The following is a 72,089-nucleotide window of genomic DNA, read 5'->3' as shown; positions in this document are numbered from 1 at the left end:
AAGAAAGCAGTTGACATGGCCAGGCATTCTGAGTTAGTGAAGCAACAGAACAGCGAGGCTGGTGCATCAGGGCACGTTGATGAAGTGAAATCAAAAGTTTATAAAAATAAGTGGAAAAAAACACAATATGAGGCAGCAGGAGGACGAAAAGAAAATGAAAAGAAAAACTGTGGTAGATGTGGGCGCAGACATGCAAGAGACAAATGTCCAGCTAAAGACAGAGAATGTAACAAATGCCACAAAATTGGTCACTTCGCAAACAAATGCAAAACCAGAATGATACAAGAAGTGACTGAAGAAGTAGACAGCTTATTCTTAGGATCAATAAATGAGACTATGACCAAGAATGAGGCTACAGTGGATGAAGTCATCACAGATACAGAGCCACCATGGCGCACAACACTAGTGATATGCCATACTCCAGTCAGCTTCAAGATTGATTCTGGTGCTGACACGACAATAATAAATGAGGCTACATATAGCAGCCTCCGTGTCAAGCCGAAACTTAGTCCAGTCACCTCTAAACTGGAAAGTCCAGGAGGAAAAGTGGTCCATTTGGGACAATTCCTAGCTAAGACGCAAGAGACAAAAGGAAGAAAAACAACAGACTGTTACTTTAGAGTAATAGTGGCAAAGTCTACTTGTGATAATTTACTGAGTAGATCTGTCGGTGTTCGTCTGGGTCTAATACAACACATTGAAGAAGTCAGTGTGTTTGGGGAATTAGGGCTGCTTAAGGGAGACCCCATAAAAATAGTCCTAAAAGAAAATGCTAAGCCATACAGCGTTGTAGCCCCTCGCCGCATACCCATTCCGCTGCTACCTAAAGTAGAGGAGGAGCTTAAGCGAATGGAGGAAAATGGCATAATAGAGCGCGTGACAGAGCCTACAGAATGGGTAGCGACTATGGTGCCTGTGATAAAGCCAAACGGTAAAGTAAGAATTTGTGTAGGTCTCACTAAACTAAACGAGAACGTGAAAAGAGAAAAATTCATCTTGCCGACCACAGACAGCATCTTACACAAACTGGCTGGAAGTAAGGTGTACACAACTCTGGATGCTGCCAGTGGATTTTGGCAAATGGCTCTGGATGAAGAAAGCTCAAAATTAACAACCTTTATAACACCAAATGGTCGATACTGTTTTAAACGGCTCCCATTCGGGATAACATCAGCACCAGATATATTCCAAAGGAGGATGCAAGAACTACTGCATGATCACGAGGGCACAGTCGTTTATATGGATGATATTCTTGTGTTCGGAGCTACTCTGGAAGAGCACAACAGCCGCCTGAAAAAGGTGATGGAGACAATCCGTGCATCTGGTTTAAAACTTAACCGCCAAAAGTGTAAGTTCAGGCAGGCTTCCATTCACTTCTTGGGCCAGGTCATCAGTCAAGAGGGCGTAACTCCAAGCCCAGAAAGAGTGTCCACCATCACCGCTCTGGAGACACCTACAAATGTGAGTGAGTTAAAAAGAGTACTTGGTATGGTGAATTATGTCGGCAGATACATACCCAATTTGTCACAAATCCTTCATCCCCTTAACGAGCTGTTAAAGAATGCAGTAGCATGGGTGTGGGACTCGCAGCAAGAAGCAGCCTTCCAGAAAGTAAAGTCGCTGATATCCTCTGCACCCGTTCTTCAGTACTTTGATCCAAAACTGCCCACCGTAGTAGGTGCTGACGCATCCAGTTATGGATTAGGAGGGGTGCTGATGCAAAATCATGGAGGCACACTTAAACCGGTAGCCTACTGCTCTCGTACACTAAATGAAGCGGAAAAGAAGTACGCACAAATAGAAAAGGAGTGTCTTGCTAGTGTATGGGCCTCAGAAAAGTTCTATCTATATCTGTGTGGTCTGGAAAGCTACAAACTACTAACCGACCATAAACCACTGGTGACACTCATCAACCACAGAGACCTAGACAAAACTCCACTAAGGTGTCAGCGACTTCTGATCCGCCTAATGAAGTTCAACCCAGTCGCTGAGTACATCCCAGGAAAAAACCTGATAGTACCTGATGTGTTGTCAAGGCACCCAGAGTCAAAAGTGGACGACACAAAACTGAGTGAGGACATCCAGGCATATGTGGACTCCATCGCAGAGCTGGAAAGGCTTAAAACAGTGCTGGAGCGCATAAAAGCAGAGACAGAGAAGGATGAAACCCTGCAGAAAGTCGGACAATACATTAAGTCTGACTGGCCACGATACAGAAAGGATGTCGTGAGGCCTGCTCTAGACTATTTTATGGAGAGAAGTAGTCTCAGTGAGCATAATGGACTGGTAAAGAGGGGAAACCAAATAGTAATCCCACAAATAATGAGAACTGAGATGCTGGAGAGAATCCACCATGGGCATCAAGGCCTAAACAAATCCAGGCAGAGATACAATGATGCCATCTGGTGGCCAAAGATAAGCCATGCAGTAAAGGAGAAAGTGTCCTCATGCCCACACTGCAATGAGCGCAAACCAAGCCAAAGCCGGGAACCACTCATTACAACGCCTTTGCCGAAACTCCCGTGGCAAAAACTAGCTGCAGATCTTTGTGAGTTTAAAGGAAAGCACTTACTGGTTGTTATTGACTATTATTCAAGATGGCTTGAAGTATTAAGTCTCACCCAGACCACGAGTGAAGCAGTTATAAGTAAGCTGATGAGCATATTCATACGGTTCGGGATACCTGAAGAGCTGATTACGGATAACGGCCCACAGTTCACCTCACGGCAGTTCCAGGACTTCACATCTAAGTATGACATCCAGCATACTACATCAAGCCCATATTATCCCCAAGCTAATGGGATGGCGGAGCGAGCTGTCAGGACCGCTAAAAGCATCCTTAGGCAACAAGACCCCCAGCTAGCTCTCCTGATCTACAGGGACACCGCTACGGAGCCGACAAAAGAAAGCCCAGCCAGACTCCTCATGGGAAGGAGACTGCGAACCACAGTCCCCAAGCTCCACCATCAGTTGAGACCGTCATGGCCAAATCTGTCTACAGTCAGGCAGACAGATGCCAAAGCTAAGCAGGCCTACGAATACACCTACAGCAGGAGATACTCAGCTAAGCAGCTTCCCGCCTTAGGGGTCGGAGACAGAGTGCGACTGAAAACAGACTCAGAAAAGACATGGAGAGGCACCGGGGTGATTCAGGCTTCGTGTTCCACTCCCCGTTCGTTTGTGGTGAAAACGCCACAAGGAGACACCATCAGACGAAACCGGAGGCACCTGCAGATTGTCAACCAAGAAAGGAACGACTCTCCAACACAATCACCAAAAGTCTCCAACCCGCCGGGCAGCATAACATCAGCTACCTGTCCAACTCAAAATAATTCAGAGACTGGTAGTATAACATCGTCACCCAGAGTTTTGAGAACACGCTCTGGACGTGTTGTGAAACCTGCTGTCAAGTTAACTTACTAGTCGGAAGAAATTAGTTAACTAGTGATGTTCACAAATGAGTACAGACCACTTATGTTGAAGGACAAAAGGGAAGGTCTGAGAAGAATGTTTGTTTATATTTGCTTGTTCAGATGTATTTTGTTAATGTCTACTTAAACAGCAAGTTTAAAAATAATATTGATAAATAGAATAAGAGTTCTTATGTTTATTTAATACATTTTTGGAAAAAAAAAAGAATATGGAAAATATTGTGTTTTAGACCGAAAAGTAATTTCAGGGTATGTTTCTGAGAAACAGTTGTTTTGTTTAATACTGTATGAATCCTTAGACTAAAAGGGGGAGATGTCACGTGAACCAGTTATGCTCTGTGATTGGGTATACGTCAGGGCTTACGTATGGGTGACGGACATACAGAAAGATAACACAAGAGAGATTCTCGTGTATGCGGTTGCTTCATGCTGAATAAAGCGAGTTAAAGACGATCTACTGTCTCTTCATATATCTATATATATTATACGAAGATAGATACGCTTCACAGGCTGGTCCTGCGACTTATAGTCAGGTGCGACTTATTTATCAAAATCAATTTGACATGAACCAAGAGAAAACATTACCGTCTACAGTCGCGAGAGGGCGCTCTATGCTGCTCATTGCTCCTGTACTCTACACTGAGCAGTATAGAGCGCCCTCTCGCGGCTGGAGATGGTAATGTTTTCTCTTGGTTCTTGGTTCTAAATAAATGCGACTTTTAGTCCAATGCAACATATATATGTTTTTTTCCTCATCATGACGTATTTTTGGACTGATGCGACTTATACTCAGGTGCGACTTATAGTCCGAAAAATACGGTATACAGAATCTCAAAAACAGTCAGCTGTCCATGGTAGAACTTAAGATATCAGCACAATAACACTCAGCAAAATATCATCTAATTATCGTTATCAATAAATCGCACACCCCTAATCTATTTATGTTTAGGATTTATTTTATTTGTTTTGTTTTATTTTTATTTTTTTTCTAAATACGAGAAGTGCCCTTTTTTCCACTTGAGCCTCTGCCCCTCAAAATGCATGTGTACATCCTTGCATGAAATATAAATTTTCAATTACTTTACAGTAAAATTGTTTTACTATAACTGTCATAGGAATAAAAATAATATAAAATTGTTGTTATTATTATTATATTCAAATTTGTTTGCCTTCCTAAAACACCAGTGTGAATCTAATTTAGAGAGAGACAGTATGCCACAACAAAAAAGAGGGTTGAGGTGCAAGTAAAACAATTTTCTAACATAATTTTTTCAGTTAAGAACATGGTTTGGACCTCTTAATTTTGATCTCTCAAAGTGCATTAGATAGCATATGTAAACTTTTTTTTTCTTTCTGCTCGGCTGTGGTTGTCCTCTGCTCTGCCCCGGTGGGCTCCAGTTCCGCCTGCGCCGCCCCGGTGGGCTCCAGTTTTTTCTTTCCCAAATCTTATTATTTATTTTTTTTATATCGCAGTAAATATCGAACTTTGGACTTCATATCGATATATTAACATATTGTGAAATTTTTATATCATTACATCTCTATTAGTTACTTATCTACAGTACACACTGTTATATTTGGATTTAGTCTTTCACATCATAAATATAGACTGATGACTGTCAATAAGTCACTTACAGTGAAGTTACAAATAATTGTATATTTTTTGGATATTTTGTTCTGTATACTGTCGATTCTGATTCATCGGGTTTGTCACATTTAGTTCTAAAATATGCAGATGCAGGTAACATTAACCTGATATTAATATAAGATCTTGAAAGTCAAAGTGGAAAACTGATTGGAGACTGCAACTATAACTATAACTACAGCTTCATAAAAACACCTGTTACTACGCATGCATACATGCTACACTTCTCATTTTTCTTTTCTGTTTTTTTTGGTATTCAGGACCGTCATGCTGGGGGGAATTCAATGCCTTCGGTTGACGAGCAACAGAACTACAAACTTCTGTCTCTGACTGAGTCTGATGGGAAAACAGTCATGAAGTTTCAGAGGCCCATTGATTCCTGTGATAAAGATGATCTACCCATCACTGTGAGCCTGTTTAACCATTTTTCTTTCAACTATTCTTTAGAAAGGAAAAGTAATTCAACACCATCATGTTACCATCCCCATTCATTGTTTGTAAGATTTACTCTGCAGTTATATTCAGAAAACAATGACGGTAGAACTATGACATTCAGGCATGAATATGATGTATGTGATTTTGACATATAAATAATATAAAATGCTATAAAATTGGTTATTGTTATTTTAGTGTTAAGTTTTTGATTTAAATTAGATCGTATAATTGTAAAATTTAAACAAAAACAGATAGAAAAAAACCTTTTCATAGCTTTTTAAAAGCTTTTTTTATTATTATTTAGCTTTGTAAATTTATGCTCCACAAAACATACACACAAGAAACAGAAACATCAGACAGGCTAAATGAAAACGCAAATTCACTCTATGCCAGTGGGTGGCGCTTATGGTACAATGTGATAGAGCATTTCCTTGGTTACAGATATAAACAAAATATTGCTGCACTTATCCACTTTTTCTTCCTGTAAAGGCCATTGCACACTGAAGTTCCTTGCACACTGACTCTGAAATGTTATTATGCGTTTTCTTTCTTTTTTTTCATATTTGTCATCCTTTCCTATCAAAATGCTTGCTGTGGAGGTGAAAATGTAGTTGACAGATGAAATGATTAAGTTGTTTTTTTTGACATGCAAACATTTTGGACAAGGCTTTCAAACTCAGTTTGCTAAGACCTTGAGTCCGAAATTTTCTTCTGAAATGTTCACGTTGCGTCTATCACATTTATACACTGTCTCCGAAACTTTCGTCCATCATAAAAAAAAAAAAAAAAAAAAATTGAGGGGTTAGTCTCAAATAGCATTTTGTTGACGAATACGAAAAAGTACAAAAAACGCATACAAAAATTTCGGACTCACTGTGCAAGGACCTTAAGAGTGCCATTCGGAAATTGTATGGGTCTGGCTTCTGTCTCATCTGCATAAGCACTTGATTTGCTGCTTGATTTTGCAAATTGGTGTCTTACCATATTAATTTTAATGTATTATCCTAATTATGAACATACTGTTTTGTAGTGCAGACAGTTTTATCATTTACTGGACGTTTTTACTCTATGTACATAGCTATGCACATATCTATGGGTCAGTTACCCTTAGAGATACATAATATAATAATACAAACCCCCACCCCCAACTAAAATTTTATTGGTTTTTAAAAGCCAATGAAACCGGTAATCAGCCCATGCCTAATGGCATTGCATTAAAAAAAGGAATCCACAATGTTAGGCCCACTTGGATCAGGGCATTTCTAAGGACTCCTAAGTATTTGTAACTAAGTAACAAACTGTTGACCTTGTTTGTCAAGGAGCTCTCAGCTGCACTTCAGAAACACTTCTTTAAACATGGACTGTCTTTTAAAACTGAAATTTTAGATAAAAAAAAAAAAAAAACATTTAGCTGTAGTGTGCATGTTGCCAAAGAGCTTCTCATTTAATGTAAATTATCAGGCAATTGTTATTTTTATTGCATGATCAGGATCTCCCCATGAAGCTGATCTATGCGTATGGACAGACTGATGATATCACATACCACAGCAGCCAAAGAGGCACAAAGGAGTTGAACCTGTTGAAGTACATGCCTCACGTCAACCCTTCAAATAGGAGCTTTTTTGACATAACTATGGACAATGTAAGAAAGATTTTTTTCTTTGTTGTTTTGTTGTTCCTGTCTGTTTTTTTTTTTTTTTGTTCCTGACATTTCATGAGCAACATTTAACTTAGATTTGAACATATTTTAAAGTAATTTATTCCTGTGAAGCAAAGCTACATTTTCATCTGCCATTAATCCAGTCTCAGTGTCACATGATCCTTCAGAAATCAATTCTAATATGCTCATTTACCGCTCAAGAAACATTAATTAATTAATGTTGAAAACAGATTTTTGATTAAAAGTATTTATAATATTAATTCAATAATATTTCTTTGAAATAAAAACGTTTTATACAAATTTTAAATGTCTGTACTCTAACCTTTGGTCAATCGATTGTTTCCCTGTTGAAGAAAAGTTGTTGTAAGTCTTACTGACTTCATACAGTAGCTTATTTTTGAATAGCCTAGTAGTTTCCAACGATTATCTTAATGGTTTATCTCAACTAAGGAAAGAAAACCTTTTCGAAGTGCTAGTGAGTGTACTTTCACTTTGCATGTTGCTTACAATCATTTCAGTTCATTGTACCAGCCAAGCACACCTACTATCACTGCAAGATCTTGAAAGCCCCGACGTTTGGTCCCAAACAGCACATTTATCGTGTGAGTTTATGAACTTAACACAAACATTATCTATCCAATGATCTGTCAATCATCTTCATTTCTGACTTACTTTCATTATCCCAGATTGAGCCAGTGATCGAAAATGTTGACCTTGTGCATCATCTGGTGCTGTTCCGCTGCCCTCCGACTGTGACGGAGCCGCTGGAGGCAGAATGTCATACTGGAGCGGATGGAGGGTGTATAGAGGTCGTGGCTGTGTGGGGAGTTGGCGGAGGGGTTAGTCTCACCTTTGACTAGGGTTCAAATCATTTTCATGTGAGAAATAAACACATGTAAGTCATAAATTACTTTAAGAAATCGTTATCCGATAAAGGGGTCAGTGGATGCAAAATTCACTTTTACATGTTTGAACATATATGTGAGTTGGCAGTGTTTGTTGTACACATCCACACTATATGATAAAAATCCATTCAGTGTTTATTTTAATCGGTATAAATAACATCCCCTTTCTCAAATCAAGCCGTTCTCAGCTTCTTGGCTGTGTGATGTCACACAGACCCAGGCCCCTCCCACGATTTTTGATCGATAGTAGCATTTTACCTAAGGCCCGTCATAAGTGAACTGTCATTACTCTGCCATTGTTTCATTTATGAATCTTTGCAAATTGCCTTTCCTATAAGTTCCAGGGTTAAAGTAAACAATCTCACAATCTCTAAATGGCTCGTGACCCCACAAAAGAGAGGGTCGGGGTCAGCAAAGCTCATTAGTATTTAAAGGAACATGAACTTAAAATGACTTGCTGTGAACAGAGCTGTTGTTGACATGGTAAAAGAATGTTCTTTTACACTACAATTGAGAAATTTTAAGCAAAGTATGTTATAGACTTGTCATTAAGACCCTTAAGAATCATATCAACTTGTGGAAAATGGGCATCCATTGACGCATTCAGAGTGATTTTCTGAACTGATTCACTGAAAGGGCATGGTTCATTTTCAGCTTTTGGGCCTTTTGAAATAGTATCTATATTTAAAACTTTCAAATTAATGATTAGCTTTTTAATTGTAATTGTACTTTTTCAAGGCTTTTGAATTTCCTGAGGTGGCAGGACTTCCAATTGGCGGAAATGTTGGAAATTTTTTCTACAGGCTTGAAGTGCATTACAACAACCCCCATAAAAGTGCAGGTCAGTCAGTCGTTTACAATGTGAAAGAAGCACACTTTCACTTTTTTTTTTTTTAAATGTCAACGTGATAAATCTTCCTTCTCTGCACAGGTCGAGTTGATAACTCAGGTCTGCGATTCTACTATACATCTGAACTCCGTCAGCATGATGCAGCTGTTCTAATGACAGGGCTTTTGGTGGCCCCTGGGTATGCCATCCCACCCAAAGCTAAATCCTTCCATACGTACGGCATGTGTGACACTGCTAATATTCCAAAGGTATGTATATATTTTTATGTACTCACATTCTCACAATCAGATTCAGCACGATCAGTTGTGTTCTGTGCTCTACAGGTGCTGGAGACACCACATGATCTTCAGGTGTTCTCTGTGATGCTGCACACACACTTGGCTGGGCGAAAGGTGCGAGTTGGACAATTCAGGTAGACATTTTTGACCCGAATAAATAGTTCACTTAATATAAACTCTGTGCATTTCTTTGTTCTGTGGTTCATAACCTTACATTACTGCCATGAATTCCGTTTTCTTTTCTTGCTTATTCTTATTCTCTTCAGAGGGGGAGAACAGATCGATATTCTAGCTGCGGATGAAAGCTATGATTTTGAATATCAGGAAGCGACAAACTTGGGTAAAACTAAGACAGTGAAGTTGGTAAGTGCTGTTAAGTTTACAGTGATTTCAAGCATAAATACCAAATATATGCTCTGCACAATAAAAAATGACAAATTTATGTACTGTAATAGTCTTTATTTTAGTATATAATTATTGGCAATAAGTGAAGTAAAGAAACTTTTCGGCCTTTCAGGATGACAAATTGCTGGTGGAGTGCACCTACAATACTGAAAACCGAGACAGCTTCACATGGGTTGGTACATTTACATAGAGGAGCATATTGAGCACATTTGTTTAATTGTATGAGTCCTTTAATTTCCCTGAATCTCATAATTAAAAGTGGTCAAAGCTTTTGCAGAAGATTTTGCAGTGTATTATGGGTAATTGTTGTTCTGTCACCCTCTTGCAGAAGGGTAGCACTATTAGATAGGTACGTGAGTAATAAATAATGACGTTTGAAATTAATGAACTTGTTCTGATATATTTTCGAACAAAACGTACAAACAAACAACAATACTACAACGAGAATAAAAGCTACACCTTCTTTCTTTGTGTGAACATCTGGGCTGCGTTATGCAAATATTTCCACATAGTGATGTAGAGATGCGGGGGCGTGTTAGAACGAGCCATGCTAGGAGGGCGTGGACTTAACTTTTATAAAGAATATCTCTTTGGATTTGAGACTTTAGTCTTTGCAACTTTACAGATCTTCTTTATGCACCAAGAACTTGTAACACTCCAAAGAGAAAGAAAAAAAATAAAATCACATCATATGACCCCTTTAAAATAGAAAAGAAAGATTATGGACATGTAAAACTCCCTTTTTCTGCCCTCAGGGGGGGTACTCAACTACAGATGAGATGTGTTTGGCTTTCATCTTGTACTATCCAGCTATGAAACTGAGCGGCTGTGTGAGCTTCCCTGATTTAACGTCTTTACATTCTGCAATGGGAGCAACAGATGCCAAGTAATCTAATTGAAAACCCTTGTTTTTAATAAATTTAGCTCTTAAAATGTGCCCTGATGATAACATGTCTTTTATTTGATAACTTTGCAGTTCATGGTTAAATATAATGTTCACCAAGACTTGGAATGACATGACTATCAATGAATACCAAAAAACACTGAATAGTATCGACCAGTTCATCATAGTTGTGAACTCACTTGTAAGTGCCCACACCTCCAAAATATCTGCTTCTGTTCTGACCACAGCTGCATTTACCTGACACACTTTTCCACTTGTATTTCCAGAACAAGGCATCTTCCTTTAAAGGGACTCTTCCTGATCTCAAAGTCATCCCGCCTGCACCCTGCATAAGTGGCTGTGTGACCAAAAGTCTTGCTGTGCTATCACTGCTCACATGTTTGGCAGTGCAATGGGCTTCCTTTTGCAACACTAATGCAAACTAGCACTGATGTAACTGAATGTCTGAATCATAAAGAGGGCAAAAATTCCTGGATCACAGGGACTGAAAATTGAGCAAGTTATATGTAACTTCCTTCTTTTTCTCTTAAATAAATTGTTAAATGGAAATGGACTTTACACTTTACTCATTGGTTTACTTGTCTCTTATACGTTCTACAATATGAAACATTTTAAATATAGGTGGTGGTATAAAAGTCTTTGACTTTAAAATAAAATGTTTGTAGTAATAAACCCGGTGTTAGAATAAAAGTACATTCTAGCCTTCAAGATCGGAGATATAAGTTCTGGTTCTGGTTGGGCTATTGAGCTGAAGAGAGCAGGTATACCTGGGACCAAAGAATGAGACACACAAAGGGTCCAGTTCATTCTAAGCTCAACTTTATTATGCATGGTGCTGAATATACATTATATAGCATTTGCAGAAGTGAAAGATAAGGCCTTCTGGAAAATACAAGCTGAATAAGCATAACCTCATTTGGCAATAATCAGATAAACATGTCATTTGAGTAATGTTTTTTTCCCGCACATAAAGAACAAACAGGCACATATGTCCCTAGACACAGGGTGTACGTGGGGTCAAAAAGAACCTCACAAATGCCACTTTAAGACAGTCTAAGACAATATACAACATGGCTGATAACAATGATTTGTTACTGTATACATTTACGTATACAGTAGGAATAATACACATATTACACTTTGGTATACATAACATTGCATATGGGTTACAACAAACAAATCATTTAGTTAGTTACACTCATATTGTTAGACACATTACAATTCCCTATATATAAAGATGAATATGATTAATATAATTAGTCAGAAATTAGACATATGCTTCTGATTCTGTGTGTTCTTCCAGCTCTAACTCCACACATCATCTTCTGTGTAAGTATCAGCATTTGACAGATGCTCATCTGCTATTTGCAGCATCGTCTGGTACATATCTCTTGTTGTAATAGCTGTAATAGAGCCCATAATAAAACTACTGATACATTGCATTAAGCATGGGGCTATCAGTAGTAAAATCAACATCAATAGGACAACTAACAGAATGGAAAATCTAAGTCCCCATCTACACCATAGGCTACTAAACCAGCCAAATTAAGAATCAGTCCTCTATGTAAAAACAACAAGATAGTCCTAACATTTTACAAACTATTGCTTGCTGCGAGATCAAGAGGTCAAGGGCAAGTCTATTCTGAACAACTGCTTCTCTCATCTTCTTCAATTCTTCTGTAATTAAACCAAGTGCTTGGGCAGTATCATTTTCCAATGACAAAACCTGCCAGGCTAACCCATTGATCTTATTTAAAGGAGTCTTGGTCCCTACTCTTGTAAGTTGTGCATGGATTGACTGCATGGTCTTGTACCTATTATAACGATCAGGGATATTATGTATTTCTACCAGGACCACTTCCGTCAAGTATATTTATGACAAGTATAATTGCATACAGTTAGTGTTGGCGGTATGGTTATGTTCTGGGCAACACTCCACACGCCTGTCCATGCAGCCATGCTTGGACAGAGCGGGGAGAGCAGCAAGACAAATCCCCTGGAGTACAGAACAGAACCATTATAAGCATATATAATAACTATTCACAATTAGTTGTAAACAAAATGTCATAGAGACTGCTTCCAATGAAGACACTGTAAAGAAACAACAAGTTAGATCGAATTACTGGTTCAGTTGGTGGAGTTGGGGTTGGAGGAGGGAGTTAATTGCAAGCAGCAATGCGATGGAAGAGACACTGAATAATGGGAATTTAAATAGACAGCAGGAGATAGTTGTCAAGACTGGATTGGCACACATCAGGAACAGCTGACTGTCAGCTGATGCAAGCGTGACTAACATGGCCTGACTGAACTAACGCGATGCTCATTATTATCAATGTCTTTCCATGTTAACACTGTAGTAACACTGTATATACAGCAGAGCTGGATAGCAGCATCCACACTAGTCTCCCTCATCTAAGTGGTAATATGCCATTACTCCACAGGTCCAAATGGAGAGCTATCAAGATACAAAAACAGACACTTGAAACTCTCAATAGTCTGATTGTAATACTTAATAGTACAGTTATGATTACAGTCATTTACAGCAGTTTGAGAGTTATGACATTCCTACATAATGCTTTCCTTGGTTCGAACAGATACATAAGTCTGCAGGATGTGACTGTACATGAAAAGCGAGTCCTTTGAATGGTAGTCCAGTATATGAACAATTATATCTTTTAGGAGAAAACATCAATGCTCCATATGCTCTTAGATTATTCGTCATCTGTAAAATTGTAGACATCTGTTTTGGTACATCACATTTATTATTTTCAAGACATTCCATTTCTGAAGTTATTTGGTGTGTTTTCCATGCTGAGTGGAGCTGCATACAGATCCAACATTCACCATCTTTTTCTTCCTTCTGAACTCCTTTTTGTAACAGTTCTAATGCACATGCATAATTTCCTTCACATTTGGCCTTAGTGTTCCTAACATTCTTAATACTATCACTCAGATCTGAACTCATAATGAATTATATATTTTTCGTTGATGCATCCTGTGTTGTCAACTGGGTTTGTAGACAAATCAGAGAGTACCTTTTCAAAGATCTTTCTGTATAACCACAGTAATCTGAACTTTCTGATAAACATCCACAACCTTTTACGGACCATGCACAATAATATACTCCAGTGTCAGAGTACTCTTCATTAAATATTGTGATAAGAACAAGGTATATCATTTATTTCCATGTCTCTCGATCATTCCTGGTTGTTACTTCATTAATATTTCTACCTTGAATCTTAAATCAACTCCCCATGCTCCTGTCCCATAATAAGATTTGACGTCTGACCGACTACATGCTTCTGAACAGAAATACAAATCTGTAGCATATGTTTCTTTTATTTTTTTATTCATCAGTGGTCCTACACTCACTGATATAGTGTTGCACAGAAAACTCATCTCTTCCCTGTCTTAGATTAATTATTAATGGATTGGTGTGTGGTGGACTTCACCTTGACTCAGATAGTTCCCTTTATATTAGTTCTATGGTCACTAGGACACACATTGTTACTCTTATGCCACACATACCTGCCAATCTAAATGGATGCCATGGCTTCTGATACCCTTCTTTTCTTCTCGACATAAGAACTTAAAGTGCGCTTCAACTAGTGATTTTTTTTTAATCTATTCTACAGGTCCTTTCCAAAAAATTTGCATATTGTGATAAAAGTTCATTATTTTCCATAATGTAATGATAAAAATTTTACTTTCATATATTTTAGATTCATTGCACACCAACTGAAATATTTCAGGTCTTTTATTGTTTTAATACTGATGATTTTGGCATACAGCTCATGAAAACCCAAAATTCCTATCTCAAAAAATTTGCAAATCATGAAAAGGTTCTCTAAACGAGCTATTAACCTAATCATCTGAATCAACTAATTAACTATAAACACCTGCAAAAGATTCCTGAGGCTTTTAAAAACTCCCAGCCTGGTTCATTACTCAAAACCGCAATCATGGGTAAGACTGCCGACCTGACTGCTGTCCAGAAGGCCATCATTGACACCCTCAAGCAAGAGGGTAAAACACAGAAAGAAATTTCTGAACAAATAGGCTGTTCCCAGAGTGCTGTATCAAGGCACCGCAGTGGGAAGTCTGTGGGAAGGAAAAAGTGTGGCAAAAAACAATGCACAACGAGAAGAGGTGACCGGACCCTGAGGAAGATTGTGGAGAAGAACCGGTTCCAGACCTTGGGGGACCTGCGGAAGCAGTGGACTGAGTAGAAACATCCAGAGCCACCGTGCACAGGAAATGGGCTATAGAGAAGCACTGGACTGTTGCTCAGTGGTCCAAAGTACTTTTTTCCGGATGAAAGCAAATTTTGCATGTCATTCGGAAATCAAGGTGCCAGAGTCTGGAGGAAGACTGTGGAGAAGGAAATGCCAAAATGCCTGAAGTCCAGTGTCAAGTACCCACAGTCAGTGATGGTCTGGGGTGCCATGTCAGCTGCTGGTGTTGGTCCACTGTGTTTTATCAAGGGCAGGGTCAATGCAGCTAGTTATCAGGAGATTTTGGAGCACTTCATGCTTCCATCTGCTGAAAAGCTTTATGGAGATGAAGATTTAGTTTTTCAGCACGACCTGGCACCTGCTCACAGTGCCAAAACCACTGTTAAATGGTTTACTGACCATGGTATTGTCACGGGGCAGGCCAATCAGGCTGCACCCACCCCTAAGACCCGTACCACCCTTGGGGAGTCGGACAGAGGCCAGGCAAGGACGACAGACAAGGCTTCAAGCAACACAGTATTTTATTAAATATAAAAAGGGAATCTAAAAGGGTGTGTCTTCTGGGCAGGGTCGTTCCGTTCTGCGGACCCGCCAGAGGCCCACAGAGTGCAATATCAGGGGGTGCTCTGGTACATGGTTAATGTTAATGGTTTGATTAAGCTTTGCTGTCTTCCAAGGAGAGCGAAAAGTCAGGACTCACAACTGGGAGGAGGCTACAGTAGGACCGTTCAGGTGCGTATTTCAGGTGATGTACTCCCTTCTTCTACAGATGACAGGCAGAGGACTGACGGCTGAGGAGCTCCACTACCAAGCAGTCCGGTAAGTATTCAGGTATGAAATCCTCTGGAAGGGGCTGGCAGACACAGAGCTTACAAGAGGAGAAGTTCGCTGCAAAGCAGACAGGTGAATACACAGATACGTAATCCTCTTCTTCAGCAATGACAGACAGAGAACTTACAGTTGGAGGAGCTTCACTGCAAAGCAGTCGGGTGAGTATTCCAGTATGAAATCCCTTTTCACAATGGGCTGTCAGATAGTACACTCAAATATCTGTAGATTACAACGGTGTTAGCCTCTTCTTACATCTTAGAACGTGACAGAAAACTCAGGTAAGTAGTGGACATCCGGCGGGTTTAAGTTCACACTTCACACATCAAAACAGTGCATCACATCACTTCACCACTGCAATTCAACACTCAGTTGGAAATACATGTATAGATGGCCGTCACCCATTTTCTGACCTGGCATTCACGTCAGGGAGTCCCATAAACAAGAGAGAGGATGGAGATCGATTGAACTACTCACAGTCTCTCACAAACGAGCTTACTGTCCAGCAATTTCCTCCTTCCGGTTGAGTCGGCATGCTCTTTCTCCCAAACTCACAATGCCGTGCCCGTTTGCCAGCCCCACTTCCTTTTCTCCACCCCTCACGCTTCCTCCGAGATTCTAAGTGCCCAAACACAGCCCCACTTTGGTGCATCCTCTCTCCTTTTATCCTACCCTAATGGCAACGTGTCCCAACGTGCACAGCTGGCGGCGATTTCCGCTGATCACCTCATTCGCGGGGATTTTGCGCTAACCCGGAACTAGCCCGGTGTTCCGTTGGTATTGGTCCGGCGGGAGGCAATCACAGCTGGAATTTTGTCACCTCGTGACAGTATTACTGTGCTCAATTGGCCTGCCAACTCTCCTGACCTGAACCCCATAGACAATCTGTGGGATATTGTGAAGAGAAAGTTGAGAGACGCAAGACCCAACACTCTGGATGAGCTTAAGGCCGCTATCGAATAGGGGTGCTCCGATCACGATCGGCCGATCATTATGCGCATCTCGTCAGTAAAGCCGGTTCTCTAATCAGCGGTTAATTCCATCAGGTGCGTGATTTCACATAGAGCAGCTGTTACTACACAGAGCTGTTGCTAATAGAGAAGATGCGCAAATCCACTTCATTTTCAGCGTTTTTGGCGCATCTTCTCAGTCAACAACGGCTCTGTGTAGTAACAGCTGCTCTATGTGAAATCACGCACCTGATGGAATTAACCGCTGATTAGAGAAATGGCTTTGATCGGCCGATCGTGATCGGAGCACCCCTACTATCGAAGCATCCTGGGCCTCCATAACACCTCAGCAGTGCCACAGGCTGATTGCCTCCATGCCACGCCGCATTGAAGCAGTCATTTCTGCAAAAGGATTCCCGACCAGTATTGAGTGCATAACTGAACATAATTATTTGAAGGTTGACTTTTTTTTTTTGGGCCAAACATACAATGTTGTCACTGATGTCTGCAACTGCTTCAGCAATCGTACGCTGAGTAAAACTCTTTAACGGCAGTACATCCATCAATAGAATTTAGCCCTTAATATTAACAGAGTTGTGTTAGGAGTTGGCACTGTTTTGGCTCAATGGGCGTTTTCTGCCTTGGACACCCCCCACTTCACTATGAGAGGTAGTTCCTTCCTCAGATTAATCAGTCCCTTTTTTTCTGCTAGGCAGTTAGGTGAATCCCCGTTCAAGATTCTATTTTGAACTGGAGCTTGCCAGGATAATTAAAAAAGGATAATACTTTAGTCTTGAGCCGTGAATCCACTGCGGTTGGAAATCTGTCAGAACTCCTGTCCTGGTTGCTGCAATCACAGTGGCTGGTCCAAGATATCTTGGTTCTCCCACCTTCGTCAGCTTCAGGCTTTTGATCAACAAACTCTGTCTTCGAACAAAGGGGTGGGTAGGTTTATCTGAAGGAAGAGGAAGACACAGAGAAACATCAGCACATATGGAGTTAAGTTTCTCAATGAGGAAAGTTACGTAGTCCTCCTGTACCACCTCCAGGTCACCTAAAGAAGTGATGCCTGCCCATGCTTTAAACTATGGTGTTGGGAAAGGTCTGTACATTAGTATTTCAAATGGTGAGAACTTAGTGGTGGAAGATAGAGTCATTGTTATCTCCGTCAATACTGCAGGTATCAAGTCTACCCATTTATTTCCCATATAGAGACTTTAGTAAGCCTTTTGTTAATGGTTTGATTAAGTCTTTTCACATTTGATGATGATTGTGGATGGTAGGGTATAGGGCTGTGGAAATGGTTGAAAAACTAAATTCGAATTTCCAAATAAATATTATTAAAATTCAAATTATATTCGAATTTAAAATGCATAATTTCAGTTAGGGTGAAGAAAAGCCTTTGGCTTCTCTTCTGAGGCCACAAGAGGGCACATTGGGCAAATTATTACTAATGCACGTTTATTCAAAGTACATCAAGAAAATATGAAAAACCCACCATGAAGTCTCAAGATATGTTTTTGAAAAAAATTTAACTTAATTTTACATCGCTTTCTAAACATGCGGCTATATTGTGTGAGACGCGAGTGCAACGGCAATAGAAGATGTCGCTATAAAATCTGAAATATGCATTCTGTGTGAATAACTTGGTTTCAGTTTTGACGTAAACAAGATCTTCTCCACTCTGTGAAGTATACCCGGGGCGGGCCTTAAAGCTGCCTCCTTAATGGACACCTAAAATTTGAATGCGAATGTGGATTATTATTTTTTAATTTGACGAAATTCGAATGTAATTTTTTTCTTTTTTGACAGTCCTAGTAGGGTATGTTAGCCAATCAATCGACAATATTTTAGTGAGTATTTGTGTTACCCTCGATTTCAATAGTGGTAGGTATGCCGAATCTAAAGCAAAAGCTTCTATTGTTTCCCCAGATTCTGACACCACAGCATAGCCACAAAGGTAGATGCCATCAATGACTGTAAAGTATTTGTGTGTACATGAAATAGAATTAATGACAGTCGGAACATCAACTTAATGCTTGGATGCTTGGGGCCAGTGGTGTTATCAACTGATTTATAGCCCTTAAAGCTTGGGTTAAACGCCATATTTTGCCATCTGCCTTAAAGAGTAACTTAACCCTAAACCAATGGGGCTTTATTAGTGTTGTTCATTGATTCAATTAACTTTTTTGACATTTGAGTATAAAGAGTTTTAATTCTACAATATATGGTGTAAAAATGTCTGAGTGCTGCCCTCTTCAGGTTAAACGGTGGCTACTGCAGTTGATTTTTCCTATTGGATGTTGCGGTGGCAAGTGACGTAAGCGGTGGAAGGTGACGTAAGCAGTTTCCAACTCACCACGCCCCTTGGTACAAGCTACCATGCCCTTGGCAGTATAAAAACATCTTGTTCCTTCAAAAGGTATGGAACTGCGAGTATAGAAAACGACCAGGATAGACTATTATAGCATTAGCATAGCATTTATATAGTTATTTAGATTATTTCGTGTAGACTATGTAGTTAATTAGCATAGTTGTTAGTGTAACGTTAGTATTGTTAGAAGCATAGTTAGGATAGCTTCAAGTTAGCGCAGATTTATCTGTATTTAGTACAGTGGTCAGGATGGTACGTAGATGTAGTGTTGCTGGTTGCAACAGCACTGCTGGACTGCATAGTTTTACAGCAGACTTTAAAATTAGGCACCAGTTGTTGCATGCACTTGGCCCGGAAAACCGCGAGTTCCCGCCTAGAGCTCGCCTAGAGCTGGAGTGTGCAAACTGCATTTTATGCGGGATTGCTTCTTCAACAGAAGAGGAAATGGGCTTCTCCACACAGCTTGCGCTGAAAAGCGATGCGGTGCGGGAGTTAAGAGCGCAGTTTGAGCCAGCAGCTCGAAATAATATGGCTCAAGTTACTTATCTTTTGAAAAAAAAAAAAAAAAAAAAAAAACGGTACTGTTTAATGTAGACTAGTTTGTTAGTTCCATGTCTATAAAACCTGTATCATCTTTATTCTGTGACCATAATGATGGATCAACCATAGTCTTTACTGCTTGTGGTATGTCAGACCTCAGTTTACATACGGTAGGTTGCGATTCACTGTTTTCTTCCCATGTCAGCAGTGGGTTCACAGAGACCTGTAAACTAGATAGAATGTAACCAGAATGTCAGTGAATTTAATATCCATATTCAATTTGTGCATCAAATCTCAACCCAGTAAATTAAGAGGAGCTCCTTGGATAATTTTACATTTGCGAAAAAATATATATGTCTTGTCTTCAAAATGAAATGTTTGTAGTAATTAACCCGGTGTTAGAATAAAAGTATATTCTAGCCTTTGAGATCGGAGATATAAGTTCTGGTTCTGGTTGGGCTGGTGAGCAGAAGAGAGCAGGTACCTGGGACCAAAGAATGAGACACACGAAGGGTGCAGTTCATTCTTAGCTCATCTTTATCATGCTTGTTGCTGCATATATATATTTGCAGAAGTGAAAGACAAGACCGTCTGGAAAATACAAGCTGGATAAGCATAATCTCATTTGGCAATAATCAGGGCCCGGTTTCCCGATAACGCTCACTCTTAACACGCTAAGAAGACCTCGAAAGATATATCTTACCAAAGTTGTTTATGTTCCTAAGTGTGTTCCCCGAAGTGTCCCTTAGGATGCTTCTTATCACGCTGCCTCTTATGTCTGACATTACAAGAGCGCTGTCCAAAGTCAGGGTGCTGAACTAGTTGGCATCGTTAGTTAGATTACAAAATATGCTGGGGAAGCAACATAAAAAAGGCCACCAAGCCTCTCATCAGAGGAACTTGAAGTTTTGTTGGATCTTGCCACTAGGTCAGAGATCACTTCCCAATGTTCCACTATAACCTGCACGTTCATGGCCACGTATCCCTTTCGCGATAAGTACGCCTAATCAATCACTTATGGATTGGCAATAGGGATGAGTGTACCATCCACCAGGATGTAATCCCCGGCATGGCGCAGAAGGGCGTTGGTGACAGTGTGGACGCACCTCCACACAGAGGTGTTGCTTAGGCCGTATAGCCCTCTCCCACGACCTCGCTGAAGCTCTCTGTAGCAAAAAAAAAAAAAAAACAAACGAAAAAAACGTAGCGCTGCAAGCATCTGGACTTCAGGGCTTAAAGCAAAATTCCACCGCGTTAGCCAGGCAAGCACAGGTCTGAGAAGGTCCAGCAGCTCCAAAATGAGTTGTTTTGGGAGGCGAATTCTTTTTAATATAGCCATGTCAGGCAAAATTTCAAAAGGGCTTAAGTTTTGCAGAATAAAAAAATTGATATGGACTAAACGGCGCCGCATCTGGCTCTGTCTTTGATTCAATTACGGACACGTTGGATCACTGCCAGTTGGTCGCTTACTGGACATCACCATGCTTACACATTTATAGATATTAGCCATTTAGAGCCAAATTGTTTGCCAGATTTTAATTATCAAAAGTGATTGCTAATTCGCTTTAATTACATTACGAAAAAGCCTAGGCTAATTACCACCATATTAGTTCTGAGACCACATAACGTCAACTTCATAAATAGGCCTATATCCGTTGCGAACATAATTTATTATGAGTCTTAAAATGTCCATAACATAAAATCATTGTTGTACTTTGCTGCGCTGATTTCTAAAGACTGCTGTACAGTAGCGTCTTGAGCTCAAACAACGCTAAGAGAGAGCTTACGAATGGTCCAGACCAACCTTATGGAAGTGTGACTTACAGAAGATATACTTAGTGTACAAACGTGGCGGGAAACGTGCCATAAGGTTAAGAGAGAGGTTAAGGAATAGGTTAAGAACTACTTAGCAATAAGAACGTTTTGGGGAACCGGGCCCAGATAAACATGCATTTTATTAATTTTTATTTTACTTATTTATCCTTTTTAATATAAATTAGGAATTCTCATTCGAGGATTTAGATTTATTAGTAAAATAATGTCTGTGGGGGAAAAAAACTTCACTTAGCAAAAAGAACATTTTGAAACATTTTAAATATAGACTTTTTTATTTTATTAGTTAAAATGATTTTACATTGCATGATATGGTTCCAAAACAGGGGAGACTGGGGTTAATTGTCACAGAAAACATTTCTCTGGGTACATTTATTTTTGAAAGCTAATTTCTGTAGTGTTGTGGAATGTTCCCTTATTTTTGGTAATTAAATGCCTTTTTAGGCATTTTTAGCCAAAATGTATTCATTATTTATTTATATGAAAAAATAAACATTGGTAAAGAAAAGAAAAGAAAAAGTAGATTGTTCTATATATATTATCTATTGTACTACTTGAAAAGTAACATGGTCATCTTGGCACTGTTACAACTGATGGCACCATAAGATATTGAGTGGCTTATAAAAGATTTCAGGGTAGGCAGCTTTGGGCCTCAAAGTTCACTGCCCTGCAGAGTTTAGCTCCAACTCTAATCAAACACATCTGAAAAATCCCTTTTTTTTTTTTTTTTTTTTTTTTTTTTTTATTGGTTAGAAACATTTTTGTGTTTATCCTGTAAAACAGTTTATAAGTGATGCAATGCAAACAGCAAGGTGACCCTCCTACCCAGTATGTTCCTCGAACAATACATCATAGATGAAAAACATAATCACTATTGATTATGATTTTGATAGACATTTAGTGACAAACTAAGATTTTCTGAAAGCTTCTGAAAAAAAAAATCATTTACATTGCTTCTGTATGCTCATATATGCATGTGTTTTCTTAGAACTGCTGAGAGTTGATTTAATTTTGCCACAAAAATGTGTTGTCAGAAGTGGGAATCCTTGGATGTGTCTTCTGGACCTGTGAGCGGACGGTGACTGATCATCCTGGACTATAGAAGTTCAGACCTAACCCCGGTTAGGTTTGAGGGAGAGAGGGACCGACCGCCGAGGCCCGGAGGGGACACCACTGGAATCAGAAAAGAACCTGCGTGGCAACAGAACTCTCGGGTAAGAGACAGTTCATGATATTCTAAATTTTTGGTTTTTAGAAATAAGGATTGGAATTAAAATTAGAAAAGGGACGAACAGTAGCGGCGGGTCCTTCTCTGTGGGAAACACAATCAGGGGGATTCCAGGGGAATTTGATTGTGAGAATACTGCGGCACAGTTAATACATTTCTAGGGGGAGTTGAAACTGGTGCAACTGGCGTGATCGGAAATTGAGTTAGAAATTGAGATCGAAATGATTCAGAAATTTCGAAGCGATAAGTTGAGATCACACGCAAGCGGTTAACATATTTATAAAAGGGGAAGTGAGACTGTGCAGGGTTTTGCCTCTCCGACTTGTTAAAGTTTCTGTGTTAAAGTTTCAACACTTTGTGTAGTTGTTTAATGTCTCTGTCCACCACGGCGCTCTAGAAGGCTATAATGGCAGCACTAGTGTAAGGGCATGTCATATTGTTTGAATAAATATATTGCTTTCAGAAAGCTTCTTTACTGAAACATTATAACAGACATGACATTCACATACCTCACAAATGTTCATGTACGTGGAGGACTGCTCTTCTAAGGGTTAATTCACCAAATAATGAAAATGGTCATAATTTAATCTCCACATGTTGTTCCAGACCCACACAAACTCTGCTCATTTTGGGAAAACAAATAAATAAATTTAATATTGTCTTAATTTGTGTCCTCCATTGCTAGTCTGGGAGACCAGTATTTTATTTTGAACATACATGTTTGGAATCATATAATTTAAGATTTATTCATATATAAATATCTTAATGAATAACTTCTACAATAACTCTGTATATACAGTATGAGGCTTGAAAATACTGATTATCTAGACTATAAATGGATTTACAAAATTATGAGAAAATTCAAAATATATTCATTTGTGCTGCAAAGACAGACAAAAGTCTTATAGGTTTGGAATGACATGAGGGCAAGTAAATGATTTTTTGTGTGAACTTTACCTTAAAGAAGGAAGACCAAGAATGATGACTTTCCAAATCAGACAACTCCAAAGTTGGTTTGAGTTCTGCAATCAACACAGACATCAATGGTTTTAATGAAAAGAATGCGTAATCACACTGTTTTTGGATCAAAATGTAAAGAAAACCTAACTTACATAAAATCTCAAAAGAATGATGATCTCCCATGTCTCTGGCTTTTAACATCTACAAAAACAAAGAAACAAACATTATTTTACTCTTAGTAAAAAAAGACAACAACATCAACTGATAACATAAAATTATGATGAAGTTTACTTGCCTTAAATTATCTTTCCCTCTCTTCCAAAGAAGCTGAGAAAACCGCCTCACACAAGCAGACTTCTGTCCGGGCGCTGCACAAGATCTCGGGCCCTATGCATAGGCAGTCCTAATGGGCCCCCCTCCCCTTGAAAATATATATTCCAGACTTTTCAAGAGCCCTCTCTTCCTTTGGGGCCCTGGTAATCAGTACTGGTTTAAACCCCAGTCCAGCGCCCCTGCTTCTGTCCCCTTAACTCCAGTTAGTTTGAGTTCTGCAAAGAGGGACATCAATGGTTACAATAAAATTTGAACACATAATCACACTGTTGTTGCATAAAAATGTGAATTAAACAGGCAGGACACAACAGAAACATTAATTTTCTAAAAAAAAAAAAATAATAACTCACATCAGTCTCTTAAGAATGAAGTTATCTTGTCTCTGAATTTCAGCATCTACAAAAACAAACATTATTTTAGTCTTAATAAAGATAACTTCATGGAATTCTGACGTTTACTCACCTTAAACCATCTTTCCCACTCTTCAGAAGAAGCTGAGAACACAGCCTCCTCCTCCTCACACAGTCTGTGACTCTCACACAAACAGATTCTGTGTCTTTAACTCTCAGTGCAGACACAGTGAAGACACAAGCTCAACAAGTCTGAAATATTACATATAAAACATACTTTTAACAATTATTACTTCAACAGCCTCAAAATAATTATGCTAGTCTTTATTAAATAACGCGGTTTCCTTTAGGAGACTGACGTACATTCAGTTTAACCGCGAAAAAAAAGACAACAAATTAGCATGAGTGTAACCATAACCATAACCGTCTATTAACACTTCAAAATGTGTAGATAATGTAACATCTTATGTAAATATGACATAAGACATTCAAGGACGTTATAGTAAAAGTACCTCTTCTGTTCAGTAATGTTAAATGAGGCCGTTAAGACCCCCGTGTCTGAGGCGAAAACCGCGTCCGTTTTTTTTTTCTAAATATAACGTTAAGCTCCTTTGTTTCCACCTTTCATAAAACCTTCCGCCTTTCATACAACCGTGTAAACAATAAACGATAACTTTACGTTTTGAATCTTTAACTTACTTACCATAATGTCTTTCCCTCACTTCTCTTCTTTCACGCTGAGAAAATGGCGGCTGCTCACACTGGAGACATACGATCTTAACCTGACGTGCGTGCTCTCCTTCACGTCCGCGTTCTCAACCCAACCCAGCTATACATAAAAGTAATATATATATATATATATATATATATATATATATATATATATATATATATATATATATTAGGGCTGTCAAAAATAGCGCGTTAACGACGTTAATTAGTTGTTTGTCGTTAATTACGTCAAATTTTTTTCCGCATTTCACGCATGCGCAGTGTGACAAATTATTTAGGTCAGGAAAGTGTCGTCGATCTCTGAATTCTCAAGATAGTAAAAAACAGCGGCGAGCGCTGCGACGAAAACACAGAAGAAGCTTAAGGTTTTACCCCAGTTACTCTCAAATACATTCATGCCAAGCTCGATAAACAGAGACAACTTTGGTAGTTGATACCGGAGCTTCTTCCTGTTATAGCGTCTGGTGTTTCACACTGCGCATGCGCAGAACGCCTACATGCAATGCAGCGAAAATTACAGCTGTTTGAAAGCATTTGCATTTTTACTTGGTTTTACTGGCACTTGAAGCCTTCAGAACGTGAAAATATCAATCCTAAAGTATTGTGGCAGAGCAAATGAACACAATTATATTTATTTATATTTATTTATATTTATATTTATTGGACTTCTTTTGATGAAAATACAACAAACACCATCACACTACTTATTGATATATAGTAAACATCTCTTAACCCTCTAATTTCACCTTTTAGTGGTCAGAGACCTGTATTTAACAGAACGGCCGTGGATAACAGCTTTCTAACCCCATTCTCTCTTCTGCCCTCTCATGCATGAACAGAATGCAGCAAAATGCCATCCATATTTAAAACAGTGGACAATCATTCAGAAATCAAATATTTTTAGAATGGCTGCCAGCAACATTTGTCTACTACTTTAGTCCTCTTTTCGTATCAATGCAAGGTGTTATAATTGATTACTGCCACCTTGCGACCCAAAAAGTTAGTACAACTACAGTTTCTTACGGTCTTTGCTCTTCCAAAAGCATTGTTTTCTGACAAATTGAACTCAATTAAGTTTATGCTTGAAACAAGAAGAACAATCTGTCATTGGGATATGAAACTTTTTCTTTCTTGCTTTCTTTGAATCAAGTGTATTTTGGAGCCCGCTGAGAGATATATTAAACTCACTTCATTTTGATCATTTTCACATTAAACAAAACTTCTTATATGTTCCTAATCTACCTTCAGGGGCAAATAAGGTACAAAAGTGTTTTGTATCTTTATTTTGAGAGTATAGTAAAAGTTATTTTTATGAGTACTTATTTCCACAGCTGTACGTTGTTTTGTGTGTTTGTGCGTGTGTGTAACATAAATTAACAAGTAACTGAGATTTGTAGGAAGTTGTATTTTCAAACTCTGAAATAATTGTGTGCTTTAATTTACATTTAAATGTTGATATAAATTCCTTAAATATTCTTTACTCTTAAAACGGCCTTTAATTACTCAATCCTCTTCGTACAATGTGAGACATCGTCTTTAAAAGAGCTTAAATTTGCCTTCATGAAACCAGAATATACTCTAAACTAACTGACTGACACAAAAATATGAAGTTAACCACAGTATTAACCACAGAATTCATTTTAATAAATGCATAACACTTTTAATAGTTGGACAGAAGCTCAGGAGTCTCCAGTTATAGCAAGAAAATGAAAACATCCCTCGTAAGGACCAGTACGAGAAATGAAAGAACTGGATGAGAGAGATCTTAAAATAGAGTAAGAACTCGGAATGCAGATTAGCTAACAGCAATTTATGAATTATTATCGTTCCGTTTGTCTTGTTGCTTGATGGATAGTTTTAGAATTCTCAAGAGACTATTTATTCTCACGTTTATTTTTTTGAAACATTAAGACAATTAACAATTAAGATCAAATCAATTTCTCATGTCCATGTATTTATTTATCTGGTGAGTCGCTGTCTAATAGGCAGGCTAATTTTCAGTCAGACAGTCAGTCATTATCTCTAAATAAACCAAGACCTGCTTCACAATGAGGACCTCGTCTCCCTGTCTAGGTTTATTTTGCAGTATAACCAGCTCTACATCATCCTTTATATATCTAATGCATTACAACATAAGCTAAAAAAAATAAAAGATTGATAATTGATGCGCTGATCCTTTGGAAAGACATTCTATGGAAAGCATGTTTTAATAACCACGAGTTGTTCATCTCATCATATAAAAATAGATGCAATGTCCCATGTAAATATGATGTCAGTGGGTAGTTTTAGATTTAGATTGGTTGTTGAATGACAATTATAGCCTGTATCATCTACTGCATTATTATGATGACTGCATTAAACAACATCTGCAATTTGTCAAAAGATAAAAAATGTGTGTAGTTTTAAGTCCCAGGCTTTTGGATGGAGGGTGATAAAGGCTATCGAACCTCAACCCTGTGCGAATGTTGACCGTAAGAGGGCCACTGGGCCACGCTGCCAGCTCCCCCATTCCTTACACAACATGCCAGCACGGCTCAAAGCACATTACCGCTCACTCACATATGAACACACACACTCTAGCATTAACTTCTGTGGCCAACGGCATTGTGAGAGTTCTGCAGACTGACAGGTCAACGTCGAGTACCACACTGGCTGAGCGACAGAAAGAGAGGAAAAAAGCAAGAGGAGAAAAAAGAAGAAAGGCATTGTGCGGAGAGCAATGGCCGCAATTCAAAGCCCACGCAGCATGAGGACAATTATCCCCCTTTTTCAGTCCACCCCCTCCTCCTCCCTTTGCTAAGTCTCCTCCAGCTAGAACGAGCACAGGAGGAAAGTGCCAGAACGGTCTGCATGACACCTGCATCTATTACCCCACTGCAGTTCTGCTTCGTGAGACGACTAGTACTGCACCCGCAACAACACGTCTGGAGCTACATCGCTGCTGTTTGCATAAACCCCCATGTGTGTAATGCTATCAAGCCGTTTTTGCCAAACACTTGGCTAAAAACGACTAAAAGTGCTCAAATCTAGCCACTCGAGATGTGCACGTGACTGAAAGATGAAAATGGGATGGATTTGGCTGCAGTGGCCACATGGCACGTCTCGTTCCCTTTCATCCGCACACCTTCTGGGAAATGATAAAAGTGAGAAAGTGAGGGAATGGAAGGCTGAGGGGAAAATACAGGTATTTCACCCCTCCCTCCTGCTGAGGCTTGTCATCATAAACACAGAACAGGTGTCAGTTCGCACCTGTTGCCTGTGTGCTGTCTGCTCCCACAGCCAAACTCTACCAGCCCTACCTGAATGCCAAATTGATTAGTATTTCATGCTCGGTGACCGACCACGGGACTTCCTGTATTCTGCACAGTGCCTCAGCGATGCCCCGTGGGCAGCACACAGTGATGGTTACCATGTAGGGAGGATGTGAATAACATTCAGTGCATCTGCAAAGACATGAGCTCTGTTCTGAAACCTAATAAGCTGTCTCAGTAGTGCCTATATGTCATAATTTGTTGTGCAGCATCGATACGTCATACAAATAGCACTTCTTAATAGCATTGCGCATTTCTCGGTTTTTCAAAAGTACTGCTTCTCTGCCATAAGGCATTACGTTTTGTGGAATGAAGCAATAGCTTTCTACAGTTAGGATAGTTCAAACAAAAATGTCAAATCTTTCATAACCAAACAGGTGACAGAAGCCATTGACCACACATGATCCAAGCTGACCATTATGCTTTCTCCAATGGTATAATCTTGGTATCTCCCAATATTAAAGGGATAATTCACCCCTAAATGAAAATTTTGTGTATAATGACATGAATAATTGAATAAACTCATTATTTTTGTTTTCTCTGTGCAAAAATATATTCCCGTAGGTACATAAAATAAATTACATTGAAAGTTTCAGTTGTGTTGTGGTCTATGGAGGGTCCAAAAGCTCTCAGATTTCATCAATTCCTTCTTAATTCACGTTTGACGTTAAAGGTCAAAGGTTACAGTGTTTATATTCCAGGGAAGTAAACCAACAGATGGTTTACTGGTTGTTGTCACTGCATATTAAGCTGACATTTAAGAACGTATTTTAACATACAGTACATGTTTCTGTTCAGTTTATTTATTTCTATTATCTTCTGTTCCATTTATGTGCAGCTGATGTATAAAGTAATAGTCGTGAAAGACTTGATAGAGGGCAGAAAGAGAGAACATTAGCCCATGATACACAAAAGAAGAGTCTAACCAATGGCAATGCCCATCCAAAATTTAAGACAGTTCATCCCATTCTGCCAGTCTACATTCTGTAGCATCTGTTTAAGATCATCCTTAGGCTTTTGCTCTTCATATGCAGCCAGACCTCATCTTGCCTACAGTAAAGCCAGCCCTCAAACTCACTAGTCAGAGACAGATCCTGCATGACAGCGAACTGATAACTTTGGTCCGTTTCACTCATGGCCTTTGGCGAGACTCTTAAGCACAGAGCTCAGTTCCAGCCTTATTTGTTGGACTGGGCCTGATCTTTATCATTGACTTGTTATCCTTCTCCAATAAATGACAGAGGGAACGAGGGCCAAGCCTCCTCGTCCCTGTTTACTGAGAATAATTGAGCCCTGGCACTTTCCTGGTCTTTTCCAGCGGATTCTCCCTGAGCTGCCCCCAAGGGAAAGCAGGCAGGAAATGAAATGATAACATCCATCCGCACCTGACGAAGAGAGGAGCTGGGAGGATCGGAGAGGGGATAGTAGAAAAGGAGAGAATGAAAAAGAGCGGGAAAAGCAGACAGCATCATAAATTGGAAATGAGATCTTTTTAATATCTCAATTGCTTATCTTGGAGAGCTATGAGATGAAATGAAGAGCAAATGAAGAATTCTGCTTTAATCTTCTCCTTCTCTGATTTTTCTTTTTGAGAAACAGACTGCATATCTCACTTGGGTCTCCTCAGTGTTTTCTACTTGATCTCACTGAAAAACATGCTAAAGCTACCAATGCCACTGAGACAAATTAAGATTAGAGTATAATATTATCAGAAAATATTCCATGTTATTTGAATTTGATATACTCATATAAAAGTCCAACACTAGTACTTTTTATATTACTGACAGGCTGTGTAATGGTGGTGGGGATTTTAGTCGACCAATGGTGGCGACAAGTGACCGGCTGTTTGAGTCCCTGAATCGTTAATTCTACCAATGCATTCAGGACCAAACTTGAGTAACTGAATCATGTAGGAACGCGACATCAACTGCATTGCATTGAGCAGCTTTGTTTGGAACTATTTTCGTGGAGAATATGTGAAAAAAAAAATGGGTGAAACAACTTGGAATACTGTGTCTAAAATGTAAGTTATACTCAATTTTAACTTTTGTATTGTATATAAAAACGATCAATGGTGTCACATAGAAAGACACAGACACACCTAAATATAGCCTAAATATATTGACTGAATATATAGTGTATATTGTAAACTAACCTTTTTCATTCATAATTGAGTATTTTTGTGTTTAGACAGCTTGAATAAGTTGACCAATCTCCACTGTATTCACTGTTTTGAACTGGCGGGCTGCCTTGAACTTGACGCTTCTGCTATCATGCTGTCCTTGTTACTGGAATAATTTACAAGGAATAGCTCAAGCTAACTTGATGTTTTCTAATTAGTCACAGAGGCCTGGGCACATCCTTTGAATGGTTGATCATGAATCTGTGGCTTAGTTCCACACACAAAAGTGTTTGGGAAGCTCCTTGATATTTTTATTTCTTATTTTTTATCTATTTTATCTATTATTTTTTTCCAGTGGACATGCTGACAAATTGTGATGGCATTGAAAGTATCATTAAAAATATTTCATTTTGCATTCTGCACAAGAAAGAAAGTCAGTGTAGACGTTTCATTCATAGTTTTTTTTTTTTTTTTCTATTGAAGAAAATATCTATACAATTAAGTAGGCTTAGTATTTTGTAATATTCGTTTATTTTAGTCTTTTGTACCTTCTAAAACGGCATAATTTTAATGTAATCAGATCATTTACTTGACGTGTTGACGTATTTAATAAAAGCAAAAAGATTAACAAACCTTTTTCTTTTCATTTTTCATGATGCAGCAGAGCACTCGCGAAGCAGATATTTGTCTATTTGCTTTCTACGGTGAATCATGAATCCCTAAAAAAAAAAAAAAAAAAAGTTAAATTCATTGTTTATGTCTTTATGTAGGGCATTGTCTCTGATCATTTAGATAGAATACCTAATTTGTCAATAATTTTACTGAGAAGATTGGCAAGACATGGGGGTATGTAAATAATAAAAAAAAATGAGAGGTGTTCTGAGCTATAAAAGGGCAACATGCAGTTTTCCGTTGGGGTGGTTAGCAAACATGATCAAGGAAGTGAGAGAAAATGAAAAAAAGTGTGTGGGAGATTTGTAAATGTGACTTTAAGCTTCCAAATGGGGATGCAGTCACGCGAAGGAAAGAGTTCATTTGCGAGAGAAAAAGAGTCAATATGAGTTGAGAGGGAGCATACTCCAGGGTCTCGGTCTGACTAGCCTGTTCCCAGCTCTCGTAAAAAAGTTGCCAATTTCCATCCATAATCTACATTTACATATGTCGCCCCTATTAATAATGGATATTAGTCCCATTAAATCCTCATTTCACTCCACACTTCAGAAAACCACTCCAACTGCTTCTCTGACCGTTAACGTGAAAGCTCCTTCTGCTCCCTTCTAGTAGCATCACACACACACTTTTCGTGGAACTGAGCGTGAGAAAGTATGTGTGTGTGTGTTCGGTAGGTGGCTTCACCATCGACACATCCTCTCCATCTGGCAGCGCTCCTGCATTGCTCCTTGTTCATGGCTATTTAAAATTTCAGTAGCCTGTCGCCTTGAGTAACACAGAGCACTGCTGTAATGAGGACATGAGGGAGGTTGTATTGATTTACTCCCTTGCCTATTGTCAATCACTGAGGCAGGGATATGTGCATGCAGTAGAGGGATGCTAGACCTGTCGCTTATGCTAAATGGCACGGCCTGTACCTGTTTGTCTATTAAGCTATTTTTGTAATGTAGCTAACATTGTTAGCTGCTTCTGTGGCTATAATGCATTTGCAGAGCAGTGCTTGTAAATCGCATTGCTTTTGTTCATGTGCATTTGCATTATGTGTCTCAGAATAACATATGTACCATGCTGGCATGCATTCGTTTGAGTAGAGAATACAAACGCACAGAACTAGCTCTGGGAATATCAGGAGCTGTCTGGCGCCTTTGCATTCTTGGTAGTTTGAACCAGCGGCATCCAAAACCGCTCTCTGCTGGCACACAGTCTTTTCAAAGACTTCCTTCCAGTGCAGAACATTCATAAAGAATTCATGCAGAAAGATAAAAATGCAAAAATGCAAAAAAAAAAACAAAAAAAAAGAGCCATAATGAAGTTGTGACCAGGGCAAGTGAGCATCTAAGGGTGTAGGAGTCAGTGGCTGTGTATTAAATATAATGAGTCTATTTCTCCTGATGCTGTTGAGACAGGAAATAATGAAACATATGAAATGCAATAAGGATCGTGCCTTGTAACTTGTGCGTTCAGCTGATGAGATTCCTCTTAGATGGTATCTACATACAGTACAGACCAAAAGTTTGGACACACCTTCTCATTCAAAGAGTTTTCTTTATTTTCATGACTATGAAAATTGTAGATTCACACTGAAGGCATCAAAACTATGAATTAACACATGTGGAATTATATATGGAATTATATACATAACAAAAAAGTGTGAAACAACTAAAAATATGTCATATTCTAGGTTCTTCAAAGTAGCCACCTTTTGCTTTGATTACTGCTTTGCACACTCTTGGCATTCTCTTGATGAGCTTCAAGAGGTAGTTACCTGAAATAGTCTTCCAACAGCCTTGAAGGAGTTCCCCGAGAGATGCTTAGCACTTGTTGGCCCTTTTGCCTTCTGTCTGCGATCCAGCTCACCCCTAAACCATCTCGATTGGGTTCAGGTCCGGTGACTGTGGAGGTCAGGTCATCTGGCGCAGCACCCCATCACTCTCCTTCTTGGTCAAATAGCCCTTGATGCCTTCAGTTTGAAAATAAAGAAAACTCTTTGAATGAGAAGGTGTGTCCAAACTTTTGGTCTGTACTGTATCTTAAGATATATCAGTAAAGGGCTGTTAACACTTAAGGTCGATAAATATAACAATAACTAAAGTTTTAATAATAATTCTAAAGGTGCGTACACACCAAGAGTAATAAAGATAACTATAACAATAGCTATATAGAGTATGCATCCACATCTGCCAGCGATAAATGTTCGTTTATTCTAAAATGTGCATGGCGCAATTTTAAAGAAATAAAAAATGGATGTCGATGACATGTTGCTGTTTTACGTTTTGCAAGGACAACAAAGGAAAAAAAGTCGTTTGGGTTCATGAGATCTTTCAAAGATGATTGGATTTCGATTAGAGATTTGTCATGTTTTAAAGACAAATGTATTCAAACTTCCTTAGAGTCACTATCATCAGCTGAAAAAAAAAAAAAGAAACCTTTCTGAAAGTGATCCCAATGATATTTTTCCTTTGTATTGTTATAGTTGTGGTGTGGACTATGCTTTTCTTTTAAATCGCAAACGATTTTTAGAACTTTATATTTATAGTTATTGTTAGTCCTTGGTGTGAACAACCCTTAAATATATACTATAAAGATGACAATATCAGTGTCCACACCAACTCACGATAACATTCGGTTTATTGTAAGCAGGCATTTCAGATCTGGTGTCTCTAAATCATACAAATTCACTATCCTGAGCCTACAGTAGGTCTTCTTTCTGACATGGTTAAAACCGGGTGCTAAAACACCTTACAGATTTATTTGGATTCATAAACGTGATATCCCACAGACAACTTCTAAAGAATTTTATGACATAGTCAACTTCGGAACAAATCTGTTCTGATTATCTTTTACAAGGTCAGTGTCATAAAGTTTTAAGATTTCCACAAGAGCAAGTGCTAAGCTGTGTTTGGAGAAACAGTAAATAGCACTGATAGACTTTTAATAGTCTCCTTTTAGGCTGACCCTGAATTTTAAGTGTTATGGATGAGCTATAAAATAATAACTAGGTGGATATGATTAACGGAGGCAGTAAATGCATCGGTGTCGGATAGCAAAAGCCAGGGCAACAAGCACAGTATTTTGATGTTGATGGATAGAATTGTCAATTTCATTTATTTAACAAAAAACGACATTATTCAAGTACATCAGCCATTTTGATTAAATGAGCTACCAGCATTTAGTAGAAGCTTTTCATTCCAGAGTGGCTTCAGGGCTTTTCACACTGCACTTAACCCTTGAGTTAACATCTTTTTAAACCTAGGCAAGGGTTAAGGTCACTTTTAACTCTGGAGACCCGGGGTTTAGAATGTCACTAGGTTAACAATATTTTAAGTGTGAAAAGACCATTACAGTAAAGGACTTGCAGAGATAGTCATAAAGCAGTAACCTCAGGTTAAGTGCCTCACTCCTGGGCATAACAGTGATAGAGCTCAATCACAGTCTCGGTAGACTGTAGTATCGTTTGCTTCACATATACTGTAAGCAAATGGGTCTTTTTTGGAACCTCTCTCTTATAGCCCCTCCAGCAGGACCCCCCCCCCCCCCCATCTTCTAGATTTTTGCCGCTGCCCAGATAATAAACAGCTATCGGAGGTTGAATCATCTGCTGCAGAATTGCTTTTGATAGAGAGCCAAGCCTGGTGGCAGTGCTGGAGATTCTCTGTACCCTGTAGTCAGATTTCTTCTTTCTCTTTATATGCCTTTCTGTATGATTATTCTGATTAATCACTTCAACTCATAAACATGTACATATTTATTTAGTCATCATGATGCACGTGCATTAATATGGAACATACATTTAGTTTATATAACAAAATACATCATTTAAAAAAAAAATATATATATAATTACAGTACATGTGGAAAGTTCCCTGTAGTCCAGTAATTTAGTAAATAAACACAGTCCACTTGAACATTATTGTAATGTAATATTGGTGATGACTATGTTAATTATTGTTATAGTTAATGTTCTACAGTCAAAGTTAAAAACATGTTTAATGCCCTTAATAATGATATATTTTTTTGGGTTTTCTGCTTAGTGTTCTTTTAGTACCATTGATACTTTTAGTTTTTGTAATTTTGTTGTGTTCAGTGTATTTTTTACTTATTTATTTTCTTTTTAAGAAATATATATATATATATATATATATATATATTTTTCATTAGGTTTACTTAGTTGTTTTTGTACTTCAACAAATTAAATGAACAAGTGCTGCCTAGGCAACAAGTTGAAATAAAATTAGCTTTAATTAATTTTTATTTTATTATATTTCAGTTAATGGTCATTTTAAAGTGTTTTTTTTTTTTAAATGTTTTTAATAACCCTGATTCTTCATCATTAAATACATTTATTAGCTACATTTCATTATGTTTAATTGGCTTAAAAGAGGAAATTCATTAAGCCTAAATTAATACAAAAATTTAGAACCAAATTTAAGTAAGCTCAAAACGTAAGATTAATGGTGTTGATAGAAACCATAATATTCTTTTCTTCTGACAAATAATCATTTATATTTCTTTTTCATTTATCTTGTTTGACATCTTTCGCATGACATTGTGTCCTTTTCTTCAGAACAATTGTTAAATGATGGTTCAGAATTTAGTTATGACATGAGAGAAGGTCTTATAATGAGTAATGCAGCACTGGTGCTACTGTCACCATTACAGGCTTCTGGACTAATGCTTTATGAAGCCAGAGCAGTGCATGTGTTATTACTCTCAGTAGGGCCACATTTCATAGAGAGAAAACTGTTTTTTTTTTTTCTTAATCTAATTTATGTGCATTACTACATGTTATAGATATATCAGCACTTTAATTTTCTCATATTAATGGAGTACTGTAGTTACACAAATGATAATTTACTGAAAATGTACTCACACTAAGGCCATCCAAGATGTAGATGAGTTTGTTTCTTCATCAGAACAAATTCAGACAAATGTAGCATTTTATCACTTGCTCACCAATGGATCCTCTGCAGTGAATGGGTGCCGTCAGAATCCAAACAGATGCTAAAAACATCAAAATAATCCACAAGTAATCCAGTCCAGTCCATCAGTTAGCATGTTGTGGATTGTGGGTTTGTTTTTGCTTGTAAATGATGCTTGATATGTTAATATTTCTCTCCTGATTCAGACAAGATGACATTTTACTACAGAAAGCAATATTATCGATAGACAAATTAGTCAGAAGCAATGATTTGAAGTTAAAATGTCTTAATAATCATAATTGATCAATTTAACTACAGTGTGATGTTTTCATCAACTGTTTGGATTCTCATTCTGATGGCACCCATTCACTGTAGATTATCCATTGATGAGCAAGTTATGCAAATCTGTTCCAATAAAGAAACAACTCATCTATAATTACATTTTTTGGGGTGAACTATCACTTATAACTCCTGACTGATTTTTTGTTGTTGTACTGTCGTACTTGTTGTATGTTGTACTGTTTTCTTATGATTTATATATATATATATATATATATATATATATATATATATATATATATATATATATATATATATATATATATATATATATATTTAAATTGTATTTATTTATAAGGTGATAAGGAAAAACTGACAGTACACACAAAAAAACAAAACACAAATATAAAACCTACAGTACACAGAAAACAAACAATAATCCACACAAAGGCAGCCACAGGAATTCACTATATCAATCTTGCATAATCTCATTTTCAGATATTCACTGAGGTGATAACAGGCTACAGCAGACTAAACTAATCAACCAATTTTGTTCTTGAAGAAGTCGCATCTCTTTAAAAAGGTATTATAAACATTATTTATCAGCCATTTTATATATATATATATATATATATATATATATATATTCTTCCATTCATTCTTCAAAGGGAATAAATCCTGCAGTATTCCAGTTGTGGTGTGTTATTCTGCTATTTATGTTTTTAATATGCTCCTCATTCTGTGTCCATAGAACTAATAAAATATGATACTCATCTCTCGCTGTCATTGTGTGACATCAAATGAACTCAGGCCACTTTGTTTTCTACAATGCTGACCGAGCAATCTGCCATCAAGGACAGTCCTTGGTTAGCTCTAAAGGCGCCATTTGGAGCATTCACATATTGTTAAAATTGAAGTGAACTCATTTTCTATTCTGAACAGTAGGTTTTTAAAGGTGCGCAGACCTAAAACATGGATGATTCAGGCTCTGCTGCACACACACAGGCAGTCACACATTTTGCAGTGTATGGCTCTGAGAAGGATTAGAATCATTTTCCATTGAGCCTTCGCTACAAGACAAACAGCGCAGAAGGCCTCGGGACATCATCCCAGCTTTGAGCACCTCATTGTTTTCTCCACACACTAGCAATAAAACTTGGAGCACTGCGGTTGTTTCCCTATTGGATGATAAATAAATTCATCATCTTACCTCGAGGAAATATACTTTCTAAAAATCAACTTCTCATCATATGGATATTAATCTAATCGCTTGAATATGCCTGAGAAGCAGGTTGGGTTGTTGCTTGTTAGGAGACTAATTTTACCTCAAGGCAAATCTAATAAAATCTCTTCTAAGCTATTATGATCAATCAGTGAAGCAGTGAATCACCAACTGATTCACCAGCAGTAACAAGAGGGATTATATCTGAAAGGCAATGTTTGCCGAGTTTTTGTACACTATATAGCTGTTCGTTCTCACAGCTAAAAACAGCACTGGAGGACTGTGGTCTTGTTGATGGATTCTCAAACTCCGGCGAGATTTATTGGTCCAGGCTCTGGCGCTGATGTGGTTCAGGTTAGGGTGAGGTGTAATCATTGAATGCTACAGGCTAATCAAAAAGTTTGATAGTATAAAGTTAATTTGTGTAAAGAGAGTGTTTAAATTTTCGCAGCTTGAATTAGTCAGCTCGTAAAATACATACCAATTGGCCGTGAGATATATCGTTGCATTTTGTTCTGTCGAATGAATATTCTCGTAGCTCTTTGGGGTAAACCAATTGCTTTAATTTAAATTAATCCAATTTAAACTTAAGTGTCCTTTGAGTAAAAAAAAAAATATCTCACCATTGAAAATTTTAAGTTTCAAGACTTGACTTCAAGACAATATGATTTTTCTTATCCCACATATATATATATATATATATATATATATATATATAAGAACTGGTCTGAGTTTGACTTCTGCGTTCCCTTCTTTTTCTTTTTTTGCTTAAAATTGGAAAACAAATAATATTTTATCAATGGAATAAGAAATGCTTAATACTTAAAAATACCTAAAGTATAATACAGTATATAAAGAAAAACAATATACCATTTTCCTAGTGGCTGAAGTTTTCAGGCTGTTGATTGATTTGGTCTGGAGTCAACTGTTAGTTCAACTTCCTGTAGAGCATAAACAGTCATTACCTACTGTGTTTCTTCATTCATTTAGCCCTGGCCATTTGCGCTTGTCTTTCACAAGAAACAGGCTCACGTCCTCGTTGTCATGGACACATACTCTCTGCTCTTTGTTTTTGAAAGATGGCTTTTAAAAGTGTATGTTCATAGGGTGCAGCCACCCACAAACAGCAGAACAATTCCAACTTTAACAAAGATGAATGTGCATTCATACAGACAAAGATACGTTTCTTTAGAGGGTTAAAAGATGGTTCAGAAAGAACTTTTAAAAGACATACCTTGAATGAATAAAGCAATTCTTCACAAATTATTACATGAGTGGCACAGAGAAGGTATTATAATGAGTAATGCAGCACTGGTGCTACTGTCACCATTACAGGCTTCTGGACTAATGCTTTATGAAGTCAGAGCAGTGCATGTGTTATTACTCTCAGTAGGGCCACATTTCATTGACCGAAAATAAGTACTTTTTTATTATTAAAATATGTGCAATACTATGTGTTATAGATATATCAGCACTTCAATTTTCTCATATTAATGGAATACTGTAGTCAACCCAAATATGAATATTTGTTAAAAATGTACTCACACTAAGGCCATCCAAGATGAAGATGAGTTTCTTCATCAGAACAAATTCAGACAAATATAGTATTTTATCACTTGCTCACCAAGGCATCCTCTGCAGTGAAAGTCTATTATCTACAATTATGCTTTCTCAAAAAATCCATCCTCTGTCCCACATACAAATCCAGTGAGATATTTGTTTAGAACTGTTTTCGCTTATAAACAGTGCTTGATCTGTGCATATTTCTCTCCTGATTCAGACAAGATTACATTTTCATTATAGAAAGCAATACTACGGATAGACGATTTAGTCAGAAGTAATAATTTGAAGTTAAACTTATGTAATAACTGATCAGTGTGATGTTTTCAACAGCTGTTTGAATTCTCATTCTAACGGCACCCATTCACTGCAGAGGATCCATTGGTGAGCAACTACATTTCTCCAAATCCAGAAAAGAAGAGCTTCAGAGATCAGATATAGAATGAAAAAATATAGAGGCTTGCTGCTGTTGCTTTCCTGACCAATTTATGGTTCCTACTAACTACCTTCATACTTATGCTGAAATGAAATTCTGGACACATACTGATATAAAAATCAAATGCTCTTGCTGCAGAGTGAAAAACATAAAGGAAGAGACCTAATTTAACAGAGGGCTCGAAACAAGCAAGCAATTAGAATAACCTAAATAACACAGGCCAGTATACACCTTCAAATTATAATATAATAAGGTCTTGTTGATAGCATGTATAAATAGAGATTATATTGGAGAAAACAGCACAATGATACCGTAGTATTTCGGAGTGGTTTCAGCATACCGTGTTTAAGATGTTCTAGTATAAATTCACTGTAAATAAGACTGTAACTTATTTGCTTGTTCCTTCCTAGGTGATCGCGTGTCTTTTTTTTTTTTTTTTAACAAATCATTTGAGTAATTGATAAAATGACTCAAGATTTCTGTTACATTTCTGAATGTGTAGTTCAGTTTAAAAGCTGCAAAGGTTTATTAGCAGTGAAATTTGTGTCACTTTGTATGAAAATGTATTTGTATACCTTGATTTTATCACTCCTGGTTGCTTAAGGTATGCATGAAGCCTATTTTAATCACTGTTCTAGATGATGAGAACAGGTTAAACATAGACATTTGTTTAAAAAATGTTACATTTTAGAACTAGAGGTAACCTTTACTAGCAGAGCAGAAGAACTGTGCTCACCACCCCTGCTTATGTTTTATGGGATAAGAATCTACAGACAAACAATGAATCAATAAACCTAAAACAGGTGCCAGTGTTCTTTTCTCCTGACCTCTCTTGACCTCTGTTTTCTTACCCTCAGGTGAGAGGAATAAACCTGCATGCTTCTGTTCCCTCTCCTTCCTGCAACAAACTAAGAATAAGCACTCACACTGTTACTACCAAACATCACCCTCCCTCTCTCTACCTCTCTCTCTCTCTGGTCCTCTGTCAATCTTTTAAGATCCTGGGAGGAAGATGTAAATGTGTTGATTATTCAGACTGAGCAATGCACAGTGTGTTCACATCCTATGACCATTCTTCCGTCTGTGGCAAGGAGAGAGGGCAAATGTCCAGGGAACAAGCACATGGTATTTTTGCATTACAGGATCAGTGGTGAACTGATTCAAACTCTTATTTCACATTGGAAGCAGTAGCAAAATTGTATAATATATATATATATATATATATATATATATATATATATATATATATATATATATATATATATATATATATATATAATTTGTTGATCTGACATTTCAATATTTTCTGATCATAGGAATAATTGTTTTCATGTTTACCGATCACATACAATAGGATCTGTGGACCATAATATCAGGTCAAAAGTAAAAGATTCAGTGTATTTCCAGTTAAATACCAGTTAAATGACACATGGATCCAAATATGCAAAAACTCAAAAATGAATTACATCTTATTTTTAATTTAAATGATAAAAAAGACTATAGCTTTGTGAGGAATCATTAACATGCTAAGATTTTGTTAACTAAAAATGTAAAACTTTTATTTATTTTGGCCATTCATTTTCACGCCAACCATGTTTTAGAGGCCTGAATATGGGTTTCAAAGTGCAGTTTTTTTTTAAAACTACACCATTATCACCTCCATGTAAACTACAAAAACACAAATTTGTAAAAATGATAATGTCATGTTCATACAGTACATACTACACAATCTGTTTCTTGAAGTGACATCGCCAATGACTGGCCTAGAATTATTTGTCATTTCCTGAATCTGTATGAATGGGGATCATTTTGACAATGTTGTTGTCTGTATGCAATACTGTATGCAATATGCCAGTATTGTCTGTATGCAATTAAAAAAAAAAGGATTTTCTTTTCTATTTTTTTTATATATATATATATTTTTGTCATGTAAACATACTCTTAGTCATATTTTGCTGTGGGAGTCTTTAGAAGCCTATAGAAACTAATATTTGGAAGGTAATGCCTCTGATTGCTGTGGGCCTGACTAGTCCTCTGACCAAGTTAGGAGTCTTCAACACAAACCCTCTAGCGCCAACTTATCTTGTCTTATCTTTTTCTTAAAAAATGCCTAATCCTTTGGGTTGGAAGAATTATTTTCTTGAACTTCTTTATTTTGTTTATTACTTTTTCGCTACAGATCTTGTCCAATTTCCACCAGGTTTGGTTGATGTGAACATCATAGGAAACCTCAAATATTTATTAGAATTGATGTGTTTATAACTAGTTTTAAACCTCGCTCTTGTGTATTTGCAGTGTTGTTGGAAAAATGATCTCAGGCTGAATGTCAGGAATTTCACCCAGAAGGTTGCATTGCACCTCTGTCATCCTTGAACTCTTGCCATTGTCCAGATTGGCTGAGCTTGGCCCTATATTTGCTCCCTGCAGCTATGTTCTATGTATGTAATTAAATATAAGCAATGATGAACATCATTAGGGTTGCATTTCTCTCTTTACAGATTATTACAGGTGTAGCTCCCCTGGAGCAACCTGAGATTAGGTGCTCTGCTAAAAAGCACAGTGGGAATTGCATATAGACCCTGTAAAACCACTCGCACTTATTGTAACCTAAGGTACATTTAGCTATTTTTTGTAGCTAGTGATAACTCAATTTAAAATTAGTCACATTTAAGTTTCTTAAATTGGAGTGTATATAATAAGCAAAAACTGAGATTTAAGATTTTAAATTGTATTTAATATCATGTATTGACTAAAAGAGTTAATGATTAACATGGTTAACTGAAATTGTAATTATATATATATATATATATATAATTACGGCAAGGAACGGCAAGGAACCGAAACTCCATCGGTGACAGAATGGAGAAAAAAACCTTGGGAGAAACCAGGCTCAGTTGGGGGGCCAGTTCTCCTCTGACCAGACGAAACCAGTAGTTCAATTCCAGGCTGCAGTAAAGTCAGATTGTGCAGAAGAATCATCTGTTTCTTGTGGTCTTGTCCTGGTGGTCCTCTGAGACAAGGTCTTTACAGGGGATCTGTATCTGGGGCTCTAGTTGTCCTGGTCTCCGCTGTCTTTCTGGGCAGTAGAGGTCCTTTCTAGGTGCTGATCCACCATCTGGTCTGGATACGTACTGGATCTGGGCGACTGCAGTGACCCTCTGATCTGGATACAGACTGGATCTGGTGGCCACGGTGACCTCGGAACAAGAGAGAAACAGACAAATATTAGTGTAGATGCCATTCTTCTAATGATGTAGCAAGTACAAAGGGTGTTATGGGAAGTGTTTCCGGTTCCGGTTTACCTAATTAATGCAGCCTAAAAATCCTTTAACGGATTTGGATATTAAAAGCATATTAGTATGTTATGTGTATGCCAGGTTAAAGAGATGGGTCTTTAATCTAGATTTAAACTGCAAGAGTGTGTCTGCCTCCCGAACAATGTTAGGTAGGTTATTCCAGAGTTTAGCCGCCAAATAGGAAAAGGATCTGCCGCCCGCAGTTGATTTTTATATTCTAGGTATTATCAAATTGCCTGAGTTTTGAGAACGTAGCGGACGTAGAGGAGTATAATGTAAAAGGAGCTCATTCAAATACTGAGGTGTTAAACCATTCAGGACTTTATAAGTAATAAGCAACATTTTAAAATCTATACGATGTTTGATAGGGAGCCAGTGCAGTGTGGACAGGACCGGGCTAATATGGTCATACTTCCTGGTTCTAGTAAGAACTCTTGCTACTGCATTTTGGACTAGCTGTAGTTTGTTTACTAAGCGTGCAGAACAACAACCCAATAAAGCATTACAATAGTCTAACCTTGAAATCATAAATGCATGGATTAACATTTCTGCATTTGACATTGAGAACATAGGCCGTAGATATATTTTTGAGATGGAAAAATGCAGTTTTACAAATGCTAGAAACGTGGCTTTCTAAGGAAAGATTGCGATCAAGTAGCACACCTAGGTTCCTAACTGATGACGAAGAATTGACAGAGCAACCATCAAGTCTTAGACAGTGTTCTAGGTTATTACAAGCAGAGTTTTTAGGCCCTATAATTAACACCTCTGTTTTTTCTGAATTTAGCAGTAAGAAATTACTCGTCATCCAATTTTTTATATCGACTATGCATTCCATTAGTTTTTCAAATTGGTGTGTTTCACCGGGCTGCGAGGAAATATAGAGCTGAGTATCATCAGCATAACAGTGAAAGCTAACACCATGTTTCCTGATGATATCTCCCAAGGGTAACATACAAAGCGTGAAGAGTAGTGGAAAACCTACTACATATGAAGTCCAACCTGTATGCACATGTACCAAAGAATAGGATCCCTGTTTTTATGTCCTAAGACATGAGATCATAAAGATATATTAAAGCCAGCTGTGTGCTCAACTGCCTCACCCAGATCTGACACACACACACACACACACTCAAAGGAAAGGCTGGTAAAAGAGGGATGCCACATGTGGAAACATACATAAACTCAGCGGCTGATACACATTCTGCTTTGAGTAGAAACGGATGGATTGTCAAGAACTGAATTTGCACAAATGTCAAGCACATAGACAGCAGCAAGTTTTCAAACAACTGTCGCCTTTCAGAGAAGATAAGACTATACATTTTAGTGATGGGATTTTTCAGTGACTCTGTCTTTCATCGTTATGCCAGCAAGTGAATTCATTCATTCAGGAATGAAATGTATGGATGAATCTGAAATTGCATACTCCTTTTGAATATGTATTACTTAAAAAATTCTATAGCATGGATGTGTGTAGTATGAATGTCATCTGGATGACTGCATCCATCATGCTTTTATTGTCATGTGACCTACCAGCATCAGTTGTGTTGGTTCAGGGCCATTCAAAAATCCTCTCCCATGGCCTCATGGGATATAAAAGTGTGGATGGATAATATGAATTCGGACATATTACTCACATAATGTTTCAAATTCAATCAGGAAAGCCAGTGTTGTTTGGAATTGCATACCAATAATTTTCCTGTGGCTTTGTTTGGAACATTTTTTTTAAACAGACAATGTAACTAGTACTGTTGTACCTAATGTATAAGTTACTCAACTAGAATTGTTTTATTGAGATTTTGTATAAATGTTATACTTTTTTATCAATACAATTACAGCTTCTGCAATTAACTGTTTGTGAAAGGGACAATTATAGCATTCCATTTCAGTATATTTAAAATGGTATATTTACTGTATAACACATAAAAAGTAAGGTTTAGAACTGCGATTATAATACGAAATTATCAAAAAACAAATATGTATTTTTCATGATCGTGCAGCTCACATTCAAATTCCACAGAAACAAAAGAGACATTCAGCTCCAGTAGCTACACTCTGTACTGAATTTCAGAGCTTCTAGCAGCTTCCAAACTACTCCACTCTCTCATTGTGTGTTTTTCATCCATTTCAGAGGCCTGTGCCATTGGGAATTTATTTAAGATTCTTCCTCCACGTCTCCATGTTTGATTATCCAGATGTCGAAAAAGCTCTAGAGGGCGATGTTTTTTTTACAGGCTTACTATTTTTTTTTAACAGTCATTGCTTGAGTGTCTTCTTCCCATGTCTCAAACTGAATGGCTAAAAGTAAAATAGAGATTGTTTTTCTTCTTGAGGGTGTCGGGATCTGAAGTCTAGTAATAATCCCTGTCATAGTCCTGCATTCGGTCATAGCTCATCATTTCATTCAAGTTTTGTTCCAAATAGGTAGACATCTCATCTGGGTACAAAAAATACAAAAAGAGATCATAACGCCAATGAAACGGGAAATATTACTGTAGGCCATTAGCTCAGGGTATGACTTTTACCTGGTGGGAGGACTCCTAAAATTGCTGTGGCTGAGACGAGGCCAAGCTCATTTCGAGCGATGCACCTGTATGTGCCAGAATCCATCTGACTGGCCTCTTCGATCTGCAGCCAACTGGAAAGTTCATATTTCTGAGGGCCACCTCGTGACTACAGGAAAAACGTAGAAATGGAAAGACTGAGGTAGATCCCCACATACTTTTTCCTATCTTCTAAACAACAAGATCCATATATAAATGTTTTAGTTCTTGACAAGCGCATTAATCAATTTAACCAGTTACGCCTCGCATATCCAAAATCTTGAAGCCATAAACACCTGCAGAAAACCATTAGACATGAATATTCCCATAAAATCTGTCGACTTTATTTACATTTTCTTTTTACTTAGTGGAAAAATCTGTGTAATTCAGTGTAATGGACTTTAAAATGGTATCATTAGCCAAAACAGGCAAAAATAGATGTAAAAAAAAAAAACTCTCAGGCCATCCAAGATGTAGATGAGTTTGTTTCTTCATTAGAAAAGATTTGGAAAAACTTCCATCACTCAACAATGGATCCCTTGTAGTAAATGGGTGCCGTCAGAATGAAACAGCTGATAAATGCAACACAATAATCCACAAGTAATCTACATGACTCCAGTCCATCAGTTAACATTTTATAAACTGAATGTTTATAATAAATAAAGAGGATTTTATTATTATTATTATTATTATTTTAAATGTTTGCTTCCAGCTAAATATGAGTCATCTATCCATAATATTGCTTTCTCCTGTGAAAAACTTGTCTTGACTGAATCAGTAGAGAAATATGCAAAAATCCCACAAACAAATTTCAAAACCCTTCTAAACATATATTTCAGTGGTTTTTGATGTGGGAGGACAACAGGGGAAGAAGATGTGTTATGGATTATGAACTTGTATTTTGACCAAGCAACAATTAAGTGTCTTAAAGTTTTGTTTCGTACAAACACGCAGCTTTTTGTTTTACCACACATTTATTGATGGGCTGGAGTCGTGTGGATTGTTTGTTGATTACTGTGATGTTTTTATCAGCTGTTTGGACTCTCATTTGTCACGGCACCCATTCACTGCAAAGGATACATTGATGTGCAAGTGATGTGATGCTAAATGTTTCCAAATCAGTTCTGATGAAGAAACAAACTCATATACACCTGTGAGGCCCTAATCAAGGTGATGTATCACTTTACAGAGTTTCTGTCTGGAAGTACTTTACCTGAACAGATATGTGGGGATCATCACCAGGTAAAATGACCTCTTTTCCATCTTTCCTCCATTCCACTAGTGCCATGGGAAATGCAAACACTTCACAGAGAAATGCTATATTGCTGCCCGTTACATTTACCAGATTATGCGGTGGCACCTTGATGATGGGGACTTACCAGAAATAGAGAGAGAGAGGAAAAGTCATATCAGGGATCACATTCAGAAACCACTTCCTATGTCAGTCCAACTTAAAGAGCTGTTTAAAGGTCATAAATCTCCTCTCTAAAGTCACTGGGAAAATTATAGGGGCCAGTTCCAAAATTCCCAAGTGCTGGCAGCCCAAAGAGAAAAACACTCTTGAGATAACATTTCAAATCACTTGTGTAAGAAAATAAGAAAGAAACAAACAAAACATACAAACAAATAAGTAAATAATGATACAAAAATGCTGATTGGGTGGGTGGGGGTGCATTTGTGACATCTCTGATTATTAAAAACAAATAAATATTTGTTTTAAGATTAAAGTTTTGAAATTATGTTTATTCCATGCATTAAAAAATAAGAATAAATATTAGTTGGAAAAACACCTGGGATACTTCATGTAAATAAATAAATGAATGACATTTGGGTGAAAACATTTGTGTTCTATTTATTAAAGAATGAAAATCTATTGATATAAAAATAAATACTGGTTAGAAAAATACTATTAAACCATGTCTATTCCATGTATTAATTAAATAATGTCAAAAATGTAAATATTCTGTGGGGAAAAAAAACACTTAATATAACATAACATATGGTGAACATAATTCCACCATAAACAAATAAATAAATACTTTATAGAGGGGAAAAACATTTGAGACACCTCTCTGATTAGATAGATAGATAGATAGATAGATAGATAGATAGATAGATAGATAGATAGATAGATAGATAGATAGATAGATAGATTTATTTATTTATTTATTTTTTAACACACACTTGAGATGTATGGAGTTAGAAATGTGTCTTTATTACATGCGAGAAAATAAAAGATCTGAGAGAAAAAAAAAAGTTTGAGAGAAAAAGTTATCACACTGATAGCAAAAAAACATTTCATGAGAGAAAAAAGAATATTTGAGAGAAAAAGTTTTCATGCCAATAGCAAAAAAGAATAATTGAGACTAAAAAAAGTTTTGAGAGAAAGTATTTTCTCATAGAACATAAAAAAATATACATTTGAAATTTTAAAAATTATTTCTGAGAAAAAAAATCTCTCTCAAAATACTTTGAAAAAAACTCTCAAATATATATGTTTTGCTATCAGTGTGAAAATATTTTCTCAAAAAAAAAAAAAGTGTTTCTCTTGAAACGCTTTTCTTTGCTCTTGATGCAATTTCTTGCTCTCGTGTCAGGATTTTGCTTTCACTGTGAGAATTGTGTCATGGGCGGGGCCATGTTCCTATTGGCCAGTCGGGTGAGCATCGTCTTGTCTTGGGAGTCGAACTGAATCATTACACCATTGTTTGAAAAGTATGCATTTATTAAAGATAAAATATTGGTGGGGGGAAACATTTCCATGTATTTAAGAAAGAGAGTGAAATAAACAAACACCTAAATAAATAATGATTGGAAAAAGCTTGTGTTTATTATTCATACCTGTCCTGCACGGCCCGTCGCTCACATTGAGTCCAGGATTAGAATAAGCCGCTTCTTTATATTTGCAGATGTTCATGTAAGTCTGTCCGTCTGAGCCACACAGAGGTTTCTGGGACAAACACACACACTGAGCTTCTGGCTCCTCTGCGTCCGCTCCATCCGACCGGTCCAGTTTGCACTCCAGGTTCTCTCCGCACAGTCCGTAATAGACGTTTCTCTGGCCGAGGTCACAGGTCTGTCCCTCCAGGTTGGCGCACTGAGAGCAGCAGCCGCAGCTGTCCCGCACCAGGCCCCGCTCTACAGCCCAGCGGCAGCGGGCACAGCTCCGGCACACACTCCTCACACTCCTGGGTTCTGTTCCCCTCGTCAAACTCATCCGTGCCTTTGTAATAGTCAAAGGTGGCCAGGTCCTCGTCCATGTAGTCATCTTTGTAATTGGGGAAACCGTCTGCAGGTCTGATGCTCAGAACCAAAACGGCAAACATAACCATGTGCATTAACATCGTGAGAGCTTATGTCTCGTGGCCAGGCTATGCATGCAATAAATGCAACTTTTTCCCAAAAGCTGCGGCTTCATCCCCGACTGTCTCCACTGCAGCCTCTCAGCCTCTGAAACCATCTGTGGCTGAAAGAAAATAAATGCAGCTATCCTCCCCCACTCCCGCAAACTCACCGCTTCGTCCTACATAGATATATACACTAGATGTCGCCTTAGCTACGGCAGTTCATTGGAACGAATGCGTCAACAGAGCCGCCGTCTTGGAAAAACAAACTTTTTACTTTATTAAATGTTTAGATTTTCTTTCATTTAAATAATGCCCCTTTCTTTATCTTTTTTTTTTTTTTTTTTTTGTTAATGTAATCCTTTTTTGTGCTATGAAGTTGTTGAAGTGTATGTCTCTATTCTTTATATTTTGTTATTCTTAAAATGATTGTAAAAATTAGTCTTCTAACTCTGTTTCATACTGTAAACGGAATGTTCAAATAAAGCATTTGAAAATATAAATAATTAAAAATAAATAAAATCACCATAAATCGTCATAAATGTGATTTTCAAATTATTGTTATTATTATTATTATTATTATTATTATTATTATTATTATTTTGGTTCGTTCCAACGGTCAGACCTGTATTTATCATCGAGTCCAGAGAAAATGTAAGGTTTTGATATATATCAAAATATAATGCATAGCAAGCCTAAGTTTAGTAACATTCTTCTACTTGAGTAAACTTCGAATGAACTATCGCTACTTACCTTAGCCTACTGCATTCAAAATTGCAATGGTGTGACTGTGACTATGTTCATTTAAACATTTTAATTGTATTGGTTTATTAAATATGATACACAACGCAATTTGCTTGTGGAAGCAAATCACAAATTTGAGAGGAACATAATGTGAAAGTAAGATAGTTGAGGTACCGTTTAAACTCTTTATTCCTGTCCCGCAATACTTTTGCCACATTAAAATAAGTATGTAGCTACTAAAGTTACATTCATACAAAACCCCCTTAAATCAGTGTAGTGTCACACAGCGCCAGTTGGAGAAACTACTGAATAGAGAAAAATAGACCTCTTCGCCTCAAAAGACAACTCTCATTGACCAACATATTTTTCCAAGATCGAGGACGCGTTGTCCCAGGACTGGCCCAACCGTTTTCTTTATGCTTTTCCTCCGGTTCCTCTGATTCCCCAAGTAATCAGGCGGATCAGGGACCAGAGATGCAGGGTTCTTCTTGTAGGCTCACTCTCAGCACTGGATAGCCGACATGTCACAGATGCTGACTGCGGCCCCATGGCCCGTTCCTTCTTTCTCAGGTGGACGGAACGATTTGGCATCTTCACCCAGAGATGTGGTCTCTGGACCTTTGGTCGCTCGACGGGAACCCATGGGACTCCCTGGGCGTGTGCTAAACAATTTCACAGGCTAGTGCTCCGTCTACATGACGCCTATATGCCTCTAAATGGTCTGTGCTCTCCACATGGTGCTCAGACCATGGCGAAAACCCGACCTCCTGTGATGTATCAGTGATACTGTAATTTTTACAAGAGCTCTTGGAGAAGGGACGATCCCCCTCCACGCTCAAGGTCTACGTATCGACTATATCGGCGTCACACGTCCTTATAGCAGGCCAGTCGGTGGGCAGAAACGACTTAATAATTAGCCTATGTTGAATTAAAAATAAATTTAAAAAATAAGTAATAATGTTAGTTGGCTAGATTTTAAGCCTTAGTTTGCTGACTAGCTAGGCTACTACATAACTGGCCAAACTGGATTAGCAATCGTCCAATGTGATCAATAAACATTAATATTGTAAACAAATACATGGATGATTACTTCGTAGATGTAAGGTCATTACACAAATATGAACGAATATTTACTTACCAGATTTGATGATGATGGAAGATAAATCTGCCGTGTGCCAACAAACTCTCCAGCTTTGCCGATGAACGAGACCTGTTACGCGCTCCACGTGACCTCACTATTAATAATGAGGACTTAGTTCAGCATATTATGTTTTTAAAGGGGGGGTGAAATGCTCGTTTTCACTTAATATCCTGTTAATCTTGAGTACATATAGAGTAGTACTGCATCCTTCATAACTCCAAAAAGTCTTTAGTTTTATTATATTCATAAGAGAAATATAGTCTGTACCGATTTTTGCAGGAAAAACACGACCGACTGGAGGCGTGACGTGTGGGCGGAGCTAAAGAATCACGAGCGCGAATAGGCTTTTGCGTTGAGAGCATGTGGAAGCTGTGACATTACCTTGAGGGAAAACCCATCATCCAAAACAAACCATGGCTTACAGTCAGATTCAGCCGTTTATTTATGATCCAGAATCAGATCCAGAGGCTGAAACTGAACGAAAGCAGCAACGACGACTCGCTCCGAGCGGGGCTCGAACCAGGGTCTCCAGCATGGGAGGGGACGTACTAACAAGGAGGCAGAGATATTTGAAGCAGTTTTACTCACCGCCTGCGGTTCCAACACACGATCGTGACCCTTTTTCTTTGGGATTGCATCATCCTTAAGAAATAAACGATACGCAAATCCGTCGTCAAACTGGGCCTTGTGAACAAGCATCTTCGAAATGCAGGGAACAAACAAAAACACTTGCACAACTCCGTTGATGCTCTGTAAAAATAAACTCCATCCACTGGTCCTTTAATTAATTTAATTAATGCTGTTTTTTTTTTTTTTTTTTTTTTTTGGTAATCTGTGCAGGGTTGTCTTGCCCTGGCAACCAAAAACACACTTCTTTTGTGACTTTTCGCGACGCTCTAGCTCTGATCAGTGAATTGCTCTAATCAATGAAATGTCTGTGCTGCTCAGCCTCGCTATACGGGAGCGTGCGCTCTTCCGGCAGAAGTGTGTCAGGACCCATATAAGGAAATTCCGCTCCATCTAACGTCACACAGAGCCATGCTCGAAAAAAACTTTCCGAAACTTGTGACAAACCGGAAGGAGTATTTTGGGAACAAAAATACTCCTTCAAATGTACAACTTAATTTTTGAAACTTTGTCCATGTTTAGCATGGGAATCCAACTCTTTAACAGTGTAAAAAACTCAGTATGCATGAAATAGCACCCCCCCCCCCCCCTTTAAGTTGCTGCGATTTGTACTCTATTTAAATCAACTTACAGACTAGTTGAGATAGTGAAAACTTAACATTCTAAGTTGAACAAAAATTTTTAGAAACTACAAGTTGTATCAACTTACAAATTTACATTGAACAAACTAAAATGCAGAATCATTTTTTACAGTGCAGGCTTTAAGGGTGTACTCACACTAGGCACGGTTGCCATGAACCGGGCCCGAGTACGATTGTCCCCCCTCCCCACCGTTTCAGCATTCGTGCCGGAGCACGCTTACGTCATTATGGTGCGACGGTTACGGGATAAACAGGAAGAGCGGCGCTCTCTGAACGCAATGGAGTACATCGCTATGTTTTCTTTGTGGATAATTTTGTGTCGTTTGGTCCACAGCCCTCTCACAGCCTGTTGTTAAACAGATGTGTCGCCTTAGTGGCGCGAAAATTTTCACGTAATCGTGCTGCTCGTATGAGGATGTTTGCAATGTACCAGCTGAAGTGCAGCAAGGACTTTGCAGTTTTTAGTTTTTATGCGTTTTGCACCTCTGCCGTAGACCAAAGCGACCCTTTCCCTGCCATGTTGGTTTTGGAGCGTCGCAAAACCGTGACGCAACACGTCCTTTTCCGTGCTCCAGCACGGTTAGCGCTCACACTGCATGCGAACCGTGCCCGAGTCCAACTGAACCGTGCCCTGGCCCACCTCTCCCAAGCAGGCCAGGGCCGGCCAATCGAGCCGCGCCCGGGCACGATTCGGAGCACTCACACTAGTCAAACGAACCGCGCTTTGGTGGTCAAACGCACCCGGGCACGGTTCAAACTGGCTAGTGTGAGTACACCCTAAGAGTGCCACTCAAGCTACTGGGTCCACTCTTACTTTATTAGCTTTTTGGCTTTTTATAGTGACTATGACTCCCTCTGGTGATAGGCGTTTATAGTTAATCAATAATAATTAATTAATAATGGAAATTAAACAATACCAAAATGCTTTGAAATATTAATATGTATTAAGCTCAACACTTTTCTCAATGCTTAACTAAACCATTACCCTGAATGACAAAACATCTACTTCAGCTTATATTGCAAGGAACCAAATGGCAACCTTTTTCAAACAGTGAACTTGAAGTTAAGCACAATTATTAATATCTGCTTATTTAAAATAATAATAATAATAATAATAATAATAAAGTAAAAATAAGCAGTTCTTTTAATATAAAGGACTATATTGTTTTAACTTGATATTTTATATATTTATTTAAAGATAAATATATCTTTTTCCAGACATATTTACACTTTGGAACATTATTTCCCCCATATTTTGACATTTCATTGTCACAAAAGTTAACTTGTATTTAAGGTGTTTTTTTTTTAATGTATTTAAAATGACTTTTGTAAATAAAATATCTAATTTGATGAAAACACCAAAATGTTTTGATTTGTCATGATCTAGTGAAAACTATTTACGACTTTTACTTTATAATTCATACACACACAACCAAGAATCATCAGCAAAGCAATAACACCACCCCTTCCCTATTCCTTAAAATAGAAATCTTTCAATTCCCTTTATCTATTTGTCCTTTTAATATTTGGTTTTCATTGCATATGTGACTGTTTATGCCAAAAATTAATAGGATATAAAGTAAAGATAATGTTCCATGAAGATATTTTGTAAATTCCCTACTGTAAAAGTATTAAAACCTGATTTTTGATTAGTAATATGCATTGCTAACTTCATATAGACAATTTCAAAGGCGATTTTCTCAATATTTTGATTTATTTGCACCCTCAGATTCCAGATTTTCAGATTGTTTTATCTCGAACAAATATTGTCCTATTAAAACAAACCATACATTAACTGCTTATTTATTCAGCTTGCAGTATAAACCAATGGTCAAAAAACTGACCCTTATGACTGGATTTGTGGTCTACGGTCACAAATCATTAACCAATTATTTACTTTATCTTATGTAACATCATTAAATAATCCATCTCTATTATAGTCATAAATGTTGTTAATTCCACTATTCTTTGTTTACTGTTCATTACAGCTCTAAAATAAATATTTGTTTCATAAAGAGTTATTTTTTGGTTCACCAGACCAGTGTGAGAGGAGGAGAACAGACTCAGTTGAGGTGGGGTTACAGACGAGGGCTGTTTAAGTGACTACAGAGCATTTTCACATCCACTTCCTTCTCAAACATCTTACAAAGACACTGTCACTGCCAGATTTTGAAAAGAAAACATGGTAACATTATCTTTTGTTCTGCTCTTGCTTTCAGTCCAGTGGTCCTGGGCTCAGGAAGACCCTCTTCTGCCTTTCTCTGAACACCTGGACCCCGAGCACAAAGTGCGGCTGAAGTGGGGATTTGATGAGATCCAGGGTTTCATCTTGTTTGAGCTCACTGTCAACACCAACGGCTGGGTCGGTTTTGGCTTCAGCCCCAAAGGAGGAATGACTGGAGCAGATGTTATTATTGGAGGAGTTGGACCCGGTGGCAGTTACTTTACGGTAAAAACTGATAACCGTCAGAGTGAACCAGCAACTCATTTTATATTCTTTTGATGTTTTGTTCTTTATGTTCTTGATTTTTATGAATATTTAAAATTTAGAATTTTTTTAATTGGGTTTCCTAGTCTTTCACATCATCAAGAAAGACTGATAACTAACAGTAAGTCACTTATGAAGTGCTGATTAGCTTTATAGCTAACTCTGGAACTACATTTTTGTTGTGCATTGTCCCATAAATGAAATAAACTAAAAACTTAAGGTGAAGTTAAAAAAAATTTTGTACTGTATACTGTCGATGTTGATTCGTCATGTTTCAGGCACACATAAACATCAAAGTGAGCTTGTTAATTATTATCACATTAACCCATTAATTTTTTTAATGCCGACAAATATTTTATCACACATTAGCACAGTTTTTTATTATTATAAAAGTCTGTTGCTCACTGGCTCTGAATACACATAAAGACAAATCATTGGTCGCAGGAGGGGATGCTCCCGATCAAATTATTTAGGCTAAGCATCAACATTCACAAACCACTGTCCACTGTTATTTTTAACAAAAAAAATGCAACAGCTGGTAATCATGACTTTATAAGTCGGAAATAGGAAGTTTTCAATAGCACGAGAAGCAGAAAAGCGCTCTTGCTCAACACAGTGGAGTGAATCATTTTGTTAGTTTTGTGGTTTATTATTTAGAGTCTGTAACACACGTCCCTGTCTCAATATGTTGCTTTACAGATCTATTGCTTTTGCCGCTCAGAAATATTCACACAATCATGCAACACGCATCAGAAGATCTGCGCTCCGACATGGATAGCACTCACACTCACTGATCTATATATAACCGAACCCGTGCACTTGCCCACCTCTTCCAACTGAGCCAGGGACTGCTTAACGGAGTGATCACACTAGTCAGACTAACCAGGCTTTGGGGGTCAAACGTGTTCCGCACGGTTTGCCTAGTGTAAACACACCCCAATTATTCTCCCACATCCCACACACACAAGTCTCTACCAGCACATCAAGTGTTGTCCAGCGCCGCATTCTGCTGTGGTGGGTCCCACGATCGTGCAGGTCTCTAACAGTAAAGTGCCTGTTATAATGTTATAATCGAGGCTCTGGACTCTGAGCATAACTTGTTTTTCTACTACAAACTATAAAATATTTTATATAAAATGTCCTGGCAGTGACAAAAATGGCTTGCTTTATATTTAATTTAATTACATTCATGTTATAAGCTGAGATTTAGGCGACAATAAATATTTTAACTGCTACTATGTAAAGGGAACACTGCTTTAAAAAGCACCTTATTTGTTAAAGTATTTGCAAACCAAATGTTATTACACTTTCGTTCTTATACTGTAGCAGTAGGTCTACAATTAAAAGATAAAAGGTGCACAATACACTACTTTAAATGCATTATTAGTTTTGTGCATAACAATGCGATTAATTGTGAGTAATCACAGACAATAAAATATAAATAAATAAACAATTGTTGCCCAGCACTATTTATTATTCTGATTCAGTTTAAAAATTTGACGATGCTTCCATTCACAGTTTCTTCGGTGCATTCACTATGCACACTTTTTTATAAAGTTAAAAATGTCCATAATAAGGTGCAAATCCATTTAAACTTACTGCTGTTGGGCAGCAAAATATCATCCAATTATCGTTATCAATTAATCGCACACCCCTAATATTTTTATAATGGTATGTATAGAATTTATTTTATTTGTTTTTTGTTTTGTTTTGTTTTTTTTTGTTTTTTTTCTAAATACGAGAAGTGCCCTTTTTTCCACTTGAGCCTCTGCCCCTCAAAATGTATGTGCACATCCCTGCATGAAATATAAATTTTCAATTACTTTACAGTAAAATTGTTTTACTATAACTGTCATAGGAATGATAATAATATGAAATTGCTGTTGTTATTATTTTTATATTCAAATTTGTTTGGCTTCCTAAAATACCAGTGTGAATGTAATTTAGAGAGAGACAGTATTATGTCACAACAAAAAAGAGGGTTAGAAGTAAAACACTTTTCTAACATAATTTTTTCAGTTAAGAACATGGTTTGGACCTCTTAATTTTGAACTCTCAAAGTGCATTAGATAGCATATTTAACTTTTCTTTTTTCTGCTCGGCTGTGGTGGTCCACTGCTCCAGTTCCGCCTGCGCCACCCCGGTGGTCTCCAGTTTTTTCTTTTTTTATATATATATCTCAATAAATTTCGAACTCTGGACTTAACATATTGTGAAATTTTTATATCATTACATCTCTATTAGTTACTTATCTACAGTACACACTGTTAGATTTGGATTTAGTCTTTCACATCATAAATATAGACTGATGACTGTCAATAAGTCACTTACAGTGAAGTTACAAATAATTGTAACTTTTTTTGGATATTTTGTTCTGTATACTGTCGATTCTGATTCATTCAGATGCAGGTAACATTAACCTGATATTAATATAAGATCTTGAAAGTCAAAATGGAAAACTGATTGGAGACTGCAACTATAACTATAACTACAGCTTCATAAAAACACCTGTTACTACGCATGCATACATGCTACACTTCTCATTTTTCTTTTCTGTTTTTTTTTGGTATTCAGGACCGTCATGCTGGGGGGAATTCAATGCCTGTGGTTGACCAGCAACAGAACTACAAACTTCTGTCTCTGACTGAGTCTGATGGGAAAACAGTCATGAAGTTTCAGAGGCCCATTGGTTCCTGTGATAAAGATGATCTACCCATCACTGTGAGCCTGTTTAACCATTTTTCTTTCAACTATTCTTTACAAAGGAAAAGTAATTCAACACCATCATGTAACCATCCCCATTCATTGTTTTTAAGATTTACTCTGCAGTTATATTCAGAAAACAATGACGGTAGAACTATGACATTCAGGCATGAATATGTGTGTGTATGTGATTTTGACATATAAATAATATAAAATGCTATAAAATTGGTTATTGTTATTTTAGTGTTACGTTTTTGATTTAAATTAGATTGTATAATTGAAAAATGTAAACAAAAACACAAAGAAAAAACCTTTTCATATCTTTTTAAAAGCTTTTTTATTATTTAGCTTTGTAAATTTATGCTCCACAAAACATACACACAAGAAACTGAAACATCAGACAGGCTAAATGAAAACGCAAATTCACTCTATGCCAGTGGGTGGTGCTTATGGTACAGTGTGATAGAGCATTTCCTTGGTTACAGATATAAACAAAATATTGCTGCACTTATCCATTTTTTCTTCCTGTAAAGGCCATTGCACACTGACTCCGAAATGTTCTTATGCGTTCTTTCTTTTTTTCATATTTGTCATCCTTTCCTATCAAAATGCTTGCTGTGGAGGCGAAAATGTAGATGACAGATGAAATGATTAAGCTTTTTTTTTTTTTTGACATGCAAAATTTTTCAAACTCAGTGTGCTAAGACCAAAAAGTTTTGGTGAGTCCAAAATTTTCGTCTGAAATGTTCACGTTGTGTCTATCACATTTATACACTGTCTCCGAAACTTTCGTCCATCATAAAAAAATTTATAAAATAAAATAGCATTTTGATAGGAAAGGATGACGAATACGAAAAAGTACAAAAAACGCATACAAAAATTTCGGACTCACTGTGCAAGGACCTTAAGAGTGCCATTCGGAAATTGTATGGGTCTGGCTTCTGTCTCATCTGCATAAGCACTCGATTTGCTGCTTGATTTTGCAAATTGGTGTCTTACCATATTAATTTTAATGTATTATCCTAATTATGAACATACTGTTTTGTAGTGCAGACAGTTTTATCATTTACTGGACGTTTTTACTCTATGTACATAGCTATGCACATATCTATGGGTCAGTTACCCTGAGAGATACATAATATAATAATACAAACCCCCACCCCCAACTAAAATTTTATTGGTTTTTAAAAGCGCGATATAGCCCACCATGAAACCGGTAATCAGCCCATGCCTAATGGCATTGCATTGAAAAAACAGCAATGTAAAGGAATCCACAATGTTAGGCCCACTTGGATCAGGGCATTTCTAAGGACTCCTAAGTATTTGTAACTAAGTAACAAACTGTTGACCTTGTTTGTCAAGGAGCTCTCAGCTGCACTTCAGAAACACTTCTTTAAACATGGACTGTCTTTTAAAACTGAAATTTTAGATAAAAAAAAAAATAGCAAAAAAAAAAAAACATTTAGCTGTAGTGTGCATGTTGCCAAAGAGCTTCTCATTTAATGTAAATTATCAAGCAATTGTTATTTTTATTGCATGATCAGGATCTCCCCATGAAGCTGATCTATGCGTATGGACAGACTGATGATATCACATACCACAGCAGCCAAAGAGGCACAAAGGAGTTGAACCTGTTGAAGTACATGCCTCACGTCAACCCTTCAAATAGGAGCTTTTTTGACATAACTATGGACAATGTAAGAAATATTTTTACTTTGTTGTTTTGCTGTCCTTTTTGTAAAGCCAATTTTTGTTCCTGACATTTCATGAGCAACATTTAACTTAGATTTGATCATATTTTTAAAATGTAATTTATTCCTGTGAAGCAAAGCTAAATTTTCATCTGCCATTAATCCAGTCTCAGTGTCACATGATCCTTCAGAAATCATTCTAATATGCTCATTTACCGCTCAAGAAACATTAATTAATGTTGAAAACAGATTTTTGATGAATAGTTTTTATAATACTCTAACCTTTGGTCAATCAATTGTTTCCCTGTTGAAGAAAAGTTGTTGTAACTCTTACTGACTTCATACAGTAGCTTATTTTTGAATAGCCTAGTAGTTTTCCAAGGATTATCTTAATGGTTTATCTCAACTAAGGAAAGAAAACCTTTTCGAAGTGCTAGTGAGTGTACTTTCACTTTACATGTTGCTTACAATCATTTCAGTTCATTGTACCAGCCAAGCACACCTACTATCACTGCAAGATCTTGAAAGCCCCGACGTTTGGTCCCAAACAGCACATTTATCGTGTGAGTTTATGAACTTAACACAAACATTATCTATCCAATGATCTGTCAATCATCTTCATTTCTGACTTACTTTCATTATCCCAGATTGAGCCAGTGATCGAAAATGTTGACCTTGTGCATCATCTGCTGCTGTACCGCTGCCCTCCGACTGTGACGGAGCCGCTGGAGGCAGAATGTTATACTGGAGCGGATGAAAAGTGTATGGAGGTCGTGGCTGTGTGGGGAGTTGGCGGAGGGGTTAGTCTCACCTTTGACTAGGGTTTAAATCATTTCCATGTGAGAAATAAACACATTTAAGTCATAAATGACTTGAAGAAATCGTTATCCAATCCAATCACATCGTTAAAAATCAAGAATCGGATCAGTTTGGTTCTTAAAGGGGTCAGTGGATGCAAAATTCACTTTTACATGTTTGAACATATATGTGTGTTGGCAGTGTTTGTACACATCCACACTATATGATAAAAATCCATTCAATGTTTTTTTTTAATCCATATAAATAACATCCCCTTTCTCAAATCAAGCCGTTTTTAGGTTCTTGGCTGTGTGATGTCACACAGACCCAGGCCCCTCCCACGATTTTTGATAGATAGTAGCATTTTACCTAAGGCCCGTCATGAGTGAACTGTCATTACTCTGCCATTGTTTCATTTATGAATCTTTGCAAATTGCCTTTCCTATAAGTTCCTAGGTTAAAGTAAACAGTCTCACAATATCTGAATGGCTCGTCACCCCACAGAAGAGAGGGGCGGGGTCAGTAAAGCTCATTAGTATTTAAAGGAACATGAACTTAAAATGACTTGCTATGAACAGAGCTGTTTTTGACATGGCAAAAGGATGTTCTTTTACACTATCATTGATAAATTTTAAACAAAGTATGTTATAGACTTGTCATTAAGACCCTTAAGAATCATATCAACTTGTGGAAAATGGGCATCCATTGACGCATTCAGAATGATTTTCTGAACTGATTCACTGAAAGGGCATGGTTCATTTTCAGCTTTTGGGCCTTTTGAAATAGTATCTATATTTAAATCTTTCAAATTAATGATTAGCTTTTTAATTGTAATTGTACTTTTTCAAGGCTTTTGAATTTCCTGAGGTGGCAGGACTTCCAATTGGCGGAAATGTTGGAAATTTTTTCTACAGGCTTGAATTGCATTACAACAACCCCCATAAAAGTGCAGGTCAGTCAGTCGTTTACAATGTGAAATTTTTTTTTTTTTTTTTTCACATTTCAACATGATAAATCTTTCTTCTCTGCTCAGGTCGAGTTGATAACTCAGGTCTGCGATTCTACTATACATCTGAACTCCGTCAGCATGATGCAGCTGTTCTGATGACAGGGCTTGCAGTGGCCCCTGGGTATGCCATCCCACCCAAAGCCAAATCCTTCCATACGTACGGCATGTGTGACACTGCTAATATTCCAAAGGTATGTATATATTTTTATGTACTCACATTCTCACAATCAGATTCAGCACGATCAGTTGTGTTCTGTGCTCTACAGGTGCTGGAGACACCACATGATCTTCAGGTGTTCTCTGTGATGCTGCACACACACTTGGCTGGGCGAAAGGTGCGAGTTGGACACTTCAGGTATACATTTTTGACCCGAAGAAATAGTTCACTTAATATAAACTCTGTGCATTTCTTTGTTCTGTGGTTCATAACCTTAAGTTACTGCAATGAATTATTTATTTTTTTGTAAATTCTTATTCTCTTCAGAGGGGGAGAACAGATCGATATTCTAGCTGCGGATGAAAGCTATGATTTTGAATATCAGGAAGTGACAAACTTGGGTAAAACTAAGACAGTGAAGTTGGTAAGTACCTACTGTTAAATTTACAGGGATTTCAAGTATACATATCAAATATATGCTCTGCACAATACAAAATGACACATTTATGTACTGTAATAGACTTTATTTTATATAATTTATTTAGCATGTAATTGTCAATAAGTGAGCTAAAGAAACTTTTCGGTCTTTCAGGATGACAAATTGCTGGTGGAGTGCACCTATAATACTGAAAACAGAGACAGCCTCACATGGGTTGGTACATTTACATAAAGGCTCATATAGTTTTTTCTTTAATGGCATGTGTCTTTAAATTTCCCCGATTCTCATGATTAAAAGTGGTCAGATCCTGGTTACGGCTCTTAACATGTTGTGATGCCCTGTCCGGCGGGAGCATCGATACATAAACATAAAACCCATTATAAACGTGATATGATTATCATGATTTCTAGTTGTGTCCTCTTTTGGAAAGCCAAATGAAGTAGTTTCACTTTCTCAATGAAACATCGTCACACACCGCGGCCAAAGCAGATATCGTTCTCTTTTGGAAGGCCAAACAAAGTAGTTTCTCTTTCACAGTGAAACACACAGTGTCTAATACGACATGGCGGCAGGCGTTATCCGACATAATGACATAGAGATGTGGGGGCATGTTAGAACGAGCTGTTTGGGGGGGGGGGGGGGGGGATTAAAGAGACTTTAATCTTTGCAACTTTACAGATCGTCTTTATGCACCAAGAACTTGTAACACTCTAAAGAGAAAGAAAACATTTTAATCGCATCATATGATCCCTTTAAAATAGAAAAGAAAGATTGTAGATGTGTAAAACTCCCTTTTTCTGCCCTCAGGGGGGGTTCTCAACTACAGATGAGATGTGTTTGGCTTTCATCTTCTACTATCCAGCTATGAAACTGAGCGGCTGTACGAGCTTCCCTGATTTAAAGTTGTTACATTCTGCAATGGGAGTAACATATACTAAGTAATCTAATTGAAAACCCTTGTTTTGAATAAATTTAGCTCTTAAAATGTGCTGATGATAATGTGTCTTTTATTTGATCACTTTGCAGTTCTTGGTCCTATATAATGTTCACCAAGACTTGGAATAACATAACTATAAATGAATACCAACAAACACTGAAGAGTATCGACCAGTACATCACAGTTGTGAACTCACTTGTAAGTGCCCACAACTCCAAAAAATCTGCTTCTGTTCTGACCACAGCTGCATTTACCTGACACACTTTTCCACTTGTTTTTCCAGAACAAGGCATCTTCCTTTAAAGGGACTCTTCCTGATCTCAAAGTCATCCCGCCTGCACCATGCATAAGTGGCTGTGTGACCAAAAGTCTTGCTGTGCTATCACTGCTCACATGTTTGGCAGTGCAATGGGCTTCCTTTTGCAACACTAATGCAAACTAGCACTGATGTAACTTTTCTGAATCATAAAGAGGGCAAAAATTCCTGGATCACAGGGACTGAAAATTTAGCAAGTTATATGTAACTTCCTTCTTTTTCTTTTAAATAAATTTTTAAATGGAAATGGACTTTACACTTTACTTTCATTGGTTTACTTGTCTCTTATACGTTCTACAATATGAAACATTTTAAGTATAGGTGGTGGAGATCAGGAATAAAATGTTTGTAGTAATAAACCCGGTGTAAGAATAAAAGTACATTCTAGCCTTCAAGATCGGAGATATAAGTTCTGGTTCTGGTTGGGCTAGTGAGCTGAAGAGAGCAGGTATACCTGGGACCAAAGAATGAGAAACACAAAGGGTCCAGTTCATTCTAAGCTCAACTTTATTATGCATGGTGCTGAATATACATTATATAGCATTTGCAGAAGTGAAAGATAAGACCTTCTGGAAAATACAAGCTGAATAAGCATAACCTCATTTGGCAATAATCAGATAAACATGTCATTTGAGTAATGTTTTTTTCCCGCACATAAAGAACAGACAGGCACATATTTCCCTAGACACAGGGTGTATGTGGGGTCAAAAAGAACCTCACAAATGCTACTTTAAGACAATATACAACATGGCTGATAACAATGATTTGTTACTGTATACATTTACGTATAGGAATAATACACATATTAATATCACATATTACACTTTGGTATACATAACATTGCATATGGGTTACAACAAAACAAATCATTTAGTTAGTTACACTCATATTGTTAGACAAATTACAATTTCCTATATATAAAGATGAATATGATTAATATAATTAGTTAGAAATTAGACATATGGTTCTGATTCTCTGTGTTCTTCAAGCTCGAACTCATACACCTGAACATGATCATCTTCAGTGTAAGTATCACCATCTGACAGATGCTCATCTGCTATTTGCAGCATCGCCTGGTACATATCTTTTGGTGTAATAGCTGTAATAGAGCCCATAATAAAACTACTGATACATTGCATTAAGCATGGGGCTATCAGTAGTAAAATCAACATCAATAGGACAACTAACAGAATGGAAAATCCAAGTTCCCCATCTACACCATAGGCTACTAAACCAGCCAAACCAAGAATCAGTCCTCTATGTAAAAACAACAAGATAGTCCTAACATTTTACAAACTATTGCTTGCTGCGAGATCAAGAGGTCAAGGGCAAGTCTAGTCTGAACAACTGCTTCTCTCATCTTCTTCAATTCTTCTGTAATTAAACCAAGTGCTTGGGCAGTATCATTTTCCAATGACAAAACCTGCCAGGCTAACCCATTGATCTTATTTAAAGGAGTCTTGGTCCCTACTCTTGTAAGTTGTGCATGGATTGACTGCATGGTCTTGTACCTATTATAACGATCAGGCATATTATGTATTTCTATCAGGACCACTTCCGTCAAGTATATTTATGACAAATATAATTGCATACAGTTAGTGTTGGCGGTATGGTTATGGTTTGGGCAACACTCCACACGCCTGTCCATGCAGCCATGCTTGGACAGAGCGGGGAGAGCAGCAAGACAAAACCCCCTGGGGTACAGAACAGAACCATTATAAGCATATATAATAACTATTCACAATTACATGAGTTGTAAACAAAATGTCATAGAGACTGCTTCCGATTAAGACACTGTAAAGAAAGAACAAGTTAGATCGGATTACAGGTTCAGTTGGTGGAGTTGGGGTTAGAGGAGGGAGTTAATTGCAAGCAGCAATGCGATTGAAGAGACACTGAATAATGGGAATTTAAATAGACAGCAGGAGATAGTTGTCAAGACTGGATTGGCACACATCAGGAACAGCTGACTGTCAGCTGATGCAAGCGTGACTAACATGGCCTGACTGAACTAACGCAATGCTCATTATTATCAATGTCTTTCCATGTTAAAACAGTAGTAACACTGTATATACAGCAGAGCTGGATAGCAGCATCCACACTAGTCTCCCTCATCTAAGTGGTAATATGTCATTACTCCACAGGTCCAAATGGAGAGCTATCAAGATACAAAAACAGACACTTGAAACTCTCAATAGTCTGATTGTAATACTTAATAGTACAGTTATGATTACAGTCATTTACAGAAGTTTGAGAGTTATGGTATTCCTACATAATGCTTTCGAACAGATACATAAGTCTGCAGGATGTGACTGTACATGAAAAGCGAATCCTTTGAATGGTAGTCCAGTATATGAACAATTATATATTTTAGGAGAAAACATCAGTGCTCCATATGCTCTTAGATTATTCGTCATCTGTAAAATTGTAGACATCTGTTTTGGTACATCACATTTATTATTTTCAAGACATTCCATTTCTGAAGTTATTTGGTGTGTTTTCCATGCTGAGTGGAGCTGCATACAGATCCAACATTCACCATCTTTTTCTTCCTTCTGAACTCCTTTTTGTAATAGTTCTAATGCACATGCATAATTTCCTTCACATTTGGCCTTAGCGGTCCTAACTTTCTTAATACTATCACTCAGATCTGAACTCATAATGAATTCTATATTTTTCGTTGATGCATCCTGTGTTGTCAACTGGGTTCGTAGACAAATCAGAGAGTACCTTTTCAAAGATCTTTCTGTTTCCTGTATAACCACAGTAATCTGAACTTTCTGATAAATATCCACAACCTTTTACGGACCATGCCTTCTGAACAGAAGTAAAAATCTGTAGCATATGTTTCTTTTATTTTTTTAATTCATCAGTGGTCCTACACTCACTGATATAGGGTCACACAGAAAACTCTCATCTCTTCCCTGTCTTAGAGTTATTATTAATGGATTGGTGTGTGGTGGACTTCACCTTGACTCAGATAGTTCCCTTTATATTAGTGCTATGGTCACTAGGACACACATTGTTACTCTTATGCCACACATACCTGCCAATCTAAATGGATGCCATGGCTTCTGATACCCTTCTGTTCTTCTCGACATAAGAACTTAAAGTGCGCTTCAACTAGTGTTTTTTTTTTAATTATTTTTTTTTTTTTTTACTTTATCTATTCTACAGGTCCTTCTAAAAAAAAATTAGCATATTGTGATAAAAGTTGATTATTTTCCATAATGTAAATGATAAAAAATAAACTTTCATATATTTTAGATTCATTGCACACCAACTGAAATATTTCAGGTCTTTTATTGTTTTAATACTGATGATTTTGGCATACAGCTCATGAAAACCCAAAATTCCCATCTCAAAAAATTAGCATATCATGAAAAGGTCCTCTAAATGAGCTATTAACCTAATCATCTGAATCAACTAATAAACTCTAAACACCTGCAAAAGATTCCTGAGGCTTTTAAAACTCCCAGCCTGGTTCATTACTCAAAACCGCAAACATGGGTAAGACTGCCGACCTGACTGCTGTCCAGAAGGCCATCATTGACACCCTCAAGCGAGAGGGTAAGACACAGAAAGAAATTTCTGAATGAATAGGCTGTTCCCAGAGTGCTGTATCAAGGCACCTCAGTGGGAAGTCTGTGGGAAGGAAAAAGTGTGGCAAAAAACATTGCACAACGAGAAGAGGTGACCGGACCCTGAGGAAGATTGTGGAGAAGTACTGATTCCAGACCTTGGGGGACCTGCGAAGCGGTGGACTGAGTATGGAGTAGAAACATCCAGAGCCACCGTGCACAGGCGTGTGGAGGAAATGGGCTACAGAGAAGCAGCACTGGACTGTTGCTCAGTGTCCAAAGTACTTTTTTTCCGGATGAAAGCAAATTTTGTATGTCATTCGGAAATCTTGGTGCCAGAGTCTGGAGGAAGACTGGTGAGAAGGAAATGCCAAAATGCCTGAAGTCCAGTGTCAAGTTTTTCAGCACGACCTGGCACCTGCTCACAGTGCCAAAACCACTGGTAAATGGTTTACGGACCATGGTATTACTGTGCTCAATTGGCCTGCCAACTCTCCTGACCTGAACCCCATAGAGAATCTGTGGGATATTGTGAAGAGAAAGTTGAAAGACGCAAGACTCAACACTCTGGGTGAGCTTAAGGCCGCTATCAAAGCATCCTGGGCCTCCATAACACCTCAGCAGTGCCACAGGCTGATTGCCTCCATGCCACGCCGCAATGAAGCAGTCATTTCTGCAAAAGGATTCCCGACCAGTATTGCGTGCATAACTGAACATAATTATTTGAAGGTTAACTTTTTTTGTATTAAAAACACTTTTCTTTTATTGGTCGGATGAAATATGCAAATTTTTTGAGATAGGAATTTTGGGTTTTCATGAGCTGTATGCAAAAATCATCAGTATTAAAACAATAAAAGACCTGAAATATTTCAGTTGGTGTGCAATGAATCTAAAATATATGAAAGTTTAATTTTTATCATTACATTATGGAAAATAATGAACTTTTATCACAATATGCTAATTGTTTGAGAAGAACCTGTATATATAATTAATACTCCATTCTGGTCATTTAATTTTCAGGATCGCAATATATCTCACTTCTGTACGCTTCAAAAAACCCATGTTTTAAAGTGAAAGGCCAAAATGAAGTTCTATTCACGTACACCCTCTTCAGTGTGATATGTTGCAGGTTTAGTTGTTCCTCCAAATAAGTCTGAGCCCAACATACACTGTTTTCACTGATGTCTGCAACTGCTTCAGCAATCGTACGCTGAGTAAAACTCTTTAACGGCATAGAAGATGTCGCTATAAAATCCGAAATATGCGTTCTGTGTGAATAACTTGGTTTCAGTTTTGACGTAAACAAGATCTTCTCCACTCTTTGAAGTATACCCGGGGCGGGCCTTAAAGCTGCCTCCTTAACGGATACCTAAAATTTGAATGTGAATGTGAATTTTTTTTTATTTTTAAATTTGACATAATTCGAATGTTTTTTTGTTTGTTTTTTTGACAGTCCTAGTAAGGTATGTTTAGGAGCCAATCAATCGACAATATTTTAGTGAGTATTTGTGTTACCCTCGATTTCAATAGTGGTAGGTATGCCGAATTTAAAGCAAAAGCTTCTATTGTTTTCCCAGATTCTGACACCACAGCATAGCCACAAAGGTAGATGCCATCAATGAAGTGTTTTAATTCTACAATATATGGTGTAAAAAAGTCTTAGTGCTGCCCTCTTCAGGTTGAACGGTGGCTAACTGCAGTTGATTTTTGCTGTTGGATGTTGCGGTGGCAAGTGGCGTAAGCGGTGGAAGGTGATGTAAGCAGTTTCACGCTCACCACGCCCCTTGGTACGAACTACCACGGCCTTGGCAGTATAAAACCATCTTGTTCCTTCAAAAGGGTTGGAATTGCGAGTGAAGAAAATGACCAGGATAGACTATTATAGCATTAGCATAGCATTTATATAGTTATTTAGATTATTTCGTGTAGACTAGTTAATTAACATAGTTGTTAGTGTAACGTTAGTATTGTTAGAAGCATAGTTAGGATAGCTTCAAGTTAGCGTAGATTTATCTGTATTTAGTAAAGTGGTCAGGATGGTACGTAGGTGTAGTGTTGCTGGTTGCAACAGCACTGTTGGACTGCATAGTTTTCCAGCAGACTTTAAAATTAGGCACCAGTGGTTGCATGCACTTGGCCCGGAAAACCGCGAGTTCCCGCCTAGAGCTCGCCTAGAGCTGGAGTGTGCAAACTGCATTTTATGCGGGATTGCTTCTTCAACAGAGGAGGAAATTGGGCTTCTCCACACAGCTAGCGCTGAAAAGCGACGCGGTGCGGGAGTTAAGAGCGCAGTTTGAGCCAGCAGCTCAAATTGATATGGCTCAAGTTACTTATCTTTAAAAAAAAAAAAAAAAAAAAAAACGTAATGTTTAGTGTAGACTGGTTTGTTAGTTCCATGTCTATAAAACCTGTATCATCTTTATTCTGTGACCATAATGATGGATCAACCATAGTCTTTACTGCTTGTGGTAGGGATGGGCATGATTAATCGATGATCGATTTTCCTCGATCATGTTAATTTGTTATCGATTAATCTAAAGCATTTTTTTTATCTAATGCAGGTTGCATTGCGTAGTGCGAGTCTTCAAGCAATTAAATGAATTTCACTGTGTGGCAGCAATTAAATATTTTACCAATATTTGGCAATATTTGACACCCTACTCGGTTATCTGTGATCTTCCGTTTTGATTTCAAAGAATAATCATGAAGATGTCACGGCGAAGTGTGGCGTTGGACCATTTTGATTTAAAAAGCGAACTAGTTAACTGCAAACATTGCGATGCCGTGTTTAAGTACAACACGGCCACGACTCAAATGATGTACCTGTGCATCCCGGCAACGTCAGTTCCCTCAGAGTGGGTGTTTTCGGCGGCTGGACTGACGGTCAACAGGTTGCGGTCGCGTCTGACACCAGATCATGTCAACAAGCTTATACGGTATTTCTCAACAAAAATCCGTAGACTCGTGCAGAAGTTGTATGCTAGTTACTAAAGTAAGTTATTTTTCATGAGGCTTTAAGTAGCATAATTTGTTACGTTAGTGTAATTGTTAGGAAGGCTAATATCTGGCCTTTTCTTCTGGCTTGGATAGTTTTGAGTTACATTTTGACAAAATCTGTCAGATCTAGCCTAAGTATTATAATGTTTTTTTTTATGTTATTGTTTAACATGATTCTTTTATCATTATTATTATTTTGGAACAAATGACGTCTCTGTTTAAGAACGCCTGCTAGCAGCTGCAGGTTCTGCTGGTTTAGAGCACTGCATATGGACGCGGATATATGTTAGGTTTGCCTGAACGTAGTTTAACTGTCTGCCACAAGTTGATCTTGTAATAAAGGTCTCACCGAGGAAAAACACGCTGTATTTTTGTATGCATTGCATTTTTTTATTATAAAAATTAAATAATTAATTATATTATAAAAATATTAATGATTAATCGATTGTCGATCGTTAATTCTCCCGACGATCGACTAAGAAAATGTAATAGAATGCCCATCCCTAGCTTGTGGTATGTCAGACCTCAATTTACATACGGTAGGTTGCGATTCACTGTTTTCTTCCCATGTCAGCAGTGGGTTCACAGAGACCTGTAAACTAGATAGGAAAGAGAATTTAACCATGTCAGTGAATTTAATATCCATATTCAATTTGTGCATCAAATCTCGACCCAGTAAATTAAGAGGAGCTCTTGGGATAATTTTACATTTGCGAAAAAATATATATGTCTTGTCTTCAAAATGAAATGTTTGTAGTGATTAACCCAGTGTTAGAATAAAAGTAGCCTTCGAGATAGGAGATATAAGTTCTGGTTCTGGTTGGGCTGGTGAGCAGAAGAGAGCAGGTACCTGGGACCAAAGAATGAGACACACGAAGGGTGCAGTTCATTCTTAGCTCATCTTTATCATGCTTGTTGCTGCATATATATATTTGCAGAAGTGAAAGACAAGACCGTCTGGAAAATACAAGCTGAATAAGCATAACCTCATTTGGCAATAATCAGGGCTCGGTTTCCCGATAACGCTCACTCTTAACACGCTAAGAAGACCTCGAAAGATATATCTTACCAAAGTTGTTTATGTTCCTAAGTGTGTTCCCCGAAGTGTCCCTTAGGATGCTTCTTATCACGCTGCCTCTTATGTCTGACATTACAAGAGCGCTGTCCAAAGTCAGGGTGCTGAACTAGTTGGCATCGTTAGTTAGATTACAAAATATGCTGGGGAAGCAACATAAAAAAGGGCACCAAGCCTCTCATCAGAGGAACTTGAAGTTTTGTTGGATCTTGCCACTAGGTCAGAGATCACTTCCCAATGTTCCACTATAACCTGCACGTTCATGGCCACGTATCCCTTTCGCGATAAGTACGCCTAATCAATCACTTATGGATTGGCAATAGGGATGAGTGTGCCATCCACCAGGATGTAATCCCCGGCATGGCGCAGAAGGGCGTTGGTGACAGTGTGGACGCACCTCCACACAGAGGTGTTGCTTAGGCCGTATAGCCCTCTCCCACGACCTCGCTGAAGCTCTCTGTAGCAAAAAAAAAAAAAAAAAACAAACGAAAAAAACGTAGCGCTGCAAGCATCTGGACTTCAGGGCTTAAAGCAAAATTCCACCGCGTTAGCCAGGCAAGCGCAGGTCTGAGAAGGTCCAGCAGCTCCATAATGAGTTGTTTTGTGAGGTGAATTCTTTTTAATATAGCCATGTCAGGCAAAATGTCACATACGGACACATTGGATCGCTGCCATAGTTGGTCATAGTTGGTCGCTTACTGGACATCACCATGCTTACATTATTGAGACACTGTTTTCCAAATGAATGTTGTTCAGTGCTTTGGCGCAATGTATTTTGTTTAAAGCACTATATAAATAAAGGTGATTGATTGATTACACATTTATAGATATTAGCCATTTAGATCCAAATTGTTTGCCACATTTTAATTATCAAAAGTGAGCTCAAACAGCGCTAAAAGAGAGCTTATGAATGGTCCAGACAGACCTTACGAAAGTGTGACTTACAGACAGGGCCGTGCAGAGACCTTTGGAGGGGCAGGTGCTCAAAGTATAAAAGGGGCACATGGAACAAGGCTTTAAAAAGCGCGGTTCAAAATAGCAATACAGCAATATATTGTGATGCATTGATATTATTGATATGGATGATTATGTATTGATACGGCAGCAAATGCTGTGATGCAGTTTTGAAAAAGAAAAAGATTAGAAGAGACAATTTTACATTTAAAAGTAAAAAAAGAAAAATTATTTCCACCTAATAATAACTCTGGGATTAGAAACTGAAATGTCTTAAATTGTCCCAACCTGATGGCTTTTTCTTCTATGTTTCAACAGAATAATTAAGAACAGCTGTTATAGTAAAAACTATAGAAAATGCTTGTGCCTCTACATTTTCCTCTTTCTCACCAGCCTCTGTCTCCTGGCTTCCTTACCTGCTCTTTCTGTCATTTGTGCGTCTACATTTGCCTCTTTTTCTTCTTCTATCTCCATCTCCTCATCTGGTCTATTACTTTCCAGTCTCTGTCCATCTAGGAACAAGGCACAATGTACTATTTCATTATCAATCTATTATTTTAACCATCACTACTACTCTTGCAACTAATCAATAAGTCCACCTTAAATATTGATACAAAACAATAAACAACTGAGTCATGCTATGAAAGCACTGTATAACTTATATAGGCTTATGTTTTATTTATTTTTCCTTTTTATTCAAAACAATTCCAAACATGCTTAATATATCAGGAAATATCTTGATTCTCAAACGTGTAAGTAAACGCGTTCTGCACCTTTATAGATTGTTATTTGATCAATAAATGGAAAGGTAGTGTAATCTATTAACTACATATAAAACCCCCGACTTTTTACTTAAGTGCCATATCATGCCATAAAACATTTTAAAAAGTTTTAAAATAAGCTACTTATTTTAACACTTTCATTTTACAGAGAGTAAAGAACATTTACATTATCAAATAACATTTTCATTCAGTCTAGCCAGAGTTCAGGCACTCTCAAAAACTCCCATTAAAATCACTGAAGCACTTTACATTACATTATTCACATCAGGATTTTTTTGTTTTTGTTTTCTCTCTCTCTCTCTCTCTCTCTCTCTCTCTCTCTCTCTCTCTCTCTGAAGAAAGAATTCGCTAAATAATTCAGTCAGCGAGTAAGTGAACAAAAACACCGCGTTTCATGATGACTCTTCTGCACGTCTCCGATTGGCCATTG

At 37.7% G+C, this 72,089-nt stretch overlaps 3 protein-coding genes across 3 annotated transcripts in view; 2 read left to right on the top strand and 1 right to left on the bottom strand.

Annotated features, from left to right (window-relative positions):
• Positions 1–11,066, top strand: part of LOC113107466 (DBH-like monooxygenase protein 2 homolog) — a 13,274-nt gene extending 2,208 nt beyond the window's left edge. Inside the window, exons 2-13 of the mRNA XM_026270004.1 lie at positions 5,337–5,483; positions 7,001–7,153; positions 7,690–7,773; positions 7,858–8,010; positions 8,815–8,917; positions 9,008–9,174; positions 9,250–9,338; positions 9,471–9,567; positions 9,722–9,781; positions 10,365–10,495; positions 10,586–10,694; positions 10,780–11,066. Of these exons, the coding sequence (XP_026125789.1) occupies positions 5,337–5,483; positions 7,001–7,153; positions 7,690–7,773; positions 7,858–8,010; positions 8,815–8,917; positions 9,008–9,174; positions 9,250–9,338; positions 9,471–9,567; positions 9,722–9,781; positions 10,365–10,495; positions 10,586–10,694; positions 10,780–10,938 (1,452 nt within the window). The 3' untranslated portion in view covers positions 10,939–11,066. The remainder of the gene's footprint in view (positions 1–5,336; positions 5,484–7,000; positions 7,154–7,689; positions 7,774–7,857; positions 8,011–8,814; positions 8,918–9,007; positions 9,175–9,249; positions 9,339–9,470; positions 9,568–9,721; positions 9,782–10,364; positions 10,496–10,585; positions 10,695–10,779) is intronic.
• Positions 11,067–44,465: 33,399 nt separating this feature from the next.
• Positions 44,466–48,851, bottom strand: LOC113107465 (kazal-type serine protease inhibitor domain-containing protein 1-like). Its single transcript, XM_026270003.1, is given in 5 exon segments — positions 44,466–45,129; positions 45,218–45,365; positions 46,449–46,609; positions 48,077–48,368; positions 48,370–48,851. Coding segments are annotated over 5 exon segments (897 nt in total). The 5' UTR covers positions 48,580–48,851; the 3' UTR covers positions 44,466–45,043.
• A 4,989-nt stretch (positions 48,852–53,840) lies between these two features.
• Positions 53,841–62,521, top strand: LOC113107464 (DBH-like monooxygenase protein 2 homolog). Its single transcript, XM_026270002.1, has 13 exons — positions 53,841–54,181; positions 56,795–56,941; positions 58,468–58,620; positions 59,094–59,177; positions 59,262–59,414; positions 60,262–60,364; positions 60,446–60,612; positions 60,688–60,776; positions 60,906–61,002; positions 61,171–61,230; positions 61,825–61,955; positions 62,044–62,152; positions 62,238–62,521. Exons 1-13 carry the CDS (start codon positions 53,915–53,917, stop codon positions 62,394–62,396), a joined length of 1,719 nt encoding a protein of 572 aa, XP_026125787.1. The 5' UTR covers positions 53,841–53,914; the 3' UTR covers positions 62,397–62,521.
• The last annotated feature ends 9,568 nt before the right edge of the window (positions 62,522–72,089 follow it).

This window comes from Carassius auratus, chromosome 8 (genome assembly GCF_003368295.1).
Source record: "Carassius auratus strain Wakin chromosome 8, ASM336829v1, whole genome shotgun sequence".
NCBI classification, from domain to species: domain Eukaryota; kingdom Metazoa; phylum Chordata; class Actinopteri; order Cypriniformes; family Cyprinidae; genus Carassius; species Carassius auratus.
The sequence above is the reverse complement of the archived record's forward strand: the minus strand, read 5'-3'. Positions and strand labels throughout refer to the sequence as shown.

What these genes read in the sequence shown, in the direction of transcription:
- LOC113107464 (XM_026270002.1), top strand. Translation starts at nt 53,915, where the DNA reads ATGGTAACATTATCTTTTGTTCTGCTCTTGCTTTCAGTCCAGTGGTCC. An exon ending in AAACTAAGACAGTGAAGTTG is followed by an intron (nt 61,003 to 61,170) that starts GTAAGTACCTAC and finishes TCGGTCTTTCAG; the next exon opens with GATGACAAATTGCTGGTGGA. An exon ending in TCACAGTTGTGAACTCACTT is followed by an intron (nt 62,153 to 62,237) that starts GTAAGTGCCCAC and finishes TTGTTTTTCCAG; the next exon opens with AACAAGGCATCTTCCTTTAA.